The 68,153-nt window shown below is 42.9% G+C and overlaps 1 protein-coding gene and 1 pseudogene across 1 annotated transcript; both read left to right on the top strand.

Moving 5' to 3' along the window:
• The first annotated feature begins 7,614 nt into the window (after positions 1–7,614).
• On the top strand, positions 7,615–8,185 carry LOC127691003 (cysteine-rich protein 2-like; annotated as a pseudogene).
• Positions 8,186–14,656: 6,471 nt separating this feature from the next.
• Positions 14,657–33,042, top strand: LOC127690796 (putative uncharacterized protein DDB_G0271606). Its single transcript, XM_052190304.1, has 4 exons — positions 14,657–14,835; positions 29,972–30,155; positions 31,429–31,544; positions 32,643–33,042. Exons 1-4 carry the CDS (start codon positions 14,657–14,659, stop codon positions 32,803–32,805), a joined length of 642 nt encoding a protein of 213 aa, XP_052046264.1. The 3' UTR covers positions 32,806–33,042.
• The last annotated feature ends 35,111 nt before the right edge of the window (positions 33,043–68,153 follow it).

The following is a 68,153-nucleotide window of genomic DNA, read 5'->3' on the forward strand; positions in this document are numbered from 1 at the left end:
AGTTAATAGAGGTCTTTAAAGAGGAAATGAATTCCCTTAAAACAGGAAAATACAATGAAACAGATAGAGGTCTTTAAAGAAGAAACAAATCTGACATACAGGCAATACAATTAAACAGCTGAAAGAAATTTTAAAAAACTATGGAAGACCAGAAAGTGGAAATAGAAACAATAAAGAAAACACAAACTGAGGACATCCTGGAGATGGAAAATCTAGGGAAGAGAACAGGAACAGTAGATGTAAGAATCACCAACAGAATACAAGAGATCGGAGAGAGAATCTCAGGCATAGAAAGTACAAAAAAATGAAAGTGATACATCTGTCAGAGAAAATGTTAAAAGCCAAAACTTTCCTGACATAAAACATCCAGGAAATCTGACAATACCATGAAAAGACCTAACCTAAGAATAATAGTAATAGAAGAAGGCCAAGAGTCCCAGCTCCAAGGCCCAGAAAATATTCTCGATAAAATCATAGAAGAAAACTTTCCCAACCTAAAGAAAGATATGTCTAGAAGCATACAAAAAACTTATATACCAATTACACTGGACCAGAAAAAATCCCCCTGCACAATAATAAAACAAAAAAATGTATAAAACAAAGAATATAAAAATGATAAGGGGAAAAGGCCAGATAGCATAAGAAAGACCTATCAGAATACACTCGACGTCTCAACATAGACTCCAAAAGCCGCAAGGGTCTGGACAGATATCCTGCAACCACTAAACCACCACAGGTACCAATCTAGAGAACCTCCCCAGTAAATCTCTCAATCACCATAGAGAGGAAACGATATTTGAAAACAAATCCAAATTCAAACAATATCTATCCACAAATCCAGCCTTACAAGGAAACACATGAAATAATACCAGCAAAAACAAGGAAATCACACCCAAAATCACATACCCCAAATCACATGCACACATCACCACAACCAGCACCACCAGCAGCAGCAGTAGCAAAATAACAGGAAATAAGATTCATTGGTAGTTAATATCTCTCAATACCAATGGACTCAATTCCCCAATATAAACACACAGGCTTTTTGCACCAGGGAGCTGGGCAATTCCACAGCCTTCTGTGCACAGCCACCAGGAGAGAGTGATCTCCCAGCAGCACTTTCACTTCTGAGTGCAGAGTTGAGGTCTCCACTTTCTCTCTGGAGGGAAACAGTTGGGAGACAATCAGTGGAGCAGCTGGGACAGAGGTCTTCAGGCTACCATTTGCACCAGGAAGCCAAGCAGCTCCACAGCCTTCTGGGCACAGACCCTGCCAGAAGAGAGTTAGTCTCCCAGGAGTACAGACACGGGCTTACAGCCACACAGGAGGGACAAGCTCCAGCCAGAGACAGCAAGACCAACTAGCACCAGAGATAACCAAATGGCAAAAGGCAAACACAAGAACCCTACCAACAGAAACCAAGGCTACTTGCCAACATCATAACCCAGTTCTCCCACCACAGCAAGTCCTGGATACTCCAACACACCAGAAAAACAAGGGTTGGATTTAAAATCATATCTCATGATGCTGATAGAGGGCTTCAAGAAGGACTTAAATAACTCCCTTAAAGAAATACACGAAAACATGGGTCAACAGGTAAAAGCCCTTAAAGAGGAAACACAAAAATCCCTTAAAGAAATACAGGAGCTGGAAAATATCATCCTAAGTGAGGTAACCCAATCACAAAAGAACACACATGGTATGCACTCACTGATAAAAGGATATTAGCCCAGAAGCTTAGAATACCCAAGACATAATTCATGATGCCTACGAAGAAGGAAGAGCAAGTATGGATACTCTGGTCCTTCTTAGAAGGGAGAACAAAATACAGAAGGAGATACAAAGTGTGGAGCAGAGACTGAGGGAAAGACCATCCAGAGACTACCCCACCTAGTAATCCATCCCATATACAGTTACAAAACCCAGATACTATTATCAATGCCCACAAATACTTGCTGACTGGAGCCGGATATAGCTGTCACCTGCAAGGCTCTGCTAGTGCATGACAAATACAGAGGGGGGATACTCTTAGCCAGCCACTGAACTGAGCACAGGGTCCCCAATGGGGGAGCTAGAGAAAGGACCCAAGAAACTGAAGGGGTTTGCAGCGCCATAAGAGGAACAATGGTATGAGCCACCCAGTACTCCCAGAGCTCCCAGGGACAAAGACATCACCCAAATAGTACACATGGTGTTACCCATGGCTCCAGATGCATAGGCAGCAGAAGATGGCCTTGTGGGACATCAAAGGGAGGAGAGTCCCCTGGTCCTGGAAAGGCTTGATGCAACAGTGAAGAAGCAGGGACAGGGAAGCAGGAGGGGATTGATTGGGGAACAGGGAGAGGGGAAATGGCTTATGGGACTTTCGGGTGGGGGAACCAGGAAAGGGGAAATCATTTGAAATGTAAATAATCAATGTATCCAAGAAAAAAAAGAAAAAAGAAATACAGGAGAACATGGGTCAACAGGCATAAATCCATAAAGAGGAAACACAAAAATCCCTTAAAGAATTATAAGAAAACACAATCAAGTGAGGGAATTGAAGAAAACCATCCAGAATCTAAAAGTGGAAGTAGAAACAATAAAGAAATCGCAAAGTGAGATGTCTCTGGAGATAGAAAACCTAGGAAGGGGGAAATCATTTGCAATGTAAATAAAAAATAAATAAATAAAAATAAAAATGAAAAAAAAGGGCACCCACTTTTGTAAAAGAGACATTGAAAAACTTAAATCACACATCAAACCCCACACATTCATAGTGGGAGACTTCAACACCCTACTCTCACCAATTTACATATTATTCAGACAAAAACTAAGCAGAGAAACAAAAAAAAAAAAAAAAAAAAACCAGACATTATGAATCATATGGACCTAACAGATATCTATAGAATATTTCACCCAAACACAAAAGAGTATACCTTCACAGCATCTCAGATCCTTCTGAGATCATATAATTGACCATATAATTGGTTACAAAGCAAGCCTCAGCAACACATAGAAGAAAATTGAAATAATGCCTTGTATCTCTTATCAGACTACCATGAAATAAAGCTGTATGTCAATATTAACAATAGTAACACTAAAAAGCCTACACACTCATGGAAACTGAACAACTCTCTACTCAAAGGTCAGGGAAGAAAAAGAAACGAAAGACTTTCTAGAATTCAATGACAATGAAGGTACAGCACACCCAACCCAAATTTGTGGGACACAATGAAAGCAGTGCTAAGAGGAAAGTTCATAGCACTAAGTGCCTCCAAAAAGAAATTAGAGAATTCTCTTATCAATTTAAAAGTCCGCCCAAAAGCTCTAGAAAATGAAGCACAGAAAAGAGGGGTAGAAGGCAGGAAATAATCAAAATCAGGGCTGAAATAAGTTAAAAACAAAGAAAACATAAAGAATCAACAGAACCAAGAGCTACTGCTTGTTAAAAAAAATCAAGATAGACAAGCCCTTAGCCAAACTAAAAGGCAGAAAGACCATAAAAAGTTAAAAATAATTCAAATAATTATGTTTGAATAATAATTAGCATCACTTATTAGTCAAACATAAGTGATGCTGAGGAAATTCAAAGAATCTTTAGGTCTTTCTTTAAAAGCCTGCACTTCTCATAATCACAAAATCTGAATGAAATGATTTTTCTAGACAGATATCACTTAACGAATTTAAATCAAGATCAGGTAAACCATCTGGATAATCCTGCAACCCCTAAGGAAATAGAAGCAGTCATTAAAAATCTCCCAACCAAAAAGAGGCCCGGGCCAGATGATTGTAGAATAGAACTGTACCAAACAAAGAAGAGCATATTCATCAAACTATTCCACAAACAAACAAAACGAACATTGCCCAACTCATTCTATGAAGCCTCAGTCACCATGATACCTAAACTACACAAAGACTCATCGAAGAAAGAGTTTCAGACCAATTCCCCTTATGAACACTGATGCAAAAACCTCAATATCTACCAACAGTACCCAAGAACACATCAAAGACATCACCCACCATGAGCAAGTAGGCTTCATCTCAAGGATGCAGCAGGGATAGTTTAATATAGGAAAACCTAACAATGAAATCCACCATATAAGCAAACTGAAAGAAAAAAAATGATCATTTTAGATTTTAAAAAAGCCTTTGACAACAAACAAAACCCCTTAATGTTAAAATTTTTGAAAGATCGGGATACAAGAAACATACCAAAGCATAGTAAAATCAATATAAAGCAAGCTGATAGCCAACATCAAATTAAATGGCGAGAAAAGATAATTTTACCTAAATTGGCGACAACAAAAGATGTCCACTCTCTTCCTGTCTCTTCAGTGTAGTACTTGAATTTCTAGCTATAGCAATAAGACAACAAAATGAGTCAGGTGGATGCAAATTGGAAAGAAGTCAAAGTATTGCTATTTGAAGATAATATGATAGCATACATGTATGACCCCCAAAATTCTACCAAAGAGCTTCTGCAGCCAATAAACACCTCCAGCAAAGTGGCTGGATACAAAATAAACTCATAAAAAATTCAGTAGCCCCCTTTCATACAAATGTTAAATGGCCTGAGAAAGAAGTTATGGAAACAATACCCTGACGATAGCCACAAATATCTCCAACCAACCAAGTGAAAGACCTGAATGACAAGAACTTTGTCTCTGAAGAAAGAAACTGAGGAAGATATAGAAGAGAGAAAGATCTTCTATGCTCTTGAATCAGTAGGATTTACATATTGAAAATGGTCATCTTACCAAAAGGATATTTTCTAGTTCCTGAAAAATTTGCCTGAAAATTTCATGATGCCCTTGTTTTTAATAGCTGCATAGTATTCTGTTGTGTAAATGAACCATGTTTTCAGTATCCATTCTTTGGTTGAGGGGTATCTGGGTTGTTTCTGGTTTCTGGCTATTATGAATAAAGGTGCTATGAACAGGGTGGAATACTTTTTCGTGTGATATGCTGGAGCATCTTTTGAGTATGTGGTCAAGAGACATATAGCTGGGTCTTCAGGTAGAACTATTTCCAATGTTCTGAAAGGTGAGGATTACACTAGTCACTGAGCCCTGGGCTCCTACATACTGGGCAGTGGCTTTGTCACAACGGAGCTGTGTCTATAGCTATTTTCTTCTTCTCTCAGCCTATTATTATTATTATTATTATCATCATTCAGTAAGAATATCACCGTGTAACGTGCAGAGACCTTTAATCAATCCTGCTTTGGTACATTTGGTGCATCGAGAACAATAACACATCAGCCCCAGGGATGTTTCTCTTGGTGACTCCAGTATTTCAGTTTCCTCTGACAACAGTTCATCACACAGTTGACAGCATCCTAATGCCTGCCTTTTCTATCTGCTAAGGCATCTTGGGGCAACTTTCTTTCTTTTTATTGAATATAATCTTCATTAACATTTCAAATGCTAAAACCTTTCCCGGTTTCCCCCGCTCCCGGAAAACCCCCAACCCCTCCTCCCACCCCCAGCCTCCAAGTATATGCCCCTCCACCCGACCCACTCCCACCTCCCCTCCCCCTCTATTTCCCTTTGTTAGGGCCTCTATTGCACCTTCACTGGACCAAGGGCCACTCCTCCCACTGATGCCCAACAAGACATTTCTCTGCCACATTTTTGGCTGTGTGTACCCCTTGGTTGATGGTTTAGTCCCTGGGAGTCCTGAGGCGGCTGGGTAGCCGACATCGTTGTTCTTCCCATGGGGCTGTAAACCCCTTCAGCTCCTCAGGACCACCCTCCTACTCCTCTATTGGGGACTCCACACCCAGTTCAATGGTTGGTTGCTAGCATCCGCCTCTGCATGTATGAGGCTCTGACAGGGCTTGGGGCAACTTTCAAAGACTGAGCACATGGCTCCAATGACTGAAGCCACTAATCCATGTCCCACATTGAGGTCAGACCTGCATGTTCTTCCTGGAGGTGCTTTTAAGCACCTGTACACATGAGACAGATGATCTTTACTTCTCTGCTCATGCCAGTGTGGCTTCTCAGTGCTGTTTGATTGTTCATATTGATGAATAGGAGGGGTATTTTGAAGGAAGAATGAGACATTCCTAAGGCAGAATTAGGAAAGTAAGGATTAAGTTCCCTTTCTTGGAAGAACTTTGTTTCCATCAAGCCCTAATCAATCTCTGGCATTGGAAGGAGGAGATGCTGAATGGCTGAGTCAGAGAGAGGAGCATCTCCTGAAAAGGGCACCTCGGTTTCTAATCAGTACAAGGAGAGCATTAGCATAGAGGCAGAGAGTGTTTCCCATGACATGAGCAGTCCCTCCTTTGGACACTGAATTGTATCCAGGAGAGCTTTTGGCATCCCTTGTGATGTCACCAGTGTTGTAGCAGCACCAACTGCTCTTAGGGCATTCAATCAGTACCCATAGAGTTTATCTAAAGTCCTGTTTGCAAGCCTGAGGCGTCTAGTCAGCAGAGAATGAGGAGCATGAGAGATCAGAGAGAGAATCAGGAGGAAGCTGGACTTCCATCTCAGTATAAAACAGCAAGAGGAGGTCCTGAGGTAGACACAGTGAGTCCTGGGTTGGAGCAGGAGCAGTGTTTCCTGGAGAAAGTGGACTCGAGCTAGTCTTTCCAGCAGTGGGGCATAGGAAACGGAGCCTCTGGAAAGCTAATGAATTTCCCTGCTTATCATAATTCATCAAAGAAACACCAAACATTAGCTTGTCCATGCCCAAAGCCAGATGTTGACAAGGCCAATGCTTTTATACTGCCAGCTTCTACCTATTGTGCTTACTGAGCATAAGAGGAATAACATGGAGACAAAGGCAGAGCAGCAGGAGTCACGGAGGCACTATGATTTCCCAGCTTAGGGCAGGGTGTCACAGCACTTTACACCCAGTTGCTTCTTTTAGGTACAGTGGTTATCTGTCAGTAGTGACAGGGAGAGACATGCGCTTCTGAGAATGTGAACTTTTGTTCAGAATTCCTCTGACCAGCTCCACCTGAGAGTGACCTCTTAATTTTCTGAATCAGCTGTTGTGGGTGGCAAGCATTTGTCTAGTGCAGCCAAAGCACATGTCAGAGACAGTGGACCAAGACAGAGACTGGATCCTCTTGCAGGCTCAGGGGTGTTTTGGTCTTTCAGTAGGGCAATTGATCAGTCTGTGGACCATGTTCTGCCCCTGCATGACTTTTGTAAAATGATAGTTCAAAGTGATTTCATTATGAAATTTTAAAAAAGTGCAGAGAATAATAATTGTGGGTTGATAAATACATTATGAATATGCTCATATCTGTTTATTTAAATAGGATATTTAGAAGCCCTAGTTTTGGCCCAGCACATAAGGAACTTGGGAAGCAGCATGAAATCCTTTTTGGAAATAATTTAAAACATCTATATGCAAACAAGCAGTGAATGGTGAACACGTGGAATGAATCAAAATTTCAAATTGTGGAAATTATAAGTTAGACCCAGAGAAAGCAAGAAAATTGAAGGCATTGCATTTTCCTGTATTCAAATATTTGAAAATCATCAAATCCAATTTAGCAAATAAACAAATACATACAATAACCAAGGAGGCTTTTTCCAGTTACATATGATTTATTTGAAATTAAAAAGAGGAGCGCAGGCTGAGAGCACATACCGACTGAGCACACAGACCATGGCCACCAAGCATCCCAAGTGTGACAAGACTGTGTACTTCACTGAGAAGGTGAGCTCCCTGGGCAAGGACTAGCACAAGGTCTGTCTCAAGTGTGAGTTCTGCAACAAGACACTGATCCCCGGCGGCCATGATGGGAAGCACTTCTGCCACAAGCCCAGTTATGTCACATTTGGACCCAAAAGCATGAATATCAGGAATGCTGGTTCCTCCATCTGGGAGAAGCCTCCCAGATGGCTCCTCAGGACCGAGGGCCCCTGTGGTGCAAACTGAGGAGCAGAAGACCAACTGATCCCCCAAGGGTCCCAGCAAAGTCTCTAGTGTCACCATATTCACTGGGGAGCTCAACATGTGTCCTCAAGAGTGTACTTCACTGAGAAGGTAACCTTCCTGGGTAAGGACTGGTATAGGTTCTGCCTGCGCTGTGGGCGTTGCTCTGTGGCACTGACCCCAGGCAGGTATGCTGAGCATAATGGCCAGCCCTACTGCCACAAGCCTTGCTATGGCCCTAAAGGAGTAAATACTGGCGCTGTGGGCAGCTATAGACCCGGAAGGCACAGCTCAGCCTTAGATCTACAGATGCTGTCCTTGGGGTCCCCTATTTGACCCCAAGGGAAAGGGACCTGTTGCCTAGTCTGGCCTCAGCATATCTCACCTGCAAATCCAGGACCTAAGAAGTGGAGGAGAAAGCCTTGGTAGTCCCAGAATTTCAGCCCTCTTTGTCACCTTGGCATGTCCTGTGCTGCCCATGGTTTACTTCCTATCTGTGTGCCTCCATAGCTCCAGGAGCTCTGTGCTCCTGTGCCCAGAATTCTCTCTGGCCCTGTGTCCCCATGTCTCTGACGGCTCTCCAAGATGGCTGTCCTATGATGTCCCTTTACCCACACCTGCCCACCAGGATTCTTTATGCTCTACTTGCCGTTAATGGCCATGAGCTCCCAGCATTCCCAGGGTGATGGGCCCCTGCAAGGAGCCCTCTGCTGGGCTCCACTCTACTCCCTATTTATCACATGGGTCACAGCTATGGAGACTTTTGCTTCAATAAATAGTTCAAAGAGTGAAATTACAAAGAAATTAAAAAGAAAACAATGTAATCCATTACAATGGAAGGCTAATGAAGAAATTTATATGATTTTTATAGGTAGATACAGGAATATTTTTACAAGTGTGACATACATTTGTGATAGACACTCTCAGTAAAGGGGGAATACAGAGAATTTAGCAATATGATATTTCCACAGCAATCAACTAAAATCATCTCTAACTAAGAATCTGGAAGCTTCTTCATGAAGATCAGTAATGAAAAATAGTGCCTCTCACTGTAACATCTCATACTTTTTGCAATAAGTGAAAATGTAAAATAGAAGTTGTACTAATTGATAAGGAAAGCATAAGTCTATTCATTTGAATAAGACCTTATCATCCCCTTGGATTGTCCAAAAGAATTCATTTTATAAAGTACTATATTAACCAATTACATCAATTTTATCAAAGACAGTTTACATAACATACAGAAGTTAGTTGGTTCCTTCTCTATGCTAGTGATTCACATGTAAAAAAATTAAAATATATGTCCCAATTAGCATAACTAGCAAGAAAAATAATAAGCTAGGATATAAAGCTCACAAAGTATACACTAAACCTACATAAGAACAGCTAGAAGATTCCCAGGTAAGAAAACGAGTGGAAATGTATTTCATAATCATGAATAAGAAGATTCAATTTGGCTATGAGACCAGTTTTTATTAAATTGTATGGATAATTCAAAGAGCACATTAAATTCTCTATTTCTATAGCTGACACAATCTGAAAGGTGATTAAAAGAGTTGGAGTGGATTTATAAAATGCCACAATAAGGCCAGGCAGTGGTGGCACATGCCTTTAATCCCAGCACTTGGGAGGCAGAGGCAGGCAGATTTCTGAGTTTGAGGCCAGCCTGGTCTACAGAGTGAGTTCCAGGACAGCCAGGGCTACACAGAGAAACCCTGTCTCAAAAAAAAAAAAAAAAAAAAAAAAAACCACCAAAAAATGTTATGACATCATTAATAAAAGATGAGGAAAACAACCATGTGTCAGAGAGGAGACGAGGAGACCCAAGGTAGAGAAAGTCCTCTTTGACAAAGTACAGCAGGTAGGTTCTAGTTTCTTCACTTCTTGCTTCAGTAAGAAGTTACAGGCACCAGCTTTTTCAGGACCCACATGAAGGGCAAGTTGAACATCTGCATATATGCAGGGAGGCTATTTCAAGCTGAGAAATGCTCTTTGGTTGGTGGTTCAGTCTCTGAGAGCCCCAAGGGTCCAGGTTAGTTAACTCTGTTGGTCTTCCTGTGGGGTTCCTATCCCCTTTGGGGATTGTAATCCTTCCTCCTACTCTTTCACATGGTCCATCTACTTTTTGGCTATGGGTGTCTGCATTTGTCTGAGTCAGCTGCTGGGAGGAGCCTCTCAGAGGACAGCCATGCTAGGCCTGTCTGCAAACATAACAGAGTATCATTAATAGTGTCAGGGATTGGTGCTTGCCCATAGGATGGGCCTCAAGTTGGGCTGGTTATTGGTTGCTCCATTCCCTCAGTCTTTGCTGCAGTCTACACGCTTGGCTTTCTTGTAGATGGGATAAAATTTGGCCAAAATATCTGTGAATGGGTTGGGTGTCTACTGTCCCAATGAGGTTCCTGTATGGCTACAGTAGGTCACCTCTTCAGGTTCCATATCCCCAATGTAATGAGTCACAGCTAAGGTTGGACCTCTCCCTTTTCCCAGGTCTCTGTCTCTTCGTGGATATGTCCCTGCATACCCACCCCCATCAGCTGAAGATTTCCATTCATTCTTATGGACATCTATCCATCTTTCCTGTCCCTCTCCACACCTGATCCTAAATCCCCAATTCCCCTCCCCATTTCCTCCTCTCTTAGTATCCTCCCTCCTTCTGCTCTTATGACTATTTTATTCCCCCCTTCTAAGATTCAAGCATGCTTGCCTGTGCCTTCCTTCTTCTTTAGCTTCTTTAGGTCTCTGGAGTATAGCTTAGGTTAATACCCAAGCTGACTGGGGAGTCTGTTTGGTAGAGAGAATGGGTAACTTAGTGAGATCAAAGAGAGGCAGAAGGAATCTGGACTTCCATCTCAATGTAAACTAACAAAAAGTAATGACCCTGGGAAAGGTGCAGGCAGTCCTGGGCAGGGGATATGAAATTTCCTGGAGGAGGAATACTTGAGCTGGGCTTTCCAGCAATGGGGCCACAGAAAATGGGGCCTCTGAGAAGATAATGAAGTCCCTGCTTATCACAATTACTTAAAGTCAAGGATTGCAGAACATTACTTTGTCCATCTCCAATGCCAGTTGCTGATCGGGCCAATGCTGTTATCCTGTGAGTTCTTAGCTTTCATGCCTCCTGGGCATTGGGGGTATAACATGGGGACAGGAAGAGCATCTGGAGTCACGGAGGCACTATGATTTCCCAGGTTAGGGCAGGGCATCACAGCACCTTACACCCAGTTGCTTCTTTTAGGTGCAGTGGCTATCTGTCAGTAGTAATGGAGAGAAATATACTTGTAGACTATGCTGTTTTTCTCCTGGATGCTGATAACCAGGGTTGAGGGCTCTGAAGCCAAGTTACACCCTGTGCATTTTTAAATAAGCCCGGAGAGGCCATCTCTGTGGTCATTATTATCCTGTGTAGGGGAAACAGGAGAAATCCCAGACTGTTTAGATACCCACCTCTCTACAGAGTGACGGGAAAGTTGAGATCCACAGAAAAGGCATCTCAAGCCTGGACCAAAATCTTTGGGGTGTCACTGGTTCACAGACATGCTCTCTGTTTGGACTCAGTGGTCTGTCCACCCTCTATGCATTATCACTATACAAGTATACAAGTGTGCTTCTACCTACCAAGACTAGAGGATTGCTACCAACCACCCATCCCTCTTCAGCAAGCAGATAATGAAGGAAATGAAGACCTGGCCACTTAGTTCCAGTTGATGACCAGTGAGAGAAATGAGCTTCAAGATCACCTGATCCTCATCACTGACGGTTCTTTGGACAATAGGTATAGTTTCAAACACATGGTGTCAGTCTAAGACTGCAATGCCACAATTATACTTTTAAGGTCTTGGGTTCCAAGTTCTAGAAGGCTGTATAGCATGTCCCTGTGCCCAACTCATGTCCCTAAATGCTTCTCAGAGGAGAGGCCAAATCTGATGCTTGGGCAGGAATGAGATGGGAACTGGACTCTTCTACTTCTTCCAGATGAAAACCTGAGCCTGTAGTCTGAATGACTGGACTCAGGGATTCAGGGACTGCAGTAGGGGAGGGTGAGTTCCCAGCATGCCTTTGGAAAGACTTTGACTTGGGATAGCTTAGTTTCTGGTTGCTCTGACTTTGTGAATTTTTTACCTGCCTGGCACTGAGTACTCACACCTCCTGGTACAAACTCAGGTGAATTGAGCAAACTCTTTCCATCTCATTGCTTGGACGACCTGAGGTCAACATTGTTCCTCTTGTTCCTTGTGCCTCTTGCTGAGACAGTATTGCTCCATGCATTTCTTCTGCAGCCCATTGTGTTCTCCCTCTCTGCCTCTGTCCCTGTGCGTTTGTGCATATACATTTGTATGATTGTGTGCTTCCCCCCGCCCAGACTCTGGGAACTAGGGGTGTGCATTTTATTCTGAGTATTTGTTTCACAGTTTCAAAGTGATTCCAGTGCTGTGGTCTGAAAGCCCCACTTTAAGTAGCACAGCACTTGGCCTATGTGTGCACCTTGGAGGCGTGTTAAAATTCCTTGAGTAGTTTACAATGCTATCGTGCCCTTGGACCTCATGTGTAGAAGTCTATCAAAGTAATCCAGGGTCAAGAGTAATTCAGGATCTAGAATCCCTGTTGTCAAAACAGGAGAAATGAAATAACTTGTTTCTGGTGGGTGAAGCCCTGCGGCAAAAGCTCCTGAGAACACAATGGGGTAGATCGCCACTCCAGTCCTCCTGAGTGACTCAGGCATCCAGTGTACCCTGTGTCTGGACACACCACCTCTGCAGGGCTTAGACCAGGATAAGACGTTCATAATTATCATAATGTCCCAGGACATAGGATCCAGAATGTGGCATCCCCTGGACTGGGGTCATTCAGAACACAGACTGATTGCCCAGGATCCTTCAGTCCGTGTTCATGGGATTCTGTCCTCCCGGAGCCAGCCCCCTCCCACGGTTTAAATCTGCTGTATGAGAATCTGATGAAGAAGCAAAAACCGGTCATGAAAGAGCTTGGAGAATGAGAATATTGAGGTCTCTGAGAACCTCGAGGAGCTAGGGGAGGAGACAGGGTTGTGTAGGTAAGAGCCTATCAGGGACTCCAGCAGAGGAATAGCCATTTTTGCCATTTATGGGTTCTAGACTGCAGAGTCTGCAGCTCAAGTTCAGGTTTGCATTCTTTCCGCTGCTGCATAGCGTTCAACGTGCCTTGTGCCTTTTCAACTCAGTTTTGCTAAGAGTGAAAGACACTGTCACCCTTTCCAGCATTGTCCTACCATCCCCAGGAGCCTCTAGATTGAAAAGTGATTCACACTGTGAGATGGGGGTCAATTAGCCTTGGGCCTCTGGGGATCTGACTGGGTTTTTACAGAGCTTATAGTTATGGAAAAGGAGGATAGAATGTCCTCTGCTTGGTTCGCCTGTCCCACCTTGAGGCTCTTTACCCTACTTTTTAACCCCTATTTACCTGCTTTTTATGTTTCCTTTTTAACTTGGATAGTCCCACAGGTGGAGATCCCTCTTTCGGATCCCTATTGCTTTTGGGGACTTGAGAAATTATTTCTCCCTGAATTGGCTGTTCTCTGTTTATGGTCTTAGGGCTGCAGCTTTCATTGTATGTATTGGGCATTGTAAGGTCTTCATGGGAACCTGGGGTGTTATAGGGTTAATGGGATCCAGAAGTAGGAATGGCAGGAGGCGGCTCCGGGGCCTTCCTATGCAGAATCTGTTTGCACTAACCTGCACAGCTGGCTCCTGATGGAGCAGACTCAGGTGAAGAAGAAGGTAGACATGCTGAGGTAGAGGAACAAGAAATTGCAGGGCAATTGGTCCCTTCTACAGCAATATATGGAAGACATGCTAATATCTAAGAATAAGAGGAGACCAGGTGCTTCTAGACCCATCAACATCATGTAGGGTACGAAGCTGGGTCAGGCTAATGTCTGGCACCATTTGCCCTTTTGATTGCCTGTCTGCTCATCCACACACCTCTGCTTTTACCTGTCACCTTTCTACCTGTCACACCCACCTCCTGTAATGTAATCGTTGACTGTTCTGTCTACACACAAGTTTTTGGGGAAGTTAGTCTCCTGTGAGAAAGTGAATCCTTTGGCAAGTGTATCCTGCTGCTCTGCTCGAAGCTGCAGTCCAATGAAGGAGACAGGTGATTAACATGTCACACATGTACATGTCTCATGGCAGGTGGGTGCTATGCACAGAGCTTTGAGTGAGTTCTCAGTTCTGCGACTCATTTGCATGACAGGGTCATGGGACCTCACAGGTAGGAAGCTGCTTGCAAGTAGAACACCCTGGTGCAAATGGCAAATGTGTGCTTCTCATTGTCATGGACATCGGGGGCAAGTGGCCTTCTTTCTTCCTACAACCCAATCATAGGGACAGAAGCCTGAGAATCACCGTGATAGCCCTGTTTTCTCTAAGTGTTGCTGGAAAGTTCTTTCTTCCTGGAACCTAAAGTCTGGAACTGACTTGATGGACCAAGAATGTGGGAAGGACTTTTGATAAGTTAAGCGAGAGAGCCACCTCAGTATAGTCTGGTCATGCAGAGAATGCTCTGCACCGCAACTTAGTTAAGAAGGAATGATAGAGCTCTCAACCAATTCTAAGACAGCTGGTGCGTTCAGATTCCCCTGCTCATCTGCCTTGAAGCCTGTGGGCGGGACGGTGCATGATTGCCGTATGCATTAGCTAGAGGAGATCATTTGTCTTCTTAGTCTCTACCTTTAAACGGGGTTTTTATTTCTCCACATGGATGAGCAGTAGGGCCTTGGGATCCTTTGCACATGCTTGTCTTGTATGAAGGTCTGTACAGCCCTCCACTAAGAACACCGTATTCTAGTGAACAGTTTATGGAAGTGAGGGAAGAAATGCTTAAATATGTGCTGAAGCAGGAGCCGGCCGTCCAGGAAAAGAACTTAGAAAAGCTGCAGCATCACTTTGAAGTCCTCCAGAGGAGACAGGAGCAGCCCTGGCTGGGATGACAGGGTGGATCCACTTGTGCCCCCCCCTAAACTTGGAATCTCTGTCCTTTATCAGCTTCTCTTCACCAGCAGGGCCAAGGGCATCTGCGAGGAAAAGGTCACCTCAAAGTTTTTTGCCGGTCTAGTCAACAAGTACTTCTATCCAGAAAAAAAAAAAATGTTTGCTACTGTGTCTGAGGATTTTTGACTCTTCTCTGTGCTCCCTCTACTATGTTCTGAGCAGGCTGTCCTTGAACTCAGATATCTGCCTGCTTCTGCCTCCCTGGGATGGGATGTGAAGGTGTACACCTCCCCTGCCTGGCTGAAATTACATATTCATTTAGGAACATTCCCTGTAAAGAGCAGACTCTATTCCCGTAGCAGTGCTCTCTCTGTCTTCTCACGTCTCTATCCATTCTGTGGATAGTATATGTTAAGGAGGTCCCAGGACGAACGAACCCAGGCAGATGGAAACCTCTGCTGCAGGGATGATCGGCTCCTTCCCAGCAGTGCTCTGGAACAGACTGATATGTAACTCTTAGTAAAAAGTTATAATTTTTTTCTTTATATTCGTATTGCTACTTTGTTAGTGAGTTCTTTTTCATCTGTCTCCTAACAATATCTCTGTGGGTCAGCTCACCTCCTCCTGCCTCAACTGCCACTAACTGTCTTTTCAGTCGGCTAGTCCAATTCACTCTCAACTGTCTTCGTTTCACTCTTCAGAATTTCTTCCCTTCCCTTTTTCCTTCCCTTCCTTTCCCTTCCCTTCCCTTCCCTTCCTCTTTTTTTCCTTCTCTTATCTCTTCTTTCCAGCCCTACACAATTTCTTTCCTCTTCTCTGATCCCTCTCTTCTGACTCCTGAAACCTACTTCTGCCTACTCCCCAGTCCTACTGCTCTCTCCTTACTTTCTTAGCCTCTGCTGGATTTAATAGACTCTTGTTTCCAGATTCCAAGAGCCAACTGTCACTGAAGAAAATAGGGTCATTTAAGGGGCCAGGCACACAAAATATTTCATTTTGTGAATATTATATTTCCCACCCCCACCCCCATTTCTTTTAGCCAATAGTGAATCATAGTACTCTGGAAGCTGACACAGAAAGATGAGGATTTCCAGACCTTTCCGTAATATATAGCAAAATCCATTTAAAAAGATGAGTATTTTCATACTATTCTGAAGCTTTTGCACTGACATAACTATTTGTACAAAGTTACTTTTTGTTTTTTACTTTTTCTCATATTATTATTGGTATCTTCCTGGGTTCTTTTATCTGTCTCCTAATAATATCTTCTCTGACTCATCCAAATTTTCCTGCCCCAACTGCCACCCACTGTCTCCTCAGCCTGCTAGTCTCAACTGTCTATTTCACACTTCAAAACCTCTTCTCTTTTCAAGCCCTACTTTCTTCCTGCATCAACTGTCTTCTCTGACCTTATTCTTCTGTCTCCTGGACCCTGCTTCTGCCCACCATGACGACTCTCTCCAACTCCTTTATCTAACTCCCCTACTGTCCCTCTCAGCCTCTGTTGGCTTTTAAAACCTTTCCTGTCCCCAGAAGTCCAAAAGCCAACTGTCACTGAAGACCACAGGGCAATTTAAAGGGCCAGGCACATAACATATATCACACTCCATAGAGAGCCAGGAAGTGGTTTTCCAAAACTAGGTCTAAGGAAATTGAGGCTCCTGTTTGGTGCTAGACCAAATGTAGGGCCATTATTCTCAGGCAGGCAACTTGAGAACTGCTGCTCCAGCCTGACAGGCTGTGTTTTGCATGTTGCTTGTTAGCAAGGTGCATCCTGAGCAGAAGGCCTGGGCTAGCCTCATGACCTTGTCCAGGTCTGTATTATGTCTCTGCTGTGATCCATCAGTAACTCATTATGAATATAGTGCATATCACTTGTATGCTATTGACTAAATGAGGTCACTTTTACAAAATGGTACTCCTGGATTGTAGGAGGAAGTCCTAGTCTTTTTAATGGAACAGAGAACATACAGTACCTAGATCAAATTCTGACATGTCTTTAAGCCTGAGAAAATCTCTAGGTACTATGTGACTCTTTCTCCCTGGGTGTACAAACAATGATTTGAGGTAAAAGTTCAATATTGACTTTCCATTACAGTTGAGGGGGTGGAAGGTGGCAGCCTGACAGCTGGCATGTCAGGTCCCCACCAGGCCTGTCTTTTTTGTTGTTGTTGTTGTTGTTGTTGTTGTTGTTGTTCCCCCATATTAATAAAATCTGAACATTTTTATTCCTCATTTACATTTCAAATGTTATACCCTTTCCCGATTTCCCCCCTCCCAGAAATCCCCAACCCATCCTCCCACCCCCTGCTACCAAGGAGATGCCCTTCTGCCCAACCCACTCCCACATACCCGCTTCCTCGATTTCCCCATGCTGGGTTATCTATAGAGCCTTCATAGGACCAGGGACTTCTCTTCCCACCAATGCCCGACAAGGTATTCCTCTGCCACAGTTGTGGCTGGAACCATGTGTACCCCTTGGTTTATGGCTCAGTCCCTGGGAGCCCTGGGGGGGGGTCTAGTGGAACAACATCGCTGTTCTTCTCATAGGGCTACAAAACCCTTCAGCTCCTCCAGTCCTCCCTCCAACTCCTCCATTTGGGACCAATGGTTGTCTGCTAGCATCTGTAAGGCTCTGGTAGGGCCCCTCAGGAGGCAGCCATAAAAGGCTCCTTTCGGCAAGCACTTCTTGCCATCCATAATAGTGTCAGGGTTTGGTGACTGTTTATAGGATGAACCCCCAGGTAGGACAGTCTCTGGATGGCCTTTCCTTCAGTCTCTGCCCCAGTGCTTTGTCTCCATAATTGCTCCTGTGAGTATTTTGTTCCCTTTCTCAGAAAAACGGAAGCGCCTCCACTTTGGTCTTCCTTCTTCTTGTGCTTCATGCGGTCTGTGAGTTGTATCTTGTTTATTCTGGGCTAATATCCACTTATCAGTGAGTACATCCTATGCATGTTCTTTTGGGATTGGGTTACCTTACTCAGGATGACACTTTCTAGTTCTATCCATTTGTCTAGGAATTTCATGAATTCATTGTTTTTAATAGCTGAGTGGTATCTCCACAGTCCTGGGAGGTTAACTATCTCCCTGTGACACCTGGATATGGCACATTGTGGCCAAAGATGGTCCCCAGCCAGAGACAGAAACTGGAATGCTCCTGCCTTAGATTTCCAGATGGGTTTTCTGTGTTCCAGGAACAGAGCAGCAGGGGTGTTCCTGCCTGTGCTCTGTGGAGGGACTCATGGTGGAAGGGGCTGAAGGAATGGAACGGGAGTGGTATTCGGGAGGGCAGGGGTAAGGGGGGTGGGGTTTGGTGGTTGCTGGGTAGTGAGTCTGCCAGGTCCCCAGCTGCAGCTCTGGGACTCCAGAGGTGGAAGGGTGTTCTCACCAACTGCTCTGAGTGCAGCGTGTTCTCCAGGATGGATCAGGTGATGGTGTCTTTGCTGTAGCAGACAGGCCAAGAGCAGAGAGGCCAGGCGGTGGCAGAGGTGGAAGGAACAGGGGTGGGGGGTAGGCTGTGGGGGGTGATGGGGGGGTGGAGGGGGAAAGGAGAGAAGACACCAGGCCTGTCTTAACTGCATTCCTCCCTCACTCTGAGAAACTATAGCATGAACTGTAACTGGCCACCGCACAGAAAGAGCCTCCTGCAGAAGGCAGGAACTGCTGCACCAGGAGCCACCCACTGAGCCTCATCCCCTGCAACCACAGAATCCACTGGGTCAATTATCTTCTTCTTATTTCCTTTCCTTAGTGTGATTAGGCACTAATTTTATATAGCTAGGGGGCCTGCCAGGCATCTTCTGGTTCTAACAATACATCTTGGGAGACCTGAGGTGACTATCCGGCCTATAAGTATATAAGACCAGCCACAGACTCTAGGTCTGGGTCTGCTAATTCTTCAGCGAGAGAATGCTGCTTAGCATACTTTTCAATATGGGTTTGGTTTGTGTTTTTGTCTTAGGTTGTTTTGGTTGTGTGTTACTATTTTTCAACATTTGCTAAAGCTATTCCCTCTTTTATATTTGACTGCCTTTTAAAAGCCAGTTTTAAAATAATGTTTGTAGTATTACTAGTTTAATAAATCCCAGTGTGGGGTTCCTTCCTGCCTTTGACCATTTATGTTCCTAGATGAATGAGACCCACACAGCCTTGTATTTTAATACGCCTTAAGCAACATGGTAGTTGAGCAACTGCCTAACCTCTGTGCTGTTATAATCTACCTCCCACTGATATCTCCAAGGTTCTTAATAATTTCTATGTTCCATCTTGGCTCTTCTTGAACCGACTGAGTACCCTCTGGGCGAGTTCTCTTGGCTATTTTTACCAAAGAAGAGTGATGGCTCTGGTTCTCCGTCCTATACATCGTTCTTCCATGATGCTCTCTCTCCTCTCTTGCACACTCTTAAGGCATGGAGGCTGTCTCTTTCTCTCCCTCCTCATGGTCTGTAGCCCAGGAAATCTAAACCCCACCCCCCCCTCTCTCTCTCTCCTCCACAGCTATTGGCTGCCAGCATCTTTATTTATCTATCAGTATTAACTGTGGGAAGGTTCCCAGAGCTACATGCAGACTCCAGATGCTGGGGGCCCAGCACTTAGCAAAAAGACAAAACCTCAACAAATTGTCTTTTATGAATAAAAATTGATTTCTAGCTGTTCACTCTTAAGACCATTTCTTTATTCAGGTGTGCTGTCCCGCTCCTATAACCATAGAACTCACATGCAGAGATGGGTCTCTGTAAGTTCCAGGAACTTAGTGAGTTCCCAGACAGTCAGGGAAAATTCAGGTGGATGGTGTCATATTTGTGCATTTTGTGGCTTACTCCATGATTACACACTTTATGATGCAACATGTAGCACACTGTATGTAATTCTGAGTTGTATTACCTACCCCTAAAATATAGTTCTCTATAACACACATCTTTATTGGCTGTGTCAAATAATTACTGAGAAGTATATTGTTCTACAGATTCTCAGGAAATAAAAGCATTCCCTAAAGAAGTATATACAAATCAGGAAATCCAGAGCCTAGGTTTTCTTGAAATAAAACATCAGTGATAACTACACAACAGAGATAATGAAATTGTAAGTCACGTTGGGAAGTCTGTTTATAGATGCTATCGGCCTTGATCATGTACTTAGTGTGCTTTTATTGTTATTGTTGTTTAGAATTACTTTCGTTATTTATCTGGCACGCATGCTGTGTTAGGTGGATGGGATCATCTACGATTAAATGGAGAAGTCTCTGGAGATGTGTAGGAAGTGGTGTGTATGAGATAGGCATGCTAATGGCCTTAGGCTGCCCAGGCTTCTATACAGAGATCTGGTGTCCCCAGTGCTCTCCAGGGTTTCAGGATCATGGTCCAGGACTACTTATTTCAAAATTTGGAGCAGATGCCTCCCTCTCCTCTAGTATGACACTATAGATTAGGCACATATGATAAAGACTTGAGATTATCTCTATTGAGGCTGGGGTGGGATAAAGAATCCTTCTTGATAACAGGAAATAAGATCTTCATCTAAGTAGTGTTGGGGTGTGGGAAAGCTCCAGAGAAGCTACGTAGATGGAACTTGTGCAGTAGCCATGTGATTCTGGTGGAAAGCATGTCTGTGCAGCCTGGAGCATCGGAAGGACCGTTGAAGCTGCCCTTTTGCCATGGTAGGCTTCAAAGGATATTAAGGAAATGTTTCTCACAGGTGACTGTTTCATAATTTATGAAATCGAACTGACTTTCGAAGACTGGAGGTGAGTCATAGAATTAAAGTTTGGAGCAAGTAATCCTGCGGGTGACCAGATACTTGCTGGCAAACCATCTTCCAAAAGCTAACAATCCAGAGAAGCGGAGTTTCTTGATTACCTGATTCCATAGGTCATGTTTTCTTTATGAGCTGACCCCGATGCAGAAAGAGCCATTTGCAGACACTAGAATACTAGGTGAGACTTGGTTTAGGACACACTATGAAGTTACTACTATACTGAGTGGGTGTTCTTGTCCATCTTAGTACCTGGAAGGAGTCTACCTTACTCACATATGTGCCCTCAGCACAATGTGTGATTGGTTTGGTAAATACAACCAGATGTATAGATTGACCTGGCTTCTTCTACTGGACATGTGCAGGTAGACAATAATTTCATATCAACCTTTCTCAGGCTAAACTGTCCTTAGTATAGAGTTAATTGAGTCCTTCATTTCTCTCCCAAATAGCCCAGCACTCCTAGTTTAAAAACCACCCTGTCCTCCATTCTCAAGGACCATTCTTGGGGTGGACAGATTGCTAGCTGAGTGGCCTCATCCAGCTCGCCTGTACTTAATGTGGAAGACGAATGGAGTTTCTGACATTGGATGTAAACACTCGGTGGTAGAGCAGCTGTCTAGCATACACAGCCCCAGATTCAATCTTAGCACTAGAGACTACAAGAGATGTAAAAAGTCAGGACCCAGTTACATGAAGAGGTGTAGTTTACAACTAAAGGAGAGTCTCCATAGAGCCTGAGGGTCTCAAGATCCAGCCTTCCACAGATATCTCCACTAAGGCAAGTATTTGATCTTGTGGTAGGGGAAGAACATGCATATTATGAATATAGCACATGCATATGTCCTCACCCACATGCACATATAGAAGCATACACACTGAGAGAGAACATAAATATATGTAAACAGTTTAGGAAATTTCATTGTTGATGTGATTAGATGGAGAGATGTCTCAGCAGGTACAGATACTTCCTGTAAAATATACGGACCAGAGTTTCTTCCCTGTGATCCACATGGTAGAGGGAACAAACCTCTCACAAACTGTCTACTGATCTTCATGTGGCATGTTTGTATACTCATACACAAATTTTCATACAAATAATTTTAAAAACTGACTTAGAAAACCATGGTGAAAAACTGTCCAGGAGACCGCTAGACTCCTGTGACGAATGTCTCATGGCACCATGCTAGTAATCACTGAAATGTGTGCTACTTCATCTACACCCCGAAACCTGGCCATGTCTGTTCTCAGCGAGGCTGTGATGTGTACCACCCCTCTGGAGAAAAGCAAGAGCCCCACGTATTAGCTAACATACTTAAGTTCCCAAAGCCTCATTTCGTGGAGCGGCCAGAAATAGGACCTGGGTTAGGGATTACCATTGAGAGCAAGGACCAGTTCTCTTCCTGACTTTATAAATATTAACCAGGGTTTTGCCTCAGCTAGAACACCCCAATACAGTCCTACAGTTTTTTTGTTTTGTTTTGTTTTAATCAACCTAATTGTGAATAGTTATAGTGCCCTGAGCTGCCTTTCCATGACCCAGACAACACACAAGCCCTCTTAGGTGAAGTGTATTCCTTGTGGTCAGAACAGGCAACAGACTCATGAGGATTCTGTCCCCAGATCTTATAGGCGCTGAAACCCAGCTGGAGCCTCCTGATGTGTCCTTCTTGCCACAGAGTTCAATGTGACCCTTTGTCCTGTCTGCAGCTTTAAACACGCACTTTTGCCTGTGAGATAGAAACCAGGGCACACACAGCTGGCTTCCCTAGGAACAGCTCCTCAGAAGAGACAAATGGGAGGCTCTCCGATTTTTTTTTTTTTTGACAGTATGTGAACAAGGCTAGCCTTAAACTTGCAGTGAAACATCTGCCTATCCCTCCACTATGCTGGGATTAAAGGCAGTCTTTCCTTCTGAGGTTCTCATTAGACTAAATACCAATGGGTAGAACTGTGTCATCCTCTTTCTTGAACTGACTACTACACTGCTATCTTTTTTTAAACACTGACCTGTCAGCCTCTTTTCCTAACCCTGACCTCCTATACGGCAGGATTCTGAGCTTCTGCCTTTAGCTATCAGCGTGCCTTGGGTCCTTTCCACTCAGTTTTGCTAAGTGTGAAAGAGACTGTGACCCTTCCCAGCACTGTCCTGCCATTCTCAGAAGCATCTAGCCAGAAAAGAGATTGACTCATGGAGAGGTTTTCAAGCAGGCCTAGGACTGTGGAGCTCAGGCTGGGTTTTTACAGAGCTGGTTGTTATAGGACACATGGCTAGAATGTCCTACCTTGAGAACATTTACCCCTACTTTTTAATGTTTCCATTTACCTAAGAAAGTCAAGGACAGGTGGCAATTCCTTTTTCTTCTGGAGGGGCAGGGATCCTTTTTGGTGATGGGGATGTTAGAAGATGTTAATTTTTTCCCAGAATTGGCTGTTCCCTGTTGGTTGTTTTCTGGGAGCATCTGTCATGGCTATATTGGGCTTTTTCATAGGTCTTCATGAGAACTTGGGGAGTGGCGGGGTTAATGGGATCTAGAAGTGGGAATGGCAGGAAGAAGCTACAGGGCCTTATGATGGAGCAGCCTCAGCTATGGAAGAAGGTGGATATGGTGAGGCAAAGGAAGAAGAAAGTGCAGGGTAATTGGCCCATGCTCCATCACACATGGGGGAAGCTGATCTGTAAGAATCAAGATGAAGAGAGCAGTGACTTCCACACCCATCAGCATCAGGTAGGATAGGCAGCTGGGTCAAGCTAATGTCTAGCACCATTTGCCCCTTGTTCTATCTTTCTGTTCATCCACACATCTGTGCTTTCACCAACCACATATCTAATCCACACTCTCAGCCGGCCAGCCACCTCACGAAATATGATTGTTTAGTTATGTGTTTGTGTAAAATTATTCTGGGAAGTTAACGTTCTGTAGGTACATGAATTATTGGGAAGCTTACCCTTGTGCTCCGCTTAAAGCTGAAATCAAATGAGGGAGACTGGAGAATAAGGTGCCCCACACATACATATCCTCCTGATAGGCAGGGTGCTATGTACAGGGCGAGTGTGCTCCGAGTTCTGTGACTCGTTTGCATGGCGGGGTTCACCACAGGTAGGAAATACCTTGCAAGGAGATGAGTTCAGGGTAAATCCCAAACGAGTGCTTCTCGTTGCCATGGACTTTAGTGGCGTGTGATGTTTCTTCTTTCACTGCCATGTGGTCTGTTCCTTTTACCCACCTCTTGGTTGACAGTAACAGAATCCTGACTAATAGCTTGTCAACCCTGTTTTCTGTGAGTGATGCTAGAGAGTTCTCCTTTCCTGGAGCTCACATTCCAAAGCTAACTAGGTGACCACAGATGTGGGAAGAAACTCGGTAGACTTGGTTAAAAAAAAAAAAAAGTGACTTAGGCTTTGCAGGAAAAAAAATTCTCTAACCATCTCAACACAGGCAGAGCACACTCCCCACACTAGTTTTAGTTCTAAGTGATGGATAGTAGAGTTCTGAACCTCTTCTGAGAGGGCTGGTATGCTTTAGTCTAAACTCCCATGTTCATCTAGCAAGAACCCCCTGGGTAGTGTGCTACAACATGTATGTGTGCATTGAATAGAAGAGATTATTGGGTTCACTTATCAATATCTATTTTGAAACAGGATTTCTTACTTCTCCCAACTCTAGGTGGAGAAGCTCGTGAGGGTCTCATGCTTGTTCTTGTATGAAAGCCTCTGTCTGCCTATGAATGATCCTCTACTAAGATCTCGGCCTTCCAATGTACGGGGTCTGGAAAGATCAGAGGACATGCTGCAGTACCTACTCAAGTAGAATGGCATGGCCATGAAGCAAAAAGAGTTAGCAGAAAAGCTGCACCATCACGTTGAGGACATCCAGATGAGGTAGGAGCCCAGGCTGGGACAAGTCAGTAGAGGCACCTCGATCCCTTGTACCTTGGATCTTTTATGGGCTTCTGATCATCTGAAAGACTAAGAGTCACTGCCAGGGAAAGAATACTGCAAAATGCTGTATTGGTCTACACACCAAGAACTTCCCTCTCTTAGCTCTGCCCCCCTTTTCCTGTCTAATCACAGAACTCCTCGGCACTAATGTAATTGGATAGGGAAAATCCTGAGACACCCCTAAATACTTTTGAGAGCAGCAGTTGTTTGTCTATACCAGTCTATTCAATCTGGGACCAGGAGTTTGCCAGGAAGTCTACCAAGGTATCCATCACTAATGAGATGCTTGAACTCCACCCTCTTCTGATCTCTGAGAGGTGGAGGTGGGGCTATCAGGTATGGTTAAATAGCCCACTAGTTTCCAATGGATCAACTTGATTTGATCTCTGACCAAGGAAGGATGATGTCCCTGATGACTTCTGTCTTGCCCCTTGAAGGGATCCGTGGGGTTGCCCTCAGAACATGACACTTCCAGTTTGGGCAGCATCACTCCAGGAAGGCAGAGTTTGTCACAGGCACACTACTATGCTAGCACCAGTGGATAATACTCAGTAGTTCAGACAGTGATAACGACTTTCATTTAGTTTCAATGTGGACCTAAGGAAAGACAAGAATAGAAAGTTCACTTCCAATTCCTCTCCATCTTACCAAACTAAAGGAGTAGTAGGGAGAATGGTAACTTTTAACTTTTTTTCCAAATATATATAATCACATTATATCACAGACATTTCTGGTTTGTCCTGGTTTGTCTGTCAGTAGAGGAAAATCGTTGCTGTGTACCAGCTTACACCAGTACCTCAAGTCACTGCAGGACAAGGCATACCCTCTCCCACTGAGCCAGACAAGGCAGCCCAAGTAGGACAACAGGATCCACAGGGAGGCAGCAGAGTCAGAATAATAATAATAATAATAATCATCCCCACTCCAGTTGCTAAGGATTCCCACATGAAGACCAAGCTGCACATCTGCTACTTTTGTTTGGGGGTGTGGGAGAGATGGATCCGTTCTATGTATGCTCCGAGGGTGGTGGTTCAGTCTCTGGGAGCCTCCAAGGTCTTAGGATTGTTGGCTCTGTTGGTCTTTTTGTGGTTCCCTATCCACTCCAGGTTCCAAAGTCTTTCCCCTAAGTTCTTTTCAATAGAAAAGGATTGGTAGGTGAGGCCTTGGAGGTAGAGTATATTTCTGTTTTGTATTATTGAAACAGGTTCCATGTAGCCCAAGGTGTCTTCAACTTGGCTTTGCAGGTTAACCTTGGGCTTAAATCATCCTGCTTCCACTTCACATGAGCTAGTGTTACAAGTGAGACTACCAAGGCCAGGGAGGACAGCCCTGGTCAGCCCTGGGCTTCCTACATGACAGCCACTCACTCTGTCAACTGAAGTATGTATACATCTATTGTCTTCTTACCACCCCCAATCCCATTGCATTTCTGACCATGTAACTCACAGAGGACTGTCACCAACCCTGCTTTGGAATCTTTGGTGCACAGAGGAGAGCAGCACATTCAGTCTAGGGGCTTTTCACTTGTTGGCTCCACTATTTCAGTTTCCTCTGCCAACAGTTCATGTCACTGTAGCCAGCACCCAGATGGCTGCCTTCTCTACCCGTGAAGACATCTTGGGGCAATTTCAAAGGCTAAGCACATGGCTCTCCTACTTGATCCCCTAGTCCACATCCCATGTGGCACCCAGCCCTGCAGGCTGTCCTGGATGTGTTTTAAAGCACCTGTCCATGATGAGGTGGGTGATCTTCCCAGCTCCACTCCCATCCTGGTGTCACTTCTCAGTACTATGGCTGATACTGATGAATAGGGGTGGTTTGAGGAAAGGATGAGATATTTCTGGGTAGGATTTGAAAGAGTTATCCCCACCACCAGAGCTGAAGTGTTTCCAAACAAGCCTAGAGCAAGTCTGGCTTTGGAAGAAGGAAGTGCAGTATGGCTTCCCCTGGTCTAGGACATGCTCACTTGGAACTGAGCTGAAGGGCACCTCAGCTTCCTGTCAGTTCAGGAAGACATATGTAGTAAGGAGCAAAGGGCATGACATCAGCAGTCCCTTCTCTGGACATTCTATTGTATCCTGGAGAGCTCACGGCACCCCCTGTGATGTCACCAGTGTTGTGGCAACACCAACTGCTCTTAGAGTCAGTCAGAGACTGCAGAGTTGATCTGTAGACATGTTTTCTAGACTGAGGAGTCTACTTAGGAGGAATAATGGGGAGCAGAATGAGACCAGAGAGACTGCCCTTCCATCTGAGAGTCATTCAGGAAGAAAGAGATGGTCCTGGAGAAGACATAGTGAGTCCCGGAAAGGGGGGCCCAACTTCCGGGAGGAGGTGACACAATGTGGGTTCAAGTAATATCACACTGGAGCTGGATCCTTAGGGTCCCAAATGGACTTTGGTACTTATCCTAACTCCTGTAAGTCAAGGATCCCAAAACAGTCTGTCCAGTCCAAAGCCAGGATCTATAAGACCAAAGATGTGCTACTGTGAGTCACAGCTTTTCCTCTTATAGGGAACTGTGTACAGAATGGGGAAAAGAAGTCCATGAGGGGAAGGGACAGACTCCCATTTCCCACTTTAGGGCAGGACATGTCTGAAGTTCGCTCCTAGTGGCCATTTAGGCACAGTGGATTCCTGACAGTAGTAGCTGGGAGAGAAATGTGACCTTAAGTGACTAGATGTCCTCTGACAACCTCTCACTGAGAGTGGCCTCTTAGATTTCTCAATTAGCTATTGTGGGTGGCAGCCATTTCTCTAGTACAGCTAAACAACTGGAAGAGGCAGTGGATCAAGAGAGAAAGATCCTGTTGGCAGCTTGGGAAGGGGGCAGGTTGGTATTCCAGTGGACTGAACTGATCAGTCTGTTGATCCTGTTCTGCCCCGCATCAATTCTAATCCAGTCATTTGCCTAGAGAACAAGGGAGAAGATCTGGGAATCTCCACAGCACCTGAGTGCTTGTGGACTGTGCCCCTTTTATTCCCGTCTTCTGAAACCACAGTCTTCACGCTCTGAAGTCCAGGTGTTCCCTGTGCATGGAGAGGCCAGCTGTGTGGTCATCATAAGCATGTGCGGGGAGGCAGAGGAAACACCTGGATGCTCTGATGCTCCCCCATCTACAGAACGATGGGGGAGCTGAGATCCACACAGGAGGCGTCTCAAGTCTGGGCCAAAACCTTTGTGTTGCCTCTGAGTGGCAGGCACGCTGTCTTTCTCATTAACCCTCAGGCTGTTCTGTCCATCCTCCACTCCTTCTCACTACACAAGCTCACCTGTAGTCTTCTCCCTACAGAGGCTGGCAGACAGCCATCATCCTCCACACGTGTTGTCACCAAGCAGCAGGTGAAGAAGGAAACAGAGAGGCTGACAACACAGCTTCACAAGCTGACCACTGAGAGGAATGAATTGCAAGATCACCTCAATGTCATCAGTGAAGGACCCTTGGAAAATAGGTATTCACTGTCTCAAAGTCTGTGGTGTCTGGAGGTCTCTACTCTGTTATGTCACCCTCATCTTAGCCTTCTGAGATCTTGGTTTTTAGGAGTCTGCCCCTCCAAGGTGTCCCTGTGTCCAACCTCATGTCCCGAAATGCTTCTCAGAGGAGAGGCATATTGGAAGCTTGGACAGGAGAGAGATGGGAAATGGTCTCTTCAGCTTTCTCCAAATGAAAACCAGAGCCTGTGGTTTGAGTAACAGATCTCAGGGACTGAAGCTTTGGAGAGTGCGTTCCCTGAGTGCATTGGAAAGGCCTTGAGAGGTGATGGATTATATGAGATCCGAGCTCTTGTGAGTTTGTGGTGAGTCTCCTAGTTGCCTGGCAGGAGATAGAGTTGAAAGCTCAGCTTGTGGAAGCACCTGGCAGGGCCTGGCCCTACATTTTCCCTTGTGATTGCCTGACCACAGTCCTGGCCTCATCGCTGTTCTCCTCTGTGTTTGCCGTACACTCTGAGACGGCATTACTCCAGGCATTTCTTCTACATCTCATTGTGCTCTCTCTGTCTCTGCCTCTGTCTGTGACTCTGTCTCTTTCTCCTCCCACCGTGTGTGTGTGTGTGTTCTTACATCGAGTACCTGCACACATACCTACGTGTTTGCATGATTTTCTGTCCTCCAGACTTCGGAATCCAGGAGTCTGTCTCTTGGCCTGAGGATGTTTCTGTCTCACACGTTCGAGGTAATGACAGTGCTGAGTTTTGGAAGCCCATGTTTAAACAGCACTGCCATTGGCCTATGTGGTCACATTTCATCACATTTGAATCCCTCAAGCAGTTTATAAAGTTCTCCTGAACAGGATTCTCAACCAAGAATTCTATACAATGTCTCCCTCTGCAATAATAGTTTCTCAGAATCTAGAATCCCTATTGTGAAAACAGGAGAAAAGAAATCACCCAAGTTTCTGGTGGGCAACGACTTGTGTCATAGACTTCTTAGACTATACCAGACTAGACTGTCCCCCCAGCCTACTGATGAGTTCATGCAGCCAGGGTACCCTCAACCTGGACAGCTAGGCTTTACCAGAGGGTTAGGGCAACAGGAGATAACACACACCATGATGGCCCATTAAATAGTTCCAGAATGAGGCATTGGCTGGGCTGGGGCAGTCCTGGGTACAGACTGAGTGATCTGTGCTCATTCTATCCTCCTGGAACCAGGCCGTCCCACCGGCCACAAACCTATTGTGAGAAGTTGCATTTGGAGCATAAGCACATTATGTCAGGACTTCAGACCTTGAAGAGTGAGAGCATTGAAGCCTCGGAGAACTTCAAAGTGCTTGAGAAGGAGACTAGCTTCTATCACTAAGTGCCTGTCAGGCACCCATGACAGGGTTGAATGGCTATTTCTATCTTTCTTTGTATCTGGAGGGGACAGTCCCCTGCTCTGGTTCTATCCCCTTTGCCTCTTAGCCATCAGCATGACTTGGGCCTTTTGGACTCAGTTTAGTTAGAAAGAGACTGTCATCCCTTCCAGTCTTGTCCTGCCATGCTCAGGAGCCTTTAGATAGAAAAGTGATTCACACCAGGAGATGGGGGTCAGGCAACCTTGGTCCTCTGGGGCTCAGGAGGGTTTTTCAGAGCTGATTGTTAAGGAACACTTGTAAAGAACGCCCTCCATTTGTCTCCCCTGTCCTACCTTGAGGATATTTGTCCCCTAATTTTCCCCCCAATACCTTGGACAGTCACAGACAGGTAGAGAATCTTCTTTCTTTGGAGGGACGTGGATCTCTATTGGTGTTGGGGACTTCAGAATTCCTTTCTTCTTTCCTGACTTGGCTGTTCCCTCTTTTTGATCTTCAGAGTGCAGGTGTCATGGCTGTGCTGGTCTCTTTCCTAGGACTTCATGGGATGTGGTAGGGTTAGTGGGATGTCAAGGTTGGAATGGTAGGAGGAGTCAGCAGAGTCTTACTAGGCAAGTCTTTTCCAGCAACCTGCACAGCCAGATCCTGGCCGAGCTGAATCATGTGAACAACAACATGGAAATTCTGAGGAAGGAGAACCAGAAAATGCAGGAGGATTTTGCTCTACTACAGCAGCACTTGGGGGAATTCAAGTCAAATTGTGAGAATCGACAGGAAGAGGCCAGTGACCCACAGACCCAGCACCAAAAGGTATGGAGAGGCATCTGGGTACCGACAGTGTCTCACACCATTTCCCACTGGACTTCCTGTCTGCTCTATGACCCCCCTCTGCTTTCACCCATCACCTTTCTAATCCACACTCCCATCCAGCCAGCAGCACATTCATGTGATTGTTCATTTCTCTGTCTGTGCACAAGTATTCGGGGAAGTTAGCTTCTTGTGAGAAAATGAATTATTGGAAAGCATCGTCTGCAATGCTTGAAGTGGCAGTCAAGAGACAGAGATGGGCAAATAACATGTAACATGAGTGAAGGCCCTCCTGATACATGGGGTATTATGCATAGAGTATTGAATGAGTTCTGAGTACTGTGCTTCAGTTGCATGACAGAAATAATGGTATATCACTGGTAGGAATCTGCTTGCTGGAAGAGCCTAGTGCAACTGTGAAATAAGAGCTTCTCACTGCTGTCTATTTGCATGTCCTGTGTCCTTCTCCTTTCTTCCTACAACCCAAGGACTTCTCTTCTCTTTGCCTAATGCTTGTTTCACACTGAGAGGAGCCTGAGTAGCAACTCTTCAAGCCTGTTTTCTGTGAGCTTTGTGGAGAGTTCTCCCTTCCTGGAAATTCAAGTCTAGACCTGACTACATGATTATGCATGGAGGAAAGGCTTTTAAGGGGATTCAGGAGTTCTTTGAATGCTGGGATTCAGGGAACAAAGGTCTCTGACCTCTCTATATTCTTGTCAAACACAGTAAAGTCCACGCTAGATTTGTTTCCCAAGGGATGTCTGGAGTTGGTGAACTTAGTCAGACCTTCCATGATCATCTCACATAAGGCTGCTCTTTGTCAATTCCAGTGTGTGTGTATGTGTGTGTGTGTGTGTGTGTCTGAGTGAGTGAGAGAGAGGCAGAGACAGAGACAGAGAGAGAGACAGATACACAGAGAAACAGACACAGAGACAGAGAGACAGATACACAGAAAAACAGACACAGAGACAGTGTGTGTGTGAGAGAGAGAGACAGAGACAGAGAGACAGAGAAAAACAGACAGACAGACAGAGATAGAGCAGTTCTTCATGCGTGTGTGCATTGACTGGAGGAGAACATTGGATTTCTTTCTTGTTAGTCTGTAACTTATAAAACGGTTTCTCACTTGCCCAGGAGTGTGCTGGGGAAGAAGGTTCTTGTTTGCTTCGCTGAGCAGCAAGCTCTTAGGTTCCTCTGTATCTGGTTACTTTTCTGTGAACGTTTGTGCTTGCCCATGTATAACCCTCCACTAAGGGCACCATCTTCTAACAAGCAGCACATGGAAAGGATGGAGGAAATGTTGCAGTACGTGGTGAAACAGAAGGAGATGGCCATCAAGCAGAAGGAGTTAGCACGGAAGCTCCAGCATCACTTTGATGTCCTCCAGATGAGGTAGGAGCCCAGTCTGGGAGGTGATAGTGCAGCCACCCCAGTCCCATATATATGGTTGTCTGTTCATCAGCAAGACTAAGAGCCACTACCATGAAAAGAATACCTCAAAGTATTGTGCTAGTCTACTTATTAAGACTTTCTGTGCAGGAAAATAGACAATTCTTACTCCCAGTGTGTGTGCCAGTGTGACTGCCTTTTTCCATCTCCAATATCTGTTCTGAGCAGGTTTTCCTTGAACTCACAGAGATCTGCCTTCTTTTCTCTCCCAAGTTATGGAATCGCAAGGTGTACACCTCCATCTCTGGCTGAAATTAGTTTGTTTAGGAACACCCCTGTAGAGAACAGATTCCATTCCTTTTATGGTGCTCCCTACAGTGATTACCAATTTCTGTGAAAAGGGCTCTGTAGATATCAATAGGTAAAGAAGTTTCCAGCATGAACCCAGGCAGATGCCACTGCTGTCAGGATATGCAGACCCTTCAAGAGACTGTTTCACAGCAGACTCCCAAAGAGAGCCAGGATGCAGTTTTCAAGCTCTTGTCCTGAGGAACTTTAGTTTTCTGTTTGGTTCCAGAGTTAATGTTCTCAGATATACAACTGAAGAATTGCTGCTCATGCCTCAGTGGCTCTATTGACCATGCTACTTGAGTGCATGGTGCCTTCTGAACAGGAGGACTGAGCTATTCTCATGACCTTGTTCAGATACCAGTGATGTAAGACTGTGCTAAGTCTTTCTATATAATGCTGTGATCCATCACTAACTCACCATCAATAACTTGTTTATCACTCATCTGGTGTTGACTCTGGTTGGCTACCATTACAAAATGATGCCCATGTACTACAAGAGAAAGTTCTATCTTTTCTAGTAGAATAGAGAACATACAATACCTCAGTCAGATTCTGACCTGGGTGTGAGGCTGAGAATATTTGTAGGCCCAGCTACTGTGTGAGTGTTATTTGTTGGGGTGTAAACAATGACTTCAGGTAAACAAGCCATGTTGAGTGACAAGTAGAGCTGAGGTGGTAGGAGGTAGCAGCCTGGCTGCTAACAGCGCTGGTCTCTACCCAGCCAGTGGCTCATTTGCCATCCTCTCCCAGGTTTGAGAAACTGCAGCATGAGATGGAACTGGCCACAGCCCAGGAAGAGAGCATCCTGCAGAATGACCTGCTGCATCAGGAGTCACCTGCTGAGCCCAGTCTCCAGAAACCACAGAATCCCCGGGATGGATTTACTTTAACATATTACATTTCCTCAGTGTGAATGGGTCCTAATTTTATGGAACCAGTGACCTATCCGTCTTCTTCTGGATCTGCTGCTCTTTGATTTTCTGACAATTCCCCTTGAGGGAAGTGGGGTGATTGCCCAGCCACTAAGTGTCAAAGACTAGGCACGGCTGTACAACAGTGCTGCTAAATCTGCAGCGAGAACATGCTACTTAACATAATTTTATGTTAGAGTTTTGTTGGGTTTGGGGGTTTAGATGTTTTGGTTTTGATATTGTTATTGACATGTTATATGTTCATGTTAAGGTTTTTTAAAATTGATAAGACTATTTGTTCTTTATATTGACTGCTGTTTTATTGGCCATTTAAAAAATATATGTTTATAAATTATAAATTGTTTACTAACTCTAGACTCTTAAGACCATCTTCTTTATTCCGGCATGCTGTCCCACTCCTATAAGCATAGAACTCACAGGCCGAAATTGATCTCTGTAGTTTCCAGCCCATCTAGGCTAAATAGCCAATTCCCAGACACACAGAATAGTCAATTCCCTAGACACCCCAGGCAGGGGGTGTTTTGAGAGTGGATAATATAGTTTGTTCCATATATTCACCCTTTATGATGTAATTTGTACTAAATGCATTCTTTTTCTCATGTATTTATCTACCTGTAATATATAGTACTCTACAACACAGTTTCATTATTGACTCAATAATTTCAATATTGAGAAATATATCATCATTTCTGTACAGGATCTTAGGAAATAAAAGCATTGAAAGGAGTGTAGAAGAAATCAGGAAATCCAGAGCTAGAATCTCAGTTTTCCTTGAAATACAACATCAGTGTTAATGACACATCACATATAATGACCTTCCAAGTCACACTGCAAAATAAACTTTCACAGGTGTTGCTGGCCTTGACCCTATATTTGTCTACAGACATTTGTTACTAATGTCTCAGGGCATCTTGATGGAAACACTGAAATGTTGGGCTACTTCAGCTATACACTGAAACCTGGTTCTGTGGCTGCTCTCGGCTGTGCTGTGTTTTATCACCGTGGAGAAAGCAAGAACTCCATGTATTACATGCTGCTGTTCACAAGGTGTGGTAAAGCCACAAGTCATGGGTAGTCAGGCTGTAGTTGGGCTGCTGTGTGGTTACTATTGAAAGGCCTGGACCCCTTCGTGACCATATTGCTAAATGATAGGCCTGATTGCTGACCCAGGTCTCACAGGCCAACTCAGCTCATTAACAGCTGCCTTTTTCTATGGCCCTGACAACACCCAAGCACCCCTAGGTTAAGTGTATTCCTGGTGGTCACTGTGACAAGAGATCAAGTCCATTGTGTCTCCAGGTCTTACAGACTCTGACATGCATCTGCTACCTCCTGATGTCTCCTCCTTGACACATAGTTCAGTGTACCATTAATATTTGTTCCATTTAATGGGTCTGGGTTTTTGGTTTTTCTTTTTAGTTTTCTTTTCCCCAGAAACTATAGAAACCTGGCCTCAAAGATGACCTTAAAGCATAATCTGAACCGAGTTTAAGTGAATTAGGCCATCTGGAATCTGTAATTAGGGAAGATCTTTGTGAGGTCTTCATTCCTAGGAAAGGTCTTCTACAGCTGCCTGATTTATTCATTTTTATTACATGCATCTTGGTGTCTGATAGGGACAGACTGCTAAGACCAAAGTCAAGCCATTCCCTATGACCTATAGAATTCTCACTTGAGATTGGAACCTGCTGTCATCCACACACTTGTGATATAGGAGCTGCAAGAAATAGAAGTCTATCCTTCTATGGTGGCACACATCTTTCCTAACAAGGGATTTGAGGTAGGCTAATATTTATGATGGAGTCGAGCCTACTGTACAGAATTCCATAGCACCTCCATAAATATGTTGAATGATTCATGATATAAAAATGGCAAAAAAAAAGGGGGGGACTGGAGAGATGGCTCAGTGGGTAAGAGCACCGACTGTTCTTCCACAGGTCATGAGTTCAAATCCCAGCACCCATATGGTGGCTCACAACCATCCGTAAACTGTTCTGATGCCCTTTTCTGGTGCATCTGAAGACAGCTACAGTGTACTTACATATAATAAATAAATCTTTTTAAAAAATGGCAAAAAAAGCCAAAAACAAGACATAACTGAAGCAATATTTTCTAGAACATCTGATATTCAGAGTTCCTCTAGTTGATTTCATGAGTTCTGAGTTTAGGTTGCTAAGGATCTCAGGGTGGCCATGGCTGTTTAGAGCAGCCACTGAGTATGTTTTTGTTTTACAATGATATTGTTTTATGTCCTAGGCTGGTTCTTCAACTAAAGTTCCTTCTGCTTTAGCCTTCCCAGTGCTGGGATTGCAGGCTTGTACTAACCACACATAGGTCCACATCAGGAATTCCTGACCTGATACTTTTTCCTATGCATGGCATACGTTTCAAATTAAACTTAATAAGCTATGCATGAGGGATGTATTTATTATCCTATTACTCTGTTCATGGAGGAAGAAATATTGTCTAAGATTAAGGTAAAGCTATCTGACATAGGAAGGTCCTATGAACTGATATTTGTAGTTATCACCGTGTTCTCTGTGCATCCAGAAGGCTGGACTCATCAAGAATCAGTGACGGAAAATGCCTTTTTCGTCATTTTCTGTACCAAATGCTGTTTCTGTAGTCCTAACAAAGAATGCAGGCAATTAACTAACTTTGGCTCAGTTTTCCAATGTCATGGACACAGCTGTTCTTTGCACTATGTTCCATGAAGAGGAAACAGGCCTGGCCAGACTCAGGAGTAAACATATGCACTGTAGCAAGAACAGTGGAGAGGAGCAGTGCAAACACCAGGCCATTGTGCTTGAGACCCACTTGAAATGGGAGCTATAACCTGTCAGGTGCTTGACAAGTGTCCGTCTGATTGGAGGGATACACAGGTGTGTTCATGTGAGTACTGCATACATATCAGTGTGCCATTCTCTTTGCATGGGCCAGTGTGATGGCGGAAAGGAGCAAACCACTGAGTGTCACTTCAACCCTAAGTACCTTCCTGGTATTTCCAGCCCAATGCCAAAAAATCCCTTAAAGAAATACAGGAGATCATGAGTCAACAGGCAGAAGCCCTTAAAGAAGAAACACAAAAATCCCTTAAAGAATTACAGGAAAACACAATCAAGTGAATGAACTGAACAAAACCATCCAGGATCTAAAAGTGGAAGTAGAAATAATATAGAAATCATAAGTGAGATATCTCTGGAGATAGAAAACCTTGGAAGGAATTCAGAAGTCATAGATGCAAGCATCAAAAACAATACAAGAGACAGAAGAACCTCAGGTGCTTAAGATACTATAGAAAACATTGACTCAACAGTCAAAGAAAATGCCAAATGCATAAAGCTGGTAACTCAAAACATCCAGGAACTCCAGGACACAATAAGAACACCAAACCTAAGGATTATAGGTATAGATGAGAGCGAGGATTTACATCTTAAAGGCCCAGTAAACATCTTCAACAAAATTGTAGAAGAAAACTTCCCTAACCTAGAGAAAGAGATGCCCATGAACATACAAGAAGCCCTCAGAACTCCAAACAGACAATACCAGAACAGAAAGTCCTCCTGGCACATAATAATCAAAACACCAAAAGAACTAAACAAAGAAAGAACATTAAAAGCAGTAAGGAAAAAAGGGCAAATAACATATAAAGGCAGATCTATCAGAATCACACCAGACTTCTCACCAGAGACAATGAAAGCTAGAAGATCCTGGGCAGACCTCATACAGACCCTAAGAGAACACAAATGCCAGCCCAGGCTACTATACCCAGCAAAACTCTCAATCATCACAGACGGAGAAACCAAGATATTCCATGATAAAACCTAATTTACACAATATCTGTCCATACATCCAGCCCTACAAAGGATAATTGATGGAAAATGCCAACACAAGGAGGGAAACTACACCCTAGAAAAAGCAAGAAAGTAATCTTCTTCCAACAAACCCAAAAGAAGATACCCACACAAACATAAAAATAACATCAAAAATAACAGGAAGCAACAATCACTATTCCTTAATATCTCTTAACAACAATGGACTCAACTCCCCAATAAAAAGACATAGACTAACGAAATATTTCTCATGTAAATCTTCAATTTTATCAGAAAATGTAATTCCCCTTTTTAATTAACTTAGAAGTTGTTTTATGTCTACCATTTTATTTGCATTGTTTTTCATGATAATCTTCAATTTTAATGTCTTTCTATATACTTCCTCTATTTTATCAGAAATGTTTTCAATGTAAATCTTTGAATTTATCACAAATGTTTCTAATTTCACCTTCAATTAATTTAGAGTTTTTATATCTACCATTTTATATGTAAAATTTTCCATGAAATAGCCCATTTCAACATGTTTGTCTATATAGTTCTTGAATTTTACCAGAAATATTTTCTATTTAAATCTTCAGTTTTATCTGAAAATGTTTATAATTCCACCTTCAATCAATTTAGAATTATCTTTATGCCTATCATTTATCTATATAATTTCCATGATAATCTTTAATTTTAACATGTTTTTCTATATATTTCTTCAATTTTATCAGAAATATTTTCCATGTAAATCTTCAAGTTTATCAGAAAATGTCTATAATTCCACTTTCAATTAACTTAGGAATACTTTTATACCTACTATTATTAATCTATATAAAAATTTCCATGATAATCTTCAATTCTAACATGTTTTTCTACATTTTTCTATGATTTTATCAAAAATATTTTCCATGTGAATCTAGAATTCTATCATAAAATGTTTCTATCCCATATTTCAATTAATTTAGCAATGTTTTACATGTCTACCACTTTACTCTTTAATTTTCCATGAAAATTGTCAATTTTAACGTGTTTATCTGAAATATTTTCCATGTAAATCTTTAATTTTATCGTAAAGTGTTTTTACTTCCCTTTATTTCCATTTTCATTAAATAAAAAAATTTAAAAAAATAAAAAAAATTAAAAATAAAAAAAAAAGGAGCTTCAGTTGGAGAAATGCCTCCATGAGATCCAACTGTGGGGCATTTTTCTCAATTAGTGATCAAGGAGGCAGGGCCCTTTGTGGGTGGTACCATCACTGGGCTGGTATTCTTGGGTTCTATAAGAGAGCAGGCTGAGCAAGCCAGAGGAAGCAAGCCAGTAATAAACATCCCTTCTACATCAGCTCCTGCTTCCTGATCTGCTCAAGTTTCAGTATTGATTTCCTTTGGTGATAAACAGCAGTTTGGAACTGTAAGCTGAAAAAATGCTTTTCCTCCCCAACTTGCTTCTTTGTCATGATATTTGTACAGAAATAGAAACCCTGACTAAGACAGGTTATTTGGTTCTCTGGAGTCTAACTTATTGAGTTCTTTGTATATATTTAATATTAGCCCTTTATCAGATATAGGATTGATAAAGATCTTTTCCCAGTCTTTTGGTTGCATTTTGTTCTATTGATAGTGTTCTTTGCCTTACAGAAGCTTTGCAAATTTATGAGGTCCCATTTGTCAATTCTTGATCTTAGAGCATTAGCTTTTGTATTCTAGTCAGGAAAATTTCCCGTGCCCATGTGCTCCATTCTTTCCCACTTTCTCCTCTGTTGGATTCAGTGTATCTGGTTTTATGTGGAGGTCCTTGATCCACTTGGACTTGAGCTTTGGACAAGAAGATAAGAATGGGTCAATTTGCATCCTTCTACATGTTGACTGCCAGTTGACACATCACCATTTGTTGAAAATGCTGTCTTTTTTCCACTGGATGGTTTTAGCTCGTTTGTCAAATGTCAAGTAGCCATAGGTATGAGGGTCTATTTCTGGGTCTTCAATTATATTCCATTGATCTACAACAGAAACTCTGGAAATTCAAAAATCATCAGATCCTACTACAAGAGCATATATTGAACAAATTGGAAAATCTGGATGAAATGGACAATTTTCTAGATACATACCAGGTGCCAACATTAAAACAGGATCAGATAAACCATCTAAATAATCCCATAATTCCTGAGGAAATAGAAGCAGTTGTTAATAGCCTTCCAACCAAAAAAAAAAAAAAAAGTCCAGGATTAGATGGGTTTAGTGGGGAATTTTATCAGATCTTCAAAGCAGAGATAATACTGATACTCTTCAAACTATTTCACGAAATATAAACACAAGGAACACTACCCAGTTCATTCTATGAAGCCACAATAACGCTTATACCAAAACCAAAGACCAAACAAGATGTCCTCTTTCTTAATAGCTGAGTAGTATTCCATTGTGTAAATGACCCACATTTTCTGTATTCATTCTTCTGTTGCAACTATTTGTTCCAGCTTCTGGCTATCAGAAATAGCCTGCTGCTATTTTTTAGGTGCTTCTCAGCCACCATCCCTGACTTCAAGCTTTATTATAGAGCAATGGTGATAAAAACTGCATGGTATTGGTACAGAAACAGGCTGCTATGAACATAGTAGAACACATACCCCTGTGGCATGGTGAGGCATCTTTTGTGAATATTCCCAAGAGTGGTATAGCTGGGTCTTCAGGAAGATCTATTTCAAATTTTCTGTGGAACCTCCAGATTGATTTCCAGAGTGGTTGTACCAGTTTGCAATCCTACCAGCAATAGAGGAGTGTTCCTCTTTTGCCACGTCCTCTCCAACATGTGTTGTCACCTGAGGTTTTGATCTTAGCTATTCTGATTGGTGTGGAATCTCAGGGTTGTTTTGAATTTTCTGATCACTAAGGACTTTGAACATTTTTTTAGGTGCTTCTCGGCCACCATCCCTGACTTCAAGCTTTACTATAGAGCACTAGTGATAAAAACTGCATGGTATTGGTACAGAAACAGATACTCTGATCAGTGAAATACAATTGAAGACCCAGAAATAAAACCACAAACTTACAGACATTCAATCTTTAACAAAAAAGCAAAAAATATACAATGGAAAAAAGAAAGCATCTTCAATAAATGGTGGGCTGCCTGTATGTAGAAAAATAAAAATAAATCCATATTTGTCACCTTGCACGTGGACCAATCAACATAAAACCAGATACACTGAATCTAATGAAAGAGAATGTGGGAAAGAGCCTTGAACTCATTGGCACGTGTGTGTGTGTGTGGGGGGGGGGGAATTCCTAACTAGACAATGGCTCATGCTCTACATTCAAGAATTGATAAAGGGAATCTCATGAAACTGGAAAGCTTCTTTAAGGCAAAGGATGTAGTCAATAAAACAAATCAGCAACCTACAGAATGGGAAAAAAATCTTCACTAAATCCACATTTGATAGAATGCTAATATCCAAAATTTATAAAGAACTATAAGAAGTTAATCACCAAAAATCACCAAACTCAATAAAAAAAAGGGGTAGTCTCCCAATATTAATGTGTGTGAGATTTGGTGTGTGTTTTCAGCTTTAGCAATTTTTTTTTGTTTTGTTTTTGTTTTTCAAGACAGGGTTTCTCTGTATAGTCCTGGCTGTCCTGGAACTCACTCTGTAGACCAGGCTGGCCTCAAACTCAGAAATCATCCTGCCTCTGCCTCCCAAGTGCTGGGATTAAAGGGGTGTGCCACCACCTCCTGGCAGTAAATTTTCTTTTATGAATGTGTGTTCTCTTGCATTTAGGGCATAAATATTCAGAACTGAGACTTTCTCTTGGTGGATTTTTCCTTTGATGAATATGAATTCATATTCTGTGTTCTGTGTATTTAGTGTTTTGATTTTTACGAGAGGAGGATTTTCTTTTTTGGTCCAGTCTGGTGTTCTGTAGGCTTCTTGTATGTTAATGGTCATTTCTTTAAGTTAGTGAAGTTTTCTTCTCTGATTTTGTTGAAGATGTTTTCTGGCCCCTTCAGCTGGGATTCCTGACCCTCTTCTATTCCTATTACTCTTAGGTTTGATCTTTTCATTGTGTCCTGAATCTCCTGGATACATTGTGTTAAAATATTTTGGTTATTTTCTTTGACTGATGTGTCAATATCTTCTATGGTATCCTCTATGCCTGAGATTCTCTATTCTATCTCTTGTATTGTGTTGGTGATGCTTTTATCTGTACCTTCTGATCTCTTTCATAAGTTGTCCATCGCCAGATTTGCCTCCATTTGTGATTTCTTGCTTCTGTTTTTATTTTCAGGACATGGACTGTTTTGTTCAATTCCTTCACTTGCTTTTTTACATTTTCATGTATTTCTTTAAAGGGCTTTTTGTTTCCCCTTTAAGGACTTCCACCTGTTTCCCTGTGTTTTCCTGTATTTCTTTTTGGGAGTTATTAATATCTTCTTTAAAGTACTCTATTATCTTCATAAGATGGGGTTTTAGGTCATTGTCTTGATTTTTAGGTGTGTTAGAATATCCAGGGCTTGCTGTGTTGGGAGATCTGGGTTCTGTTAGTGCTGAATGGCATTGTTATCTATCACTTATGATCTTGAGCTTGCCTCTCTCCATCTGGTTATATCTGGGGTTAACTGTCATGGGTGTCTCTGCCTGGACCTGGCTTCCTTGGAGGCAATGTACAGCTCTGTAAGCTGGGTTACAGCTGGTCTCCTAGTAATCCAGTCTGGTTTCTGTTAGGGTGGCCCTACTGTGTCCCTGGTAAGAATAGGAATCCTGTGTACCTGGTTACAGATGACCTCCTGGAAGGTAGGCAGCCTTTGTCACTGCTTACTGTGGACCTTCTGGGAAGCAGACAGGCTGCAGGGTGCAGGAGGATATCACCCAGGTGCAGGATCAGACTAGAAGGAAGGAGAAGATCGGGAGGGCGGGTGTTTCCTATGTCAGCTGGGCTCTGTGCATATTCCAGCTGGAGAGGGTATTTCTGTGAGATTCTCATCTGTGTCCCAGGTTACTGTGGACCTCCTGGGAGACTTCCTGGCTATAGGATGCAGGAGGGTATCCCGCATGCTGATCTTGTCTGAGTGGGGAAGCAGACAAACGTTTCATGAAGTATTTATTAAAGATCCAGGAATCACACTATGCCTACTTCAAAGTAAAGGGGTGATGCAGGGTTTAGGTACAGGAACATGGGAACCTTTTAAGTGTTTTCACCATTGAAGACTATGTTTATCTCTGAGCTGTTCAACAGTTATCTGCATATAAATCCTCAAGTTATGCTTCATGAATCCTTTCTTCAAATAATATACATGTCTTGTATGAGTCTTGAGCATTTTTGGTTCCGTTCCTTGGCTGAAGAAACTAAATTCTTCTATAATTAGCTTCTTGTTAAGGAAAAGTAGTATCCCATTCCAATTTAAAGCTCAGATTCCCAATTCGTTGTAGTACAAGTGAAAGGCTCTATGTCATATATAGCAGCTCATTGAATGTGAGACTACACTCATAACCATCTGCCTTTCCTGTTACCATGAATAGATATCTGGCAGTTTTTGTTAGTTTTGGTGTTAAGGTATTGTCTACTTCTTAGGTTTGAAACTTCAGAAATGGTTGAAGATTTTTCTGACCATCTCTGCTGGCAGAGGGTGACATCCTATGTATTACCAGGTTTGGCCTGGCCAAAACCAAGGATATTGATGATTACATCCTTTGAGAAGACAAGTAACCATCTTTTTGATGCTGCCTAATTTTGGGCAAATGGCTCCAGATGTGTTACATTTTCAGATTGAAAGATATATTTCCTATCAAAGGATTTCTAGAGCCCAAACTGCGGCGTCTGCCTTCCCTCTCCCCTTTCTGTGAGCTACTGTCAGTGCATACTGTTTTTGACTCCCTAAAAGAATATGTGACCCTGAACTACTGGGGAACTCTTTAACCCTTGATGTTGTACTTGTCCACATTGAATAACAGCACAAATGTTGTCCAGGGTTAATAGGTAGTAGATAGTACAAGAGACACTATGGTTAGCAGATGGTGGTCTGTGGTCATGCCTCCTGGGGAGCCACTGACCAACATTTTAAGAGCAAATTACCTCTAAAAACACAAGGGGAATTGAGAAAAAAGAGCAGAAACTAGGATGAGGAGGCTTAGCATGGGAGAAACCCAGCTGCAAGCCATAGTAGAACTGTCAGATAACAGGACTTTGGCATAGTCCTCATTCCTGACACCTTTAATACTGTCACAATCGTCTGTTCTCCATCCTATTTGGAAATTGCCCCTATGTCTATGTCTCTATGCCTCGAGCATTCTAGTGTCACAGTAGCTGTCCCTGTATATTGAGTTTGGGTTGGCTCTTCACCTCTCTTGTTCTGTACTTGTTTGTGGCATCAACCTGAAATGCATCTGCCTCTTCCTTTGCTTCCTAGAGAACCAGAGACCTATAATAGAGATTATAGAGAATTTCAGATTTGAGATGAAGACTGAAGGTTATGCCACATTCCTTTAATTCCATCACTCTGCATGCAAAGGCAGGCAAATCTCTGCGTTTTGCTATCCTGTTTCTCAAAAGTGACTTCCAGGGCTTCCAGGGCTACACAAATGAATATACCAATATTTTCTGGAGGTCAGTAGATGCTTTCTGAGTGTTCTGATGTGGGTACTGGGTACTGTTACCCCACCCTGCTTCCAGGCTCATTGTCATCCTATCTTCTAGCAACTAAGCTTAGGAAGGCAGGTTACAAAATCACCTCCTGACCAAGTACAGGTTCCTGCTGCCTGAGTAGCCACTCGAAGCCTATGTATGTCCTGCTTGTTGACTCCTGCTATTGAGGGGCTGGCTGATCCGAGTTGGTCCCAAGTGACCTTTATGCACTGGCTTTCCAGAAACAGGGCTCTTCAGCTATCCCCTTTATTCATAGGAAGGAAAAGTGATGAGGCAAGTTCTACTGGGTTTCATAAAGTACAGATGGGCCTCAGATCCCCAGTTTGTGATCCTGAATCATGTTCCTTCCACTACAGAGATACAGCTCTATGTTTACGGTCATGGTTCTCTACAGACATGTCTGAATCATGGGATTTCCAATGAACATGGGAACTGGGCTCTTCACACTGTTGCACATGGACAATAGGAACCCCAGACTACCCAGAAGGCCACTGATCCTCAATACAAATGAATTCCACATGTCTCTTGTCAGGTTATGGTAAGAGGTCACTTCACTATTCCTGATGTTGGCTCCTTGTCCTAATTGTTACTGAATGGAAAAACTTTATATACCTAGGATAGATGTCTGCATGAACTTACCATGGTCAGACAAGGTCCATGGCCTCTACAGGAGCTACTTGGATGAGGAACTGAGACTGTTTGTTACCTGAACTGATGTGAATCAGCACTGCTGCTTGGCCTGCTAGGTGTCTTGCACCTCACCTTGTCCTTGCCGAGAATCCCAAGTTGTGCTCACACCTGATTGTGAGCCAGTTCTAGGCCCACATAGGCCAGGATGTAGTACTGGTTACCCACTCCTCAGTTATGCAGGATCTTTCACTGATGTACTCATGTAAATACATTACTGTCACCTCGTTACTATCACTGGTCACCTCTTACTGAGAGCAGCAGTAACTTGTGTATACCCAGTCATATAACAAATCTGGACCATGGTCAAGCATACCAAGATACTCATAAAGGATGGTGGTGTCAAAACTCCATGCTGTACTGAACTCCGAAGGGTGATGTGGTGGTGAGTTTACCGTGTGTTATAGGCGTCGAGTTCCCCATTGATCAGCTTGATTCAATCTCTGGCCATAGACGTGGAGTGTCTCTGATGACATCTGTCCAGCCCCATTGAAGGCATCACTGGGGTTGGCCTGAGAACTTGACTCTTCCTGCTGGTACTGCATCACTCAGGGAAGGCAAAGTTTTTCACAGTATGTTAGCAACAGAGATATCACTCTATAGCTCAAAGTGATAGCCACTTTCATTTGGACTCATTGTAGAACTAAGGACAGATAAGAGCAAGGTCCTTATTAAAGATCACTTCCATTTCTCTATCTTCCACAAATGAGTGGTAGGCAAAATGGTACCTTCCTTTCAGTAAAAAGGGATTACTAGGTGAGTCCTTGGAGCTAGAAGATGTTTTAATTTTGTTTTTTGAGTCAGGTGTCCTGACCCACAGAACAGTCAACAGGGTCCCTGGACCACCTAGGAGAAGGCGAGAGACAAGAGACACGAGAGATGGACAGCAAGACAGTATTCTGGTCAAGCTGTCAAATTTTATTTTTCACACAATATAAAGGGAAGCAAGCAAGGTGTATGGAGGGGTAAAGGGAGAAAAATCTCAGGGGGGCTGGCATCATTTCTTAGAAACAGTTTATCACAATTTCTGGGAGAAGCTGGCTATGGCTGCAAGAAGGGGTCATGAGGAGGTGAAGTGGAAAGGGGTTGCTATAGTAACGTATCCACAGATGAGCTCCAAAAGGAGGGGATTTGAGATCGAAGTGAGGATGGCTCCTGGCATGGAGATCGCCAGGCACTGAGGTGTGAGAAAGGGTCCTGGCACCAGGGCGCCATTATCTGAGGCTGTCCTCTGCCTCGTTTTGTAAGTTTATCAAGATCTTGGGTCACATGGCTTCCATGTCACAACAGGTAGGATTAAAAGTGGAATCTCTTAAGACTGGCGAGGACAGCACTAGTCACTGAGCTCTGGGATTCCTGCATGCTAGACAGTCACTCTGTCAACTGAGTCATGTCTATAGTTTTTATGCCGCGCTCTCTGCAAACTAACTTTTTTTCACATTTTATTTGTTCACTTTACATGTTGATATCTGCCAGACTCCCAGTTCCCCCTCACACAATCACACTCACACCTCCCACCTCTTCTGAGAGGGTGGAGACTCCCAGTTCCCCCCTCACACAATCACACTCACACCTCCCACCTCTTCTGAGAGGGTGGAGACTCCCAGTCCCCCCCTCACACAATCACACCTCCCACCTCTTCTGAGAGGGTGGAGACCACATCTGGTATCTTTCACCTCAGCACATTAGTCTCTGCAGGGCTAGGTTCATCCTCTTCCAGGGAAGCCAGACAAGGCAGCCCAGTTAGGGGAATGTATTCCAAAAACAGGCAAGAGCTTTAGGGACAGCCTCTTCTCAAGATGTTGGGGACCCACAGGAAGACTGAGCTGCACATCTGCTACATATGTGTTGGGGTTCTAGGTCCAGCCTGTGCACGATCTTCGGTTGGTGATTCTGTCTCTGTATGTGCCCAAGTGTCCAGGTTAGTTGACTCTTTTGGTTTTCCTGTGGAGTTCCTACCCTCTTCAGGGCCTTCAATCCTTCCCCCAAGTCTCCTACGAGAGTCTCTGACCTCTGTGCAAGTGTGGCTGTCTATCTCTGCATCTATTTCATTCAGCTGTTTGGTGGAGCCTCTCAGAGAACATCTGTGCTTGGTTGCTGTCTAAAAGTATAGCAAAGTATCGTTAATAGATTCAGGAGTTGGTGCTTGTCTGTGGGATGGGTTTCAAGTGTGACTGGTTATTGGTTATTGGTTGGCCATTCCCACTATGTCTGTACAGTTCCTTTAGACTGAACAAAATTTAGTACAAAAAAATTTGTGGTGGTTTGTTGTCTTTATCCCTCCACTCGTAGTCCTGCCTGGTCATCAAAGGTGGCATCTTCAGGTTCTATATCCCTACTGCTATGAATCTCAGTGAAAGTCACCCATAAACACCCGGGAGCTTCTTCTATTTCATGTCTCTGACAAGTCTTAGTGAAACTCCCCATCTCCATCCTGCCAGCTGAAGATTTTCATTCATTCTGGCCAGCTGGCTCTCTCCCCTTTCTTTCCTCATACATGATCCAACCCCTGCCCCATACATCCACCATTTCTGTCCCCATGCTCTCTCCATCACAGTTTCCTCCTTCTGCTTCCTTTTATTCCCCATTCTAAGTGAGATTCAAGCATCCTAATTTGGGCCTTCCTTCTTGTTTAGTAGTTTAGGTTTGTGGAGTGTAGCTTGGGTATCCTGTACATTATGGCTAATATCCTAAGGGAGAACATACTATGTATGTTCTTTTGGGTCTAGGCTACGTTGAGTCAGAATGATATTTTCTTTTTCTAATTATCATTTTAATTTATTAGTTCACTTTACATCCTAATATCAGTCCCTTTCCCCCTTCCCATTAATCCCTCAAACAGATCCTCCACCAATTCCTCCCTTTCTTTCTCCTCTGAGGAGTATCACTGAGATGGACCTAATAAATCTATAGAACATTTCATCCAAATACAAAATAATATAATTTCTTCTCAACACCTCATGGAACTTTCTCCAAAATTACCAAAAGGCGGTCACAAAGCCAACATCAAGGGATACAACAATATTGAAATTCCTTGCATCTTATCAGATCACGATAAATTAGGGCTGGAATTCAACAACAACAGAAAGCCTACATACTTATGGTAACTGAACAACTCTCTACTCAGAGATCAATGGGTCAGGGAATTAAGAAAGAAAGAAAAAGATTTTCTAGAATTCAATGAAAATGAGAGCACAACATATCCAAACTTATGACATACAATGAAAGCAGTTCTAAGATTACTGTTCATAGCCCTAAGTGACTTCATAAAGAAATCAGAGGGGCTGGAGAGATGGCTTAGCGGTTAAGAGCACCGACTGCTCTTCCAAAGGTCCTGAGTTCAAATCCCAACAACCACATGGTGGCTCACAGCCATCCGTAATGAGATCTGATGTCCTCTGCTGGTGTGTCTGAAAATAGCTACAGTGTACCTACATATAATAAATAAATAAATCTTTTAAAAAAAAGAAATCAAAGAGTTCATGTATATTTTAGTTATGTTCCTATTGCTGTGAAAAGACAACACAACCAAGGTAACTCTTCTAAGGGGCAGCATTTAATTGGGGATAACTCACAGGTTCAGAGGTTCAGCTATCATCATAACTTGAAGCATGATAACATGCAGGCAGGTTTGGGACTGGAGAAGGAGCTGAGAGTCCTACATCTTATTCCAAAAGAAAACAAGAGAAAAACTTTATCCAGGCAGCCAGGAGAAGGAGTGTCAAAAGACCACTCCCACAGTAACATAATTCCTCCAACAAGCCAACATCTCCCAAAAATGCTACTCCCTGGTTCAATAATATTTAAACCACCACACTCTACCCCCTACCCCCACCATAGACTTGTTCAAAGACATGCATCTATGGGGGCTATAAGTGATTGTAAAATCAAAATACATTTAGTCCAAATTCAAAGTTCCATAGTTGCCGGGCGGTGGTGGTACATGCCTTTAATCCCAGCACTTGGGAGGCAGAGGCAGGTGGATTTCTGAGTTCCAGGAGAGCCAGAGCTACATAGAGAAACCCTGTCTCGAAAAACCAAAAACCAAACCAAAACAAAAAAAGTCCCATAGTCTATAGCAGTCTCAAGAGTATTAAAATTCAAAGTTCAAGAGTCTTTTCTGTGATTCATGAAATTTCTTCACTGTAATTTCCTTTCAAATCAAAACAATAGATCAAAAAAATCACAGGATATACAGTACCATTCCAAAACACTAATCTAGGGAAATACTGCATGAAAGCAAACCCCAAAGCTAGCTGAACAAACTTAGCATCTCCAAGTATGCCCTCTAGCACACTCGGCCCTGATTGATTCCTCTCCACTGCTACTGGTATCTTGGTGATCAACCCATTGTACTGGCATCTCAAATTTGCTAGAGTCTTCCACTGCAATTAGGCTTGACAAATAGCCTCTCATAAGCTCTCTTCACTTTTGGGGTTGTGTACACCTACATATATTATTTGCTGAGAGAGGGAGAGGTAGGAGGATCACATGTTTGAGGCCAGTGTGAGCTTTATCTGAAATATAGCTTGTTTGTGCTTTAAACATTTCTCAGAAGATTTCATCTCAGTGATGTTGGTCTCTTCTTCATCACCACTAGTTTCCTAGCTTCAGCTAGCCAGATTAATTGTCCAAGTAGTCCATTCTATTCTTGACACTAAAGGCAGAGCCATGTGGCTGAAGCGTCTGTTTTCTGCTGTTTGCTGCATCTGGAACATGGCTCCCTTGTTCTATTACTTCAACAGGTTTCCATTTTCCAACAACTTTACTGCCTAAACTTGGTTCTCCTGAAACTTGCTCTAGAACTCAGAGAGCTGCATGGTTCTGTCTCCTGAATCCTGGGATTAAAGACATGTACCGCCATTCCTAAACTTGAGCTTTTCTTCACCTAGAATTTGCTCTGCCTCAGGCTGCCCTGAGATTAGTTTGTCATGGTCTCCGAGGATTACAGGTGTGTACCACCATGCCTGGGCCAGTGCTTTACATGAGCAGTATTCCTCAAGGCCTGGATCAAAGCCTGTGCCCTCCATGTCTGGATTATAGTTCATTCTAGATTTAAAGTACAAATAAAAAGTAACTAAGTCCCTTGTTCAACTGCAAAAGTATAAACAATAAGCTTAGGAGAGTGGGATCTTGCCTTGAGGTCATCAGTCCCTTAATCTGTTTATCTCCTTGAACACAGGATTCAGCTGCATGCTACATCCTGGTGCCCTTTATTCTTTAAACCATATGTTTTCTTTTTTTGTGTGCTATGCTTGATGAAAATGTTCTTCATAAGAATGAATCACAGGATAAAGTGTAAACTAGGCTTTTTTGAAATTTCCTGCGTCAATGAAATTAATCTGAATATTTTATGTTAGCTTCAGGCAGACTCTTTAGACAAGGGCATGTCCAACCACATTCACCAAATATCACAAGAACAGTCTCTGGCCACATACTAATTTGCTTTTCCTTTGAAAACACTTGAAGCAGACCTGCACAGTTCAAATCACCCTCAGCACCAATGTCTTGCACATTTCTCCTAGTGTGTGGCCCACTAAGCCCCACTTAATTCATTTTAAAACTTTCAAATCTAAAGTCCCAAGATCTTCATTCTTCCAAACAAAAACATGGTCAGGCATATCACAGGAATACTCCAGTACTAGTACCTGCTTCTTTTTTGGTTAGGTTTTTCATGTCCATTTGATAAGACATCATGACCTTGGCAATTTTTATAAGGGACAACATTTATTAGGGCTACCTTGCAGGTTCAGTCCATTATCATCATAGCAGGAAACATGGCAGCATCCAGGCAGGCACTGTACTAAAGAAGGAGCTTAGAGTTCTAGATCTTGTTCTGAAGTTAAACAGGAGAAGACTGCTGTCTTACAGGCTATTAGGAGATGTGTCAAGGACCACCCCCACAGTGACACAATTCCTTCTACAAAGCCAAACCACTCAATAGTGCCACTCCCTGGGTCAATCATAATCAATCCACCACATCATACAAGCAACTTACAATTTCATATAAAAGCCATAGGGTGAATAAACAAGCAAACACACACTAGAGGAGTGTATGGAAGGAAACAATCTAATTCAGGGTTGAAATCGATCAATTAGAAACAAAGAACAATACAGAAGAATCAACAAAACCAATAGCTAGTTTTTGAACAAATCAACAAAATAGACAACTCTTAGCCACACTACCTAAAAGGCAAAAAATACCGCACCCAAGTTAACAAAATCAGAAAGCATTCAGGAACCTAATTACCACTGAGGAAATACATAGAATCATTAGGTCTTGCCTCAAAGCTCCACACTACCCAACATTGTGAAATATATATGAAATGGATGATTTTCTAGACAAATACTACTTACCAAAGTTAAATCAAGATCAAGTAAACCATCTGAATATTTCTATAACTCCTGTGGAAATAGAAGCAATCATTAAAAACTCCCCCCTCAAAAAGGCCCAGGCCAGATGATTGTAGTTAAAAATTCTACCAACCTTTCAAAGAAGAGCTAATGCCAATACACCTTAAACTATTAGACAAACAGAAACAGAAGAAACATTGCAAAAGTCATTATAAGGCCACAGTCATCCCGATATCTAAGTCACACAATGACTCAACAAATAGAATCTAGGACCAATATCTCTTATGAACACTGATGCAAAATTACTCAATAAAATACAAGTGAATCCAAGAACATATCAAATACATTACCCACCATGATCAAGTAGGCTTCATCCCAAGGATGCAGGGATGGTTCAATATAGGACATTCTAACAATGTAATCTACCATATAAACAAACTAATAGAACAACAACAACAAAAAAAAACCCATGTGATCATCTCAGATGCTGAAAAAGTCTTTGACATAATCTAAAACCCCTTCATTGCTAATAGACTTGGAGAGATCAGGAATACAAGACACATTCCTAAATATATATAGTTATATAAATATATCTAATATTTATTATATCTAATATCATATATATATATATATATATATATATATATATATATATATAGCAAAGCAATATACAGAAAGCTAGTAGTCCATATCAAATTAAATGTTGAAAAATGTAAGGAAATTCCACTGAAATTGGGATAACACATGACTGCCCACTCTCCTCTGTCAGGAGCCATCTGAAACACTAACAGGTGATCATCCTGAAATGGCCTGCTTCAGATTATTATATAATCTGCGGCGGGTGATCCCTCATTAAGCAAGGGTGTGAGGGACTCATTTTAGGAAAGATTCCTGCTATTAATATGCTTTTCCTGTTATTATTAAACATATATAATAATCAATAAATAATAGCATACCCCTTTGGAGCAGATCTCTGCAGATCCATGAAGATGTACTGTCTTATAGGGATGCTATGTAGAAAAATAGATGACTTAAGTTTCAATGATGATCCTATCAGAATTCCTAAAATTATATATGTGGTTATTAAGCTCTTTTATAACAGGACTGCCATTGGAACCTTTTCTGATAGTCAAAACTGCAATGAGAACTCTGCCAATCTCCCAAGTGTCACTAGTTAATTGCTCTTAGATGATAACCAGACTCAGAGCACCTTCCAAGAGGTTGTAAAACAATTAACCTAAAGTCATAAAAAGGAAATTAGGATTTATTATAGGTGCTAGGACAGAAGATAAAATATTAACTGGGTTTATCTGTACAAAATGTCACTAATAACTTTCAATAAACCTGTAGAGCTCACACAAGTGATAGCTGTTTAGCTAGATAATTACTCCTAATGGATATGCATGTAAACATTCTCTGTTGTAAACTTCTATTTCAATTTATGATTTGAATTTTTGTGTAAACCTGTGATAAACTTGGTAACATGTGATCATGTATTCTGAAAGATGTTTAAGGACTGAAGACAAAAGAGAGAAACATCTCTTTCTCTCTTACTTTTTACCTTTCCCCACCTAGAAGAATTTTTCCCTTTCCTGGCTTAGGATCTTTCTGCTTATCCTTCTTAGATACCTTTCATAGGAAACATTTTACAACTTAGTAATAAACAAACTTTACAACTGCCTCTCTAAGTGTCCCATTTTTCTTCTGCGACCTCCAACTAGCAGGCTGAAAGTTAGAGCCCAGCAGTTCCTGCTGAGACAGAACAAAGGCCACATGGCCTAATCCTCCCATTGGGCTGCAGGTGTTAATCACCTAAGCCAGCAGTCTTTCACCCTCAGAAAGAGCAAGGAAGTTTTTAGGACCCTTTAGAAGTTATCATCAGCATTTCAGTACAGTTAGAGAGCTAGAAAACCCTGAGACCCTCCAACTTCAAAGCTGTCACCAGAGTCCTACTCCATACTTCCACTAGGACCTTCTCTGACCCCAGGAAGCCCTTAGCACTCCATAAATATATTCTGTATAGTAGTTCAATTTCTAGCTAGAACCATAGGATGACAAAAGGAGATCAAGGGGTTACAAACTGGAGAGAAGTCAAAGTATTGCTATTTGCAAATGATTTGATAATATATATATAAGTGACCCCAAAATTCTATCCAAGAGCTCCTACAGCTCATAAACTCCAGCAAAGTGGCCTGATTCAAAATAAACTCAAATCAGTACCTTCCTTATACAAATGTTAAATAGGCTGAGAAAGAAGTTATGAAAAACAATACTCTTCACAATAGCCACAAATAATACAAGATATTGTGGTGTAACTCTAACCAAGTGGAAGACCTGGATGACAAGAAGTTTAAGCCTCAGAAGAAATAAATTCAGGAAGATATAAGGAAATGGAAAGGGCTCCCATGGTCTTGGATCAGTAGGAATAACAGTAAAAATGGCTGTCCTATCAAAAGGATATTTCCTAATTCTATCCACTTGCCTACAAAATTAATGATGTCATTTTAAATGGCTGAATAGTATTTCATTGTGTAAATGAACCATGTTTTCAGTATCCATTCTTTGGTTGAGGGGTATCTGGGTTGTTTTCAGGTTCTACCTATTGTGAATAAAGCTGCTATGAGGATAGGAGAACATGTCTTCTTGCAATACATGGAGAATCTTTTGTGTAAATGCTCAGATATTGTGTAAATATCTGGGTCATCAGGTAGAGCTATTTCCAATTTTCTAAGAGGTAAAGATTGTACTAAGTAACTGAGTCCTGAGCTCCCGACATGCTAGGCAGTGATTCTCTCAACCGAGCTATGTCTACAGCTATTATCCTCTGTGCTCAGATCCTATTATTATTATTATTATTATTATTACTATTATTACTATTATTACTATTAAGAATTTCACTGTGTAACTCAGAGGCCTGTAATCAATCCCGCTTTGGTACATTTGGTGCAGTGAGAACAACCACACACTCGGACACAGGGATATGTCACATGGTGACCACTATTTAGGATTCCTTTGCCACCAGTTCATTACAGAGTTTCCAGTGCCATGATGCCTCCCTTGCCGTCTGCTAAAAAATCCTGGGGGCAACTTTCAAAGGCTAAGCACATGACATAAATGACTGAACCCATTAATCCACGTCCCACTTTTGAAACCAGATCTGCAGGCTCTTGCTGGATGCGCTTTCAAGTACCTGCATATACGAGACAGATGATTTTTCCTTCTTCACTCATGCTGCTGTGACCTCAGTGTTATTTAATTGCTCACATTGAAAAATAGAGGTACTTTGATGGAGGAGTGAGACAATCTGGGCAGGGATTGGAAAGTAAAGACTCAGTTATCTAGCTTAGAAGAGCTACTGTGGTTCTTTTCTTTTTTCTTTTTCCTTATTTTTTTTTTAATTTCAAGGTGATTTTTCTTTTAAAATATCCATCTTATGTATATGAGTACACTGTTGTTCTCTCCAGATATACCAGAAGAGGGCATCAGACCTCATTACAGATGGCTGTGAGCCACCGTGAGGAGCTACTATGTTTCTAATCTAACTCTAATCAATCTTTGGCTTTGAAAGGAGGAAGTGCTCAATGGCTTTGTCCCAGGAGCAACTCCTGATAAGTGCACATCAATTTCTGGTCAGTACAGGGAGAATATTATCAGAAGGGCAAAGTGTGTATTCCATGACATCAGCAGTCCCTCCTCTAGACATTCAATTGTGTGCTGGAGAGCTCTTGGCATCCCTGTGATGTCCCCAATGTTGTAGAGACACCAACTGATCTTAGGGAATTCAATCAGTGCCTATAGAGTTCATCTAAAGTCCTGTTTGCAAGACTGAGGTGTGTAGTCAGCAGAGAGAATGGGGAGCATGAGAGATCAGAGAGAGGCAGAACAAAGCTGGGCTTTCATCTCAGTGTAAAACAGCAAAGATGATGAGGTCCTGGGGAAGACATAGGGAGCCCTGGGTGTGTGGGGGGGTGCAGAGCGTCCTGGAGAAAGTGGACTTTGTGGTCTTTCCAGCAGTGGGCCATAGGAAACGGAGCCTCTGGAAAGCTAATGAACTTCCCTGCTTATCATAATTCATCAAAGAAACACCAAACATTAGCTTGTCCATGCCCAAAGCCAGATGTTGACAAGGCCAATGCTTTTATACTGCCAGCTCCTACCTATTGTGCTTACTAAGCATAAGAGGAATAACATGGAGACAAAGGCAGAGCAGCAGGAGTCAGGGAGGGACTATGATTTCCCAGCTTAGGGCAGGGTGTCACAGCACTTTACACCCAGTTGCTTCTTTTAGGTACAGTGGTTATCTGTCAGTAGTGACAGGGAGAGACATGCGCTTCTGAGAATGTGAACTTTTGTTCAGAATTCCTCTGACCAGCTCCACCTGAGAGTGACCTCTTAATTTTCTGAATCAACTGTTGTGGGTGGCAGCCATTTGTCTAGTGCAGTCAAAGCACATGTCAGAGACAGTGGACCAAGACAGAGACTGGATCCTCTTGCAGGCTCAGGGGTGTTTTGGTCTTTCAGTAGGGCAATTGATCAGTCTGTGGACCATGTTCTGCCCCTGCATGACTTTTGTATGGTTCTTCAAAGAGATTTTAATGCAAAATAAAAAAAGTGGCAAGATTAATAATTGTGGGTTGATACATACATTATACACATGCAAATGTCCTTGTTAAAAAGGAGATAGCCCCATCCCCCACCCTATCAGTTGCAGATTTCCATTAATTCCCAGAGCTATCTATCCATCTCTCTTGGCCCTCCCCACACCTTATCCCAAATTCTCCCATTTCCCCTTCCCATTTCCTATCCCTCCCATTTCTCTTCCTCCATCTGCCTCTCATATCTACTGGATTCCCCTTTCTAAGTTAGATTCAAGCATCCTTATTTGTGCCTTCCTTATTGTTTAGCTTCCTTAGGGCTGTGGGATGTAGCTTAGGTATCCTAGACTTTATGGCTAATATCCATGCTGACTGATGAGTCTACTTGGTAGAGAGTAATAGTTCTAATACTAAGATAAAACCATCTCAGTGTAAACTAACAAAAAAGTAATGACCCTGGGGAAAGTGCAGTCAGTCCTGGGCAGGGAATATGAAACTTCCTGGAGGAGGAGTCCTTGAGCTGGGCTTTCCAGCAATGGACCACAGGAAATGGAGCCTCTGGGAAGCTAATAAACATCCCTTAATATAATTCCTCAAAGTCGAGGCTTGTAAAACATTAGTTTGTCCATCTCCAAAGCCAGTTCCTGACCAAGCCAATGCTGTTATCCTGTGAACTCCTCGCTCTTAAGCTTCCTGGGAATTGGGGGTATAACATGGGGACAAAAGAAGAACATCACTAGTCTCAGAAGCCCTTTGACCAGATCTTCCGAAGAGTGACCATATTCAGTTTTTTGTATCAACAGGTGTGCTGGCAGGCATTCTTCTTGGGCAGCCAAAACAGATGTCAAAGGCTGTGGATCAAGAAAGACCCCGTATTTAACTGCAAGCTCGTGGGGTTTGGGGTTTCGTTGTGGTGATTTCCTCAGCCTATTGACCATGTTCTGATCCTGCATGATATTTGAATAAACAGATATGGCGCTAGAGTACAAGGCAGGAGATTTTGGCATCTCCTCAGTATTTGAGTTCTGCTAGACTGTGCCATTTTTTCTGCTGGATTTTGAAACCACAGGCTCCAGGGCTCTGAAGCCAAGTTGCACCCAGTGTACTTGTTAATAAGCCTGGAGAGGTCATCTCTGTGGCCATCATTAACCTGTGTGGGGAGGCAGGAGAAACCCCTGGGAGATTAGGTACCCAACTAATTACAGAGAAAAGGGAGAGGCAATATCCACACAAGAGGCATCTCAGTCCTATTCCAAAATCTTTGCGGGGTGTGATTGGGTTCCAGGCATGCTCTGTTTCTGTTTTGAGCAGAGCTGTCTGTCCACACTATGCCTTATCACCATGGAAGTACACTAGTGTGATACTACCTACCAAGGCTGTGGATAGCTAACCACATCCCAGCCCTCTTCAACAAGCAGATGATGAAGGAAATGAAGACCTGGCCACTTAGTTCCAGTTGACCAGTGAGAGAAATGAGCTGCAAGACTGCCTGGTCTTCAATAATGAAGGTTCCTTAGACAATTAAGTATTCATTGCTTTAAAACACATTATGTGAGTCTAAGTCTGCAATGTCACAGTCATCTTATCCTTTTAAGATCTTGAGTTTTAATGACTTTGGACACCCAGACACCCCAAGACTCTCAAGGACTGAACCATCAACCAAGGGGTATACATGGTTCCAGCCAAAAATGTGGCAGAGGAATGCCTTGTTGGGTATCAGTGGGAGGAGTGGTCTTTGGTCAGGTAAAGGCTCAATAGAGGCCCCAACAAAGGGAAATGGACGGGGGTAGGGGGTGGGGGGAGGTGGGAGTGTGTTGGGTAGAGGGGCATATACAGGGAGGCAGGGGGTGGGAGGAGGGGTAGAGAATCTTTGGGGAGGGGGCTTTTGGAGGGGGAAAATTGGGAAAAGTTTTACCATTGGCAATGTAAATGTAGAAGATACTCAATAAAAAAAAAAAAAGTCCTAGAAGGCTGTACAACATATATACATGTGCCCAACTCCTGACCCTAAATGCTTCTCAAAGGAGAGGCAGAACCTGATGCTTGGGAAGAAAGGAGATGGGAACTGGACTCTTCTTCTTCCAGTGAAAACCTGAGCCTGTGGTCTGAATGACTGGACTCAGGGATGCAGGGACTGCGGTAGTGGAGAGTGAGTTCCCAGCATGCCTTTGGAAGGACCTTGACTTGTGGTAGCTTTTTGAGTTCCTATATGCTCTGACCTTGCGGTGAATCTTTTTACTTGCGTGGCTTGGGACTGAGTGCTAGAAGTTCCTGGTATCAGCTCAGGGGCCCTGAACCTGCTTTTCCCATCTCAATGCTTGTCTGATGGAGGTCCTTACTCCTCCTCTTGTTCCTTGCGCCTATTACTTTGAGACAGTATTGTTCCATGCATTTCTTCACAGCACATTGTGCTCTGTCTCTGTCTTTGTCTCTGTTTCGTAGCAGTGCATTTTTGTGCACACATTTGTATATGTGCCCCCCTCCCCAGACTCTGGGATTCAGGGGAATATATTGTGTTTTGGCCTGAAGGTTTGTCTTTCTCACAGTTTCAAAGTGATGATAGTGATGAGGTCTGGGAGCCCCTCTTTTAGCAGACCAGCTCTTGGCTTATGTGTGCACCTTGGAGGCACATTGAAATCCCTTGAGTACTTTATAAGGTCATCATGCCCTTTAGTCTCATCTGCAGAATTCTAAAAATGTCTGATGCTCCAGCTATAGTTATCGTGTTAGATAACTATAGAATCCCTGTTGTCAAAACAGGAGAAATGAAATAATTTGTATCTGCGGGCCAAGCCCCAGGGCATAGGCTCCTGAAAACACAATGGGCTAGTCAGCCACTTCAGTCCTCCTGAGAGACTCATCCAGCCTGCGCATCCTTCACCTGGACACAATCTCTGCAGGTCTTGGGCCAGGAGAAGATGCTCATAATCACCCTAATGTCCCAGTACACAGAATCCAGAATGTGGCATCCTCTGGTTGGGGGCCACCCAGAACACAAACTGATCCCTCAGGATCCTTGAGTCTATGTTCCTGGGATTCTATCCTCCTGGAGGCAGCCCCTCCCACAGTTCAAATCCTCTGTATGAAAATCGGACCAAGAAGCAAAAGCAGGTTGTGTAAGACTTGCAGAGCTTGGAGAATGAGAACACTGAGGCATCGGAGAACCCCCAAGGAGCTGGTGGATGAGACAGGATTCTATAGGTAAGTGCTGTAGTGACTCCAGCAGTTGCGGAAGGACCGATTGTTCCACTCATTGCTTCTAGACTGGAGAGTCTGCAGCTTAGGTTTGCATCCTTTCTGCTGTGTGGCTATCAGCATGCCTTGGGCCTTTGGCACTCAGCTTTGCTAAGTGGGAAAGAGACTGTTCCCCCTCCCCGCATTGTCCTGTCATCCTCAGGAGCATCAAGAGAAAAGTGATTCTCACCAGGGGATAGGGGAAGGTAGCCTTGGGCGCCTAGGGTTCAGGCTGGGTTTTTACAGAGTTTACAGTTATGGAAAAAAACAGAATGTCCTCTTCTTGGTTCTCCTGTCCTACCTAGAGGTTATTTTTTTATGTTTCCTCATTATCTTGGACAGAGGAGGACAAGTAGAGATCCCTCTTTCTTTGGAGGGACCTGGATCCCTATTGCTTTTAGGAATTGTTGAATTTGCTTATATCTCTCTGTATAGGCTGTTCTTGGCTTATGGTCTTGGGATTACAACTGTCATGGCTGTATTGGGATCTTTCCCCATTATCTATGGGTACCAGTCATAGGTAGCCTTAAAGGGGTCTTAAAGTTGGGGATACAAAAGGAGGCTGCAGGGGCTTATTCTACAGAGTTTGTTTGCAGTACCACGCACAGCTGATGCTTGATGGAGCAGTTGTCAGCTGAAGAAGGTATGTTGAGGCAGGAAAAAAAATGCAGGGCAATTGGGCCCTGCTGAAGCAGCACTTGGGGGACATTAAGATGATCTATAAGGACCAAGATGAAGAGACTAGGGACATCCAAACCAGTCAACATCATGTAGGGTAGGCAGCAGCTGGGTCAGGCTAATGTCTGGCACCATTTGCCCTTTTGATTGCCTGTCTGCTCATCCACACACCTCTGCTTTTACCTGTCACCTTTCTACCTGTCACACCCACCTCCTGTAATGTAATCGTTGACTGTTCTGTCTACACACAAATTTTTGGGGAAGTTAGTCTCCTGTGAGAAAGTGAATCCTTTGGCAAGCCTATCTGCTCGAAGCTGCAGTCCAATGAAGGAGACAGGTGATTAACATGTCACACATGTACATGTCTCATGGCAGGTGGGTGCTATGCACAGAGCTTTGAGTGAGTTCTCAGTTCTGCGACTCATTTGCATGGCAGGGTCATGGGACCTCACAGGTAGGAAGCTGCTTGCAAGGAGAACACCCTGGTGCAAATGGCAAATGTGTGCTTCTCATTGTCATGGACATTGGGGGCAAGTGGCCTTCTTTCTTCCTACAACCCAGTGAGGTCTCTGCCCATTGAGCAGTTCTTGTTTCACAGGAACAGAAGCCTGAGCATCACCCTGACAGCCCTGCTTTCTCTGTGTGTTGCTAGGAAGTTCTTCCTTCCTGGAGCTTAATATCTGGAGAGGACTAGATAGCCAGGGAGGCAGGAAGGACTTTTGACAGGATAGATGAGAAAGCAGGAGACAGAGGGCTTCAGGGAAAACGGTTCTCTCACCACCTCAAAATGGTCTGGCCATGCAGGCCATGCTTGGCACTGCAGTAGTAGTTTTGAAGGACTGATAGCTGAGTTCTAAAACCTCTTCTGAAAGAGCTCCTGTGCTAAATCTGAACGCCCATGCTCGAGCAGCATTCAGCCTGTGGGGGGTGTGCAGTGAATTATGCTCTGTGCATTGGCTAGAGGAGACCATTTGGGATTTTTCTTCTTAGCCTCTACTTCTAAGCAAGGTTTGTTTGTTTGTTTATTTTTTATTATTTCCTAAGAACTTGCTGGGAAAGGACCTGGCTTGCCTGGCTGACCAGCATGCTCTTGGGTTCTACTCTGTTTGCTCTTGTATGAAGAGCAAACCCTTCACTAAGTAATGTTCACTGGTAATGAACAATTTATGGAAAGACAGAAAGACATGTTTAAGTCCATGCTGAAGGAGGAGATGGCCATCCAGGAAAAGAACTTAGCAGACACACTGCAGGATCACTTTGAAGTCCTCCAGAGGAGGTAGAAGCCCAGACTGGGATGGGAGGGTTGCATCTGTGTCCCCTGCACCTGGGATCTCTGCCTTTTATGGGTTCACCAGTGAGGCTAAGAGCATCTGCCGGAAAGGACTCCTCAAAGTTTGGTGCTGGACTAGTCAGCAAGAATGTGTGTCCAGGAAATAACTATGATTGCTACTCTTTGTGTTGGAGGCATTTTGACTCCTTCTGTATTCTCTATTATGTTCTGAGCAGGCTGTCCTTGAACTCACAGTTATCTGCCTACTTCTGCCTCCCTGTGATGGGATCTGAAGGTGTCAACCTCCCCTGCCTGGCCAGAATTGCTTTCCCTGTACAGAGCAGACTCTAGTCCTGCGTCTTTTTACATCTCTATCCATTCTGTGGACAGTATAGGATAAGGAGGTCCCAGGATGAACCCAGGCAGATGGAAACCTCTGCCGCAGGGATATCTGCTCCTTCCCAGCAGGGCTCTGGAACAGACTGATAGAAATGTAACCCTTCGTTAAAAGTACCTTTAATTTTTATAATTTTTCTTTACATTCTTATTGCTATTTTGTGTGTGGGTCCCTCTCTTTTAATCTGTCTCCTAACAATCACTTTCTGGCTCAGCCCACCTCCTCCTGCCTCAACTGTCACTAACTGTCTTCTCTGTCTGCTCGCCCACTTCACTCTCAACTGTCTCTTAATCTCGCCCTTCAGAACCTCTTCTCTTCTCTTGCTCTACTGTCTTCATCAACTGTCTTCTCTGACCTTATTCTTCTGTCTCCTAGACCCTACTTCTGCCCACCATGATGACTCTCTCCAACTCCTTTGTCACTCTTCTACTGTCTCTCTCAGCCTCTGTTGGCTTTTATACCATCTCCTGTTCCCAGAAATCCAAAAGCCAACTGTCATTGAAGAGAACAGGGCAATTTAAAGGGCCAGGCACATAACATATACCACACTCCAGGAAGTGGTTTTCCAAAACTAGGTCTAAGGAAATTGAGGCTCCTGTTTGGTGCTAGACCAAATGTAGGCCCATTGTTCTCAGGCAGGCAACTTGAGAACTGCTGCTCCAGCCTGACAGGCTGTGTTTTGCATGTTGCTTGTTAGCAAGGTGCATCCTAAGCAGAAGGCCTGGGCCAACCTCATGACCTTATGTCTCTGCTGTGATCCATCAGTAACTCATTATGAATATAGTGCATATCACTTGTATGCTATTGACTAAATGAGGTCACATTTACAAAATGGTACTCCTGGATTGGAGTAAGTCCTAGTCTTTTTAATGGAACAGAATATACAGTACCTAGATCAAATTCTGACATGTCTTTAAGCCTGAGAAAATCTCTAGGTACTATGTGACTCTTTCTCTCTGGGTGTACAAACAATGATTTGAGGTAAAAGTTCAATATTGACTTTCTTATACAGTTGAGGGGTGGGAGGGAGCAGCCTGACAGCTGACTGGGCAGGTCCCCTCCAGGCCTGTCTTCTATCCTCCCTCAGGTCTGTGAAACTGCTACATGAACTGGCACAGCACAGGAAGAGTCTCCTGCAGGAGGAAAAAGCTGCGTCACCAGCATCCGTCTGCTGAGCCTCATCCCCAGCAATCACAGAATCCATCCCTTGGTTCAATATTCTTTGTCATCTTTCCTTTTTAGTGTGAATACACCATAATTTTTTTGTAGCCAGTATGGGATTTTGGAATTGAACCCAGATCCTCTGGAAGAAGAGCCTGTGCTTTCACCCCTGACTGTGCTGAAGTCCGCCAGGCCTGGGTGGCACTGGAACAGCCTATATGGCACGGGAACCTAGTTACGTTTTATTTACTTAGGTTTGTGTTGGGAGTACATCTCTGCATGTGTATACTATACTTGTGGGGCTACTCCAGGATACCTGCCAGTAGACTGTGTGAGAAATCCTGGAACTGGAAATAGAGGCCATTGTGAGCCAACTGGCTCAAGTACTGGAACGCAATCTAGGTGCTTCTCGAAGAACCACAAATGCTCGCAGTCACTCAGCCGGCTGGGAACATGGCTCTCCTTGTGCTGACCTCGAACATGCAGTAGGCTCCACTAGGGTAACTCCAGAAGGTGGATCAGGCCAGCCATGAAACTAGTGTCTGTCCACACCGGGTCTCTGACTCTACTGATTGGGAATTATTCATCTCCCTCAAAACCTCGGATTTGGTGCCAAGAAACTAGGCATATGAAATGAGTTTTGGTCCACGTATGCCCTATTGGAATTTACTGCTAACTTCCTTGGTACAGAGAGACTGAGTAGTCAAGCTTAAGCTGTGAGGAATTGATTCCAGAATGTTCATCGGGACTCTGCAACCAGGACAAATAATATAAAAGATCTTATTTTTAAGTTTTCATGCTACCTGATGTGGATCTGATGATTTGGACCTGTTAGGTTAAATAAAATACATTAGGGTTAATTTATCTAGTATTCCATTTACTGGTGTATTATATTTTTTTCAAGATAGGGCTTTTTAGTGTAGTGTTGGATGTCCTGGGACACACTTTGTAGACCAGGTTATGAACTCAGATCTCACAGCCCCTAACACACTAACACTGGGATTGAATGATAAAGGCACTTCCTGGCTATGTACTGATCTGTACGCAAAGCTCATTGGGTATCAGAAGGACACTTGTCAAACACCTGACAGGACATACCTCTCATTTCAAATGGGTCTCAAGCACAATGACCTGGTGTTTGCCCTGCTCCTTTCCACTATCGTGCATATATGTGCTCCTGGGTGTGATCAGGTCTGTTTCTTCTTTCTGGATACTGGTGTTTGGAAGCAGCTGTGTATACATAAACACCTGCATCTGTGTGGACTTGGTGGATCACACTGGGGGAGGGACATGTCCATAAGAATGGAAAGTGAACCAATCCTTAATAAAGGCCTGGACTTTTGTTATGACTCTGTCTAGAGAACTTGGCAGAATAAATGAAGAAATGGGCCTTGTGCATTCCCTGATTCTCTGAGAGTCCAGCCTAGTGGATTCAGAGAGAACACAGTCCTTAACTACAAATCTCAGTTTATGATCTGGCCTTCCTATTTGAATAGCTTTGGCTTTCTCTTAGGCAATTCCTCTTCCTCCATGAATAGAGTAATAGAATTACAAGTGTATGCATCCACTCATAGCCTATCAAGTTTAATTTAAAATCTATTGCTGATGCTATGTTTTGCTTTCAGACAGGAGCCTGGAGTGGCAGTCCTCTAAGAGATTCTACCAGCAACTTACTGAGACAGAATCTGATACTTTCAGCCAACCATTAGACTGAGCTCAGGGAACCCTATGGAAGAGTTAGAGGAAGGACTGAAGGGACTTAAAGGGATTACAACCTCATAGGAAGAACAGTATCAACTATCCAGACCCCTCAGAGCACCCATGGATTAATCCATCAACCAAAGAGCGTACACAGACTGGTCTGTAGTCCCCCGCCTAAATATGTAGCATAGGCCTGCCTTCTCGGGCCTCGGTGGGAAGGAATGCTCTTGTTCTTGTGGAGGCTTGAGACTCCAGAGAGGGGGGATGTTAGAGGGGTGAGGTTGGAGTGCATGGGTAGGTGGGGAGCACCCTCTTGGAGGCAAAGGGGAGATGAGGGGAGAGGATCATGAAGGGGGGACGGAATAGGGATAGCATCTGAAATGTAAATTAAAATTGATCAAATTTAAAAGGATACCATGTAATACTAAAAATAATGATAATAAATAAAAAATAATAGACTATGCCTTAATTATCAAAAAGTATCAGGTTAGGAATCCCTAATTTAGGGCTTTGTGTGGTTAGTACAAGCCTGCAATGCCAGCCCGAGCAAGGCTAGAGAAGAAACTTTAATTGAAGAGCCAACCTGGGTAGAGAATAAAACAATGCTATTGTTAAAAAAACAAACAAACAAAAACACTCCCTGACTGATCAAAGCACCCATGGCTCTCCAGAGACCCTTAGTAACTTGAATTCAAAGCTAAGGAAATCAAATATCTATTTGGAGTTCTGTAGGCTTTTTGTATGTTCATGGGCATCTCTTTCTTTAGGTTAGGGAAGTTATTTTCTATAATTTTGTTGAAGACATTTACTGGCCCTTTAAGTTGGAAATCTTCACTCTCTTCTATACCTATAATCATTAGGTTTGGACTTCTCATTTTGTCCTGGATTTCCTGGATGTTTTGGGTCAGGAGCTTTTTGCATTTTGCATTTTCTTTGACTATTGTATCAATGCTTTCTATGGTACCTTCAGCATCTGAGATCCTCTCTTCTATCTCTTGTATTCTGTTGTTGATGCTTGCATCCATGACTCCTGACTTCTTTCCTAGGTTTTCTATGTCAAGAATTGTTTCCCTTTGTGATTTCTTTATTGTTTCTACCTCCATTTTTAGATTCTGGATGGTTTTGTTCAATTCCTTCACCTGTTTGGTTGTGCTTTCCTGTAATTCTTTAAGGGCTTCTACCTGTTTACCTGTGTTCTCCTGTATTTCTTTAAGGGAGTTATGTCCTTCTTGATCCCTCTATCAGCCTCGTGAGCTGTGATTTTAAATCCAGATCTTGCTTTTCCAGTGTGTAGGGTATCCAGGACTTGCTGTTGTGGAAGAATTGGGTTCGGATAGTACCATGTTACCTTGATTTCTGTTCATAACGTTTCTACATTTGCCTTTTGCATCTGGTTATCTCTGGTGATAGTTGGGGGGGGCTTTTGGGAGGGGGAAATTGGGAAAGGTTTTTACCATTAGCAATGTAAATGGAGAAGATTCTCAATTTAAAAAAAAAAGACAGTAGTAGATGGCAGGAAATAATCAAACTCAGGGCTGAAATCAACCAAATAGAAACAAAAAGAACTATACAAAGAATCAACAAAACCAGGAGCTGATTCTTTAAGAAAATCAACAAGATAAATAAACCCTTAGCCAGACTAACCAGAGGCCACAGAGGCAGTACCCAAATTAATAAAATCAGAAATGAAAAGGGAGACATAACAACAAAAACAGGAAATTAAAAAAAAACATCAGATCCTACTACAAGAGCTTATACTCAACAAAGTTTGAAAATCTGGACAAAATGGACAACTTTCTAGATACATACCAGGTGCCAACATTAAAATAGGATCAGATAAACCATCTAAATAGTCCCATAATCCCGAGGAAATAGAAGTAGTTGTTAACAGTCTCCCATCCAAAAAAAGCCCAGGACCAGATGGGTTTAGTGTGGAATTCTATCAGATCTTCAAAGAAGAGCTAATAATGATACTCTTTCAAACTCAAGGAACACTACTCATTCTATGAAGCCACAATAATGCCTATACCTAAACCAAACAAAGACCAAACAGGGAAGGAGAACTTCAGACCAATCTCCCTCATGAACATCAATGCAAAAATGCTCAACAAAACTCTGGCCAACCGAATCCAAAAATGCATTAAAACTATAATTCATCACAATCAGGGAGGCTTCATCCCAGGGATGCAGGGATGGTTCACTATACAGAAATTCATCAATGTGATCCACTACATATATAAACTCATGGAAAAAAAAAAAACAAATGGTCATTTCATTAGATGCTGTAAAGGCTTTTGACAAAATTCAGCATCCCTTCATGATAAAAGTCTTGGAGAGATCGGGAATCCAAGGCCCCTACCTAAACATAGTGAAAGCCATATACTGCAAAACAATAGCCAACATCAAATTAAACAGAGAGAAACTTGAAGCAATCCCACTAAAATTGGCGACCAGACAAGGCTGCCCACTCTCTCCCTATCTATTCAATGTAGTACCTGAAGCCCTAGCCAGAGCAATCAGAGAACAAAAGGAGGTCAAAGGAATAAAAATTGGAAAGGAAGAAGTCAAAATATCACTATTTGCAGATCGTATACTTAAGCAACTCCAAAACTTCTACCAGAGAACACCTAAAGCTGATAAACAACTTCAGCAAAGTAGCTGGATATAAAATTAACTCAAACAAATCAGTAGCCTTCCTCTACTCAAAGGATAAACAAGCTGAGAAAGAAATTAGGGAAATGACACCCTTCACAACAGTTACAAATATATTACATACCTTAGTGTGACTCTAACAAAGCAAGTGAAAGACAGAACTTCAAGCCTCTGAAGAAAGAAATCAAAGATCTCAGAAGATGGAAATATGTCCCATGCTCATGGATTGGCAGGACTGATATAGTAAAAATGGCCATCTTGCTAAAAGCAATCTACATATTCAATGCGATTCCCATCAAAATCCCAAATCCATTCTTAATATATCTAGAAAGAGCAATTCTCAAATTCACCTGGAATAACAAAAAACCTAGGATAGCAAAATCTATTCTCCACAACAAAGGATCTCCTGGGGGAATCACCATCCCTGACCTCAAGCTCTACTACAGAGCAACAGTGATAAAAACTGTTTGGTATTGGTATGAAGACAGGCAGGAAGATCAATGGAATAGAATTGAAGATCCAGAAAAGAACCCACACACCTACATTCACTTGATATTTGACAAAGGAGCTAAAAACATCCAGTGGCAAAAAGACAGCATTTTTAACAAATTGTGCTGGGTCAATTGGAGATCAACACAAAAAAATGCAAATCTGACCCATTCTTATCTCCTTGTACAAAGCTCAAGTCAAAGTGGATCAAGGACCTACACATAAAGCCAGACACACTGAAGCTTATAGAGGCAAAATTAGGGAAGATTCTTGAACACATGGGCATAGGGAAAAAATTCCTGAATAGAACACCAATGGCTCATGCTCTAAGAATAAGAATCAACAAATGGGACCTCATAAAACTGAAAAGCTTCTGTAAGGCAAAGGACACTGTCAATAGGACAAAATAGCAACCAGCAGATTGGGAAAAAATCTTTACCAATCCTACATACGACAGAGGGCTAATATCCAATGCATACAAAGAACTCAAGAAGTTAAACTCCAGAGAGTCAAATAACCCTATTAAAAATGGGGTACAAAGCTAAACAGAGAATTCTCTACTGAGGCACTTGAATGGCTGTAAAGCACCTAAAGAAATGTTCAACATCTTTAGTTATCAAGGAAATGCAAATCAAAACAACCCTGAGATTTCACCTCACACCAGTCAGAATGGCTAAGATGAAAAATTCAAGGGACAGCAGATGCTGGTGAGGATGTAGAGAATGAGGAACACTCCTCCATTGCTAGTGGGATTTCAAGCTGGTACAACCACTCTGGAAAACAGTTTGGTGGTTCCTGAAAAATTAGACACAGTACTACCTGAGGACCCAGTTATACCACTCCTGGGCATATACCCAGAAGGTACTCCAACATGTAATAAGGACACATGCTCCATTATGTTCATAGCAGCCTTATTTATAATAGCCTGAAGCTGGAAAAAAGCCAGATGTCCCTCAACAGAGGAATGGATGCAGAAACTGTGGTATATATACACAATGGAGTACTATTCAGCTATTAAAAACAATGAATTCATGAAATTCTTAGGCAAATGGATGGAACTAGAAAGTGTCATCCTGAGCAAGGCAACCCAATCACAAAAGAACACACATGGTATGCACTCACTGATAAGTGGATATTAGCCCAAAAACTCAAAATAAACAAGTTACAATTCACAGACTACTGGAAGCTCAAGAAGGAGGAGAACTGAAGTGGGGGTGCTTTGCTTCGTCTGAGAAAGGGAACAAGATACTCACAGGAGCAATAAAGGAGACAAAGTGTGGAGCAGAGACTGAAGGAAAGGCCACTCAGAGACTGCCCTGCCTGAGGATTCATCCCATAAACAGTCACCGAACACCGACACTATTATGGACGACAAGAAGTGCGTATCAAAAGGAGCATGTCATGGTTGTCTTGGGGTAAGGGGCTGGGGACTGCCAGAGCCTTACACATACAGAGGCAGATGCTAGCAGCCAACCATTGGACTGGGTGAGTCAGAGGAGTTGGAGAGCAGTCCGGAGAAGCTGAAGGAGTTTACAGTCCCATGGGGCTGTAAGTTCTATGCTTATAGGAGTGGGACAGCATGCCTGAAAATAAAGATGGTCTTAAGAGTCTAGAGTTAGAAAACAATTTATAATTTATAAACATATATTTTTAAATGGCCATTA

The sequence above is a fragment of the Apodemus sylvaticus genome, chromosome 8 (assembly GCF_947179515.1).
Source record: "Apodemus sylvaticus chromosome 8, mApoSyl1.1, whole genome shotgun sequence".
Lineage (NCBI taxonomy): Eukaryota > Metazoa > Chordata > Mammalia > Rodentia > Muridae > Apodemus > Apodemus sylvaticus.

Excerpts from the sequence above, each read along its gene's own strand:
- LOC127690796 (XM_052190304.1), top strand. The coding sequence starts at position 14,657 with ATGCTTGTCTTGTATGAAGGTCTGTACAGCCCTCCACTAAGAACACCG. Across the intron at positions 30,156-31,428 it reads CACAGACCCAGCACCAAAAG|CACATGGAAAGGATGGAGGA; the intron begins GTATGGAGAGGC and ends TCTAACAAGCAG. Across the intron at positions 31,545-32,642 it reads TTTGATGTCCTCCAGATGAG|GTTTGAGAAACTGCAGCATG; the intron begins GTAGGAGCCCAG and ends ATCCTCTCCCAG.